This window comes from Hetaerina americana, unplaced genomic scaffold (genome assembly GCF_022747635.1).
Source record: "Hetaerina americana unplaced genomic scaffold, ioHetAmer1.1.p SCAF_3, whole genome shotgun sequence".
Taxonomy (NCBI): Eukaryota; Metazoa; Arthropoda; class Insecta; order Odonata; family Calopterygidae; genus Hetaerina; species Hetaerina americana.
In genome coordinates, this window is record NW_027286874.1 from 55194065 (window position 1) to 55255012 (window position 60948).

The 60948-nt window shown below is 39.8% G+C and overlaps 2 protein-coding genes across 2 annotated transcripts in view; both read left to right on the forward strand.

Moving 5' to 3' along the window:
• LOC139690690 (uncharacterized) overlaps positions 1–4293 on the forward strand; it is a 5223-nt gene extending 930 nt beyond the window's left edge. Inside the window, exon 2 of the mRNA XM_071588195.1 lies at positions 3401–4293. Within this exon, the coding sequence (XP_071444296.1) occupies positions 3401–4063 (663 nt within the window). The 3' untranslated portion in view covers positions 4064–4293. The remainder of the gene's footprint in view (positions 1–3400) is intronic.
• Positions 4294–38938: 34645 nt separating this feature from the next.
• On the forward strand, positions 38939–60046 carry LOC139690715 (troponin C, isoallergen Bla g 6.0301). Its single transcript, XM_071588231.1, has 6 exons — positions 38939–39085; positions 47549–47576; positions 56051–56194; positions 57535–57654; positions 57943–58074; positions 59639–60046. Exons 1-6 carry the CDS (start codon positions 39083–39085, stop codon positions 59665–59667), a joined length of 456 nt encoding a protein of 151 aa, XP_071444332.1. The 5' UTR covers positions 38939–39082; the 3' UTR covers positions 59668–60046.
• The last annotated feature ends 902 nt before the right edge of the window (positions 60047–60948 follow it).

The following is a 60948-nucleotide window of genomic DNA, read 5'->3' on the forward strand; positions in this document are numbered from 1 at the left end:
GATTAGCCAGTAGCATGTTTCACCGTTTTACTGTCTAATCGTCTAGTTTATCCCATTACACCTCTCTTGTTTCTTCATCATTCATGAGTCTCTTCCCACACTTCCTATTGTTTTTGTTGCTTCACCCATTCCTATTTTTAATAGAGACATCCATCGCATTTAATCCTATGTCTCGAGTGTGACCTCATCCTTTCTGAGTCATGCTACCATGCTGCTACTTTGGCCTGGTCAGTCCTCTTTACTCATTCCACATGCCCTAAACTAATTAATCCATTCCTTTCATTTAAATTGCACACTATCACCTATTTCACACTCATTCAGGTACCACCTCACGTAGTTCATCCTCATTTTTCGAGTCCCCACTCCAAGAAGTCATGCCCACTGCAGTTTTTCTGCTCACATGCTTAGCCTGGCACATCCACATTTCAGACTCATGCAGCAGAACTGTTCTACAAATATTGAATGGACCCTTTTTGAAAAGAACCTAATTCCTTGTAAGGCTCATAGTTTAGCCCACCATAATCCTGCCTGCATACATACTTATCCCACCACTGAATCTGAATACAGCCATTCTTCTCAGACTACCTGCCAAAAATATCGAGACTCATTCACCACTTCCAACTGCTTCCCATATTACACTGAATTCAACATCCTGCTCATTATTTCAACTCCCAAAAACTAACTTTTGTATTAGATTATGCACTTAAGATTCATTTGAGGAGTACAGTTGTACAGCACATCCAGAATACATCTGCATTACATGCATACTAAAGCACAGACACCCTTGGATCCCTGGTTGGGACTCCTTCCACTCCCCCACATGCATGCCTCATGAACTTGCTAAAAAAATGTTGGAAAACCTTGGCAATATTACACACATCTCCCTGTCCTACACACCCCATGATTCTGAAACAGTTCTTTGCCAAGTAAGGTCCCTGTTAACCCTCACACACTTTACTGTTTCCCTATAGTATTCTTTGATTGCAGAATGATAAGTGAATAAATAACCCCATGTTCAACTTAGTAAAAAAAAAACAAATTATTTCTCATCTCCTGGAAGCTAGTTCCTCCTGTATTAATGTGAACATCTGCCTGTGTGCAGAGGCCATAATAGTGGAAACCTTGACATATTTGGCTACTCAAATTTTAAACTTTAAAATTTCAGGTGGGATGTGAAACTAGTAAATATAAGAAGTTGTATCTTCACTTTCACATTATATTGTTTTCACCATTTCTAATATTTTTATGCACATAGAACTATCACTTTCAATTCTCATTTTTGGGGAAAGGTCCCCAGTTATAATAAAGGATTTAAGGCATGAGTAGTATAATTAAAGGTACACATACTAGAGTACAATTAAAATCCACAAATATTTTTTACATTCATTATGGTAAGACCAGAAAGAGCTACTTACTCTCTGAGTCTTATGAGGTCTGTCCAATAAGTATGCAGATTGAGGCCAATAAACTTTATTTTGCAAAATTTAGTCAATTTCAATTTTTCCCCTTTTAAAATCCTCTCCATTCATTGCTATGCACTTATTCCATCTTCTATTCCACTGTTTAAAGCACCCTTGGAAGTCCTCGGCAGATAGCCTTTTTACTTTTCTCATCATTTCCTGCTTTATTGAGTCCATATCTTCCCAGTGATTTCCCCTCATCACATTTTTGCATTTTGGGAGTAGGAAAAAGTTGCTGGGGCGAGATCTGGTGAATAAGGAGGATAATCAAGGATGGTGATTGAATTTTTTACCAGAAACTGGCGAAAAATCAGTGCTGAATGTTCAGGTGCCGTTGCCGTGAGTCAAATTTGTTTGCAAATGGTGCATGCAACCTCTCAAATGCTTGAGAACTGTAAGGTAGAACTCAGCATTTACTGTTTTTCCTTCAGGAAGAAATTCATGATGAACAACACCTTAAAAATCAAAGAAAACGAGGAGCATGACTTTAATTTTCGATCGGCTTTTTCTTGATTTAACCCACTTGAAAATGGATGTTTTATTCAGAGCATTATCACCGTAAGCAGCTGTCAGTATTTGAGTAATTTCTTGATAACTTTTACTGCACTTCACACCAAAAACTTAATGTTGATTTGTTGCTCCATGATTTCGTCAATTTCCATTTTCGACAAACGGTAAAAACAAGGACAACAGAAACTAATATAACTGGCACCAAATGCACAGCTCGACGATCCACCAAGCGCAGCGGGCTCATTGGGTCTCAGGCAGCTAGTGCCACTAGTTGGTCCGCATGATGGCCACCAGATTGCACCATTTTGCGTATTTATTGGACAGAACTCGTATTTTGTTTCTTTCAAGGAAATGAGATTAGTCCTTGTACATTAGCAGGTAAACTCTGTTTTTTGTGGAATGTAGGTTCAGTAAATGAAAGAACAGTTTTGAGACACTAATAAGTTTAACATGGCTTTTGCCCCCAATTAAAAGCACAAGAAAATGTGCTCTGCCTTTTTATAGCCCATTTCTAAATGTATTACATCGCATTGTCACAGTCAGGATTGTCTCTACATTTTCCGTGAATTCTTGCAGGGTAAGAATGTAGTTTTTAATGTTTTTGGATCCTTAAACACCCATTTCTGGTTCTATCTAAAAAAAATGTTGGTCATATCCTGGAAAAAGGCAACACTTTTTTTAAGGTGTGCTTTTTCTCAATAGACAAAAGATTCAAACCATTACCCTTGACTTTTATGGAATTTGAAGCATTTTACTCGTTACTAACAAATATTTTTTATTAAAGTACTGTGTTGTCTTAACTCTGTAACTAATGAATTTTGGACACCTTACATAGAGAGAAAAAGTGCTTACATGTGTACTCATAATTGTAAGACCTAGCAACCTTCAAAGTATTTAACATCAAAATTCTTACACCCTTTATAATAAGAGGCCTTTAAATGTATTGTCTTCTCTGTATCATATACATAAATGTGTATTTATGTTATCATCAATAATGTACGTACATTTTAGTCTACTATCAGAAGACCCATGAAGTTAAAATTCAGAATACTGAAATACCACATAAGATAAAACCTACAGAAAAATTGTGAAGCCCCACTTGAGGTCTCTTGTTCCCCTTGGGGTGAAGGGAACAGTATATTGATGAGAATGCATGAGAAATAAACTGAGAAAGCTCAAAATGTACTGCAGCCCTAATTGCTGTGCTGTTGAAGTACAATGAAACATTGTGCGACATTTGAGTTTCTTATCATCATTGATTGAAGTGGACTTCTTTTAAATAAATTTGAAGCAAATTTGTATAAATTTTTTTTGTCACCACTTATTACGAATTCACATGCTGTTTTGAATTTTATTTAATCTCCATTTTCTGCATAAATTCTTTGAAAGTTTTGTACCCATTTAATCTTTTTGTTCATTCTACTTTCTAGGAAAACTCAAACAAGACAAATGGAAATTTAAGTGGTAATGGATCGTGGACAGGTGGCATGCATCAGCCAGGAGCTTTAATTTCTGACCCTGGTAATATTAATACTATTCAAAGTGTGGGGATTGAGATATCCTCTGTTTCACAAGTTCCTTTGGAAAATGTTGCTGGTGCTTCTCGTCAAGTGACTGGTAATATCAATGAGAAACAAGTTCCTGTCATTTGTGTTGGCACTGAACAGCCACCAGGAATACCTACAATTCTTCCACCACAGAACTGCACTGTACCTCTTGAAGGTACATCTTCCCCCCTTATAAACATAGCAACAGATTTCAACAGTGATAAAAGTAAGACTCCAGTTGAAATCCAGGGTACAGTTGAAATCCAGGGTACAGTTGATAAGCCTAGGCAGTTGGAATCCACATTCGATCCACAGAATTGGCGCAGACAAGAAGTGTCATTGATTGAAACTCCTCAGGCTGGTAGGTGGCTAGTAACTGAGGATTTTGGTGAAGAATTATCGGTGACTAGTACACCCACTCTTGGCTTGAATTCAATGTTGCAAGGGATGTCAATTCAGGGGCAGCAACCATTTAATGAAACACCTGCAACTCGCCGACTGGTCACAAATCGCATACTTAAAGAAGTGGAGTCCCTGTTTTTTTAACAGACTTCTGTTTTAATTGTATATATGTCATTGACCTTTCAAACCAAATGGATTCCCTATTCCTTCAATTTGTATGTCATGAATTACCGGAAAACCCAGTATTTTTTTAAACTTTAGTCTGATGATATGTGGCAGGTAATTATGACTGTAACCAAAGAGGTTGAAGTAGTTACTTTCTCTTTTTACTTGTCGATTATGTTATGCAAAGATCTTGTGATGAAAAAGTTTTGTACGGGAAAAATAAAATGTTATTTATCTATCTCTTGTGGATTAATATGTAAAATCACCTGGATGCTTCCTGGAACCCTCTGCATTAATTTTAGCCATTTTCTTTTTTCATTAATTCATATTTCGTGGAAATTGAGGTACTTATCTCAAACACTATGAAAGCTGAAACCAGAATGGACATGGCTATGGGTGTATCGTTGCTAATTCATTGTACAAATTCGAGGTACAGACATCTAGCATGATCTTAGACAGGCTTGTTGTGAGTTATAAATAGATGAATCCTTTCAAATGCGATTAGGCATTGTTTTTTTTTTCAAAAAATGTCAGGGGGAGTGAATGAAATTTGATGCTTTCACTATTACATGAAATCCATGTGCATGCACTTCGTGACTGAAAAGCCATTCTTCTACCACCTTGAAAATATCAGGGATTTCTTGTAATTATTTTTAATTCAGATTTTTTCCCACTTATAACAGAAGAACTCAAAAAGGTCGACGGTAAGGATTAAGCCCGTTTTTTAATCAAGTTTTTGGTACCTGAAAAGGTGAAATTCAAGTAAGGAATCCTTGCAAAAGGAAACTCCACCCTGTGAGACGATAGTAATATTAGTTTCTAGGTTTATTGGAAAACTGTTTGAGCTGCAATTTTTTTCTATTTGAGATATCATCTCTTCTTTCGCATTAGTCATTTTTGGAGTTAGCTGACCGTGGAGAGATTTTTAATCAAAATTAATTGGCCTTTTCCTTGGTTACATACCTGAGAGATCGAAACAATCACCTCTATGTTCAAGTCGCGGTAATGGACAACTAGCTTGACACCGTCATAAATGATCAGAAAAAGGGATTGCCTAGTCCCGATTTTTTCCTGGGAGCCTTCATTTCATTGATACGGTACTGTTCCAAGATCTTTAAAATTTAAAGAAGTTTAAAATTAGAAATTACTCTTCAAATTTCGGAACAATTGGATCAATCGAGTCTTAAAGAGTTCAAATCGCTGCGAGGATTCTATTACTGCATCTACCGAATATAAAAAATGTTTCGAGGATTGGATCAAGCGCTGGCATAAGTGTGTTGCAGTCGATGGGGATTACTTTGAAGGGGACAATATACTATATACACACTGATGGGAAATAAATACAAGGGAAGGGGATAGGAACACTTTACCCTACACATACCCTTTTATGTGTGTTCCTATTCCCTTTCCTCATATCTATTTCCAATGAGTCAATGATCGCCATATGGCGGGTTTTCGTATTTGAATGCGTGTACATATTTACATATTATGCAAAATTACATTTAATTTTAGTAAATAAACAAACATATCAACCAAAACAAACCAACTCACTTCGATATTTCGGAGGCTCCAGCCACCTTCATCAGGGTGCAAAGTAGTCCTTGTACCCTGATGAAGGGGGCCGGGACCACCGAAATATCGAAGTGAGTTGTATTTTGGTTAATCTTTTTATAAGACGTCACAAAGGAGCTATCTATGCAATTATACCGTCATAATGTTTATATATATTATTTTGGGAGAATTCGGTTTCGTAATTTATTTGAGCTCTGTTCAAATGAGACGATGTAGATTAGCTATCTGATAATTAATGTTATTTACAGGAGTTAATCAAAAGCCAACGCATATCTAAACAAACTAAAATGACAATCGTGGGAGAAGTGGTAGTTGAAAGTGAGAGGCAGAGGCGTGAACTCTGAGAAGGAGTTGATCCCTAAGCAAGACTCGAAGTCAGTTGAGCTGTGCTCAAGTACGTAACTGTCATTCAGGTTAGTCCGACAACATGGTACCTGCTTATCATATTCCCAATTTTGCATATCCTCTCCATGCACCTCGTCAACTGGTTTGACTCACTCTCGAAAATTTTCCAAGCTCCGCCGCTGTAGAGATTTGCTTACTCCAGTTTTCAGCTCCTCTCGACAACCCCTCCCGTCAAGGATGACGTTTTACCCACTCGAAGAGAATAAAAACGCCGACGGAGGAAAATGAAAGGCACCTCGTCAAAAAGAAGTTCCATGAGCCAAAAAGGAAACCCTTTGCAACACCAGAGGCAGCAATCCTGGTTTCATCCCACATTCTCGATCTCTTCGATCCGTGGACGAAGCAGGTGGAAAAGGGTTGTGAGAGGGGTTAACGGTGGGAGGGTTCGGGATTAACGAGGGGGTGGGGGTGAGTGAAGCTCCCTGGGAATGAGAGTTGGGGGACTGGGGATCCCACGGCTCTCATTCAGACAGCCAGTCAGTCTACCGGGGAGCGCACCGGCTCTATAAATAGCCGCAAGCGGTAACGGCGCCTTTGAATTCCCCTCCCCCTATTCTCTCTCTTTCTCCCCTTCCCTTTCCTCTTGCTCTCCTTGCCTCGCTTCTTTCCCTCGTCCGTTACGCATTCTTCACGTTCGGTTTTCGGATGCGCTTGCTATTTGCGCTTCCGATTCCTTTCCCTCATCTTCCTTCTCCCTCCTTATTCCGCCATTCTCTCCAAGTCTCCTTCACTTGAGAAGCCGCGAGGAGCGGCAAATTTCAAGACCATCACTCGCCCGTGAAAATCAACGGAAAACGAACGCATCTCGAATAGGGGATTGCCATTACGGCATCCGGTGAATGGAGTTGTTTTTCTTGAACGTCTTTTCAGCGCGGCGTGCTAACCTCATGGCTTGGTCGTTGGGCCACTGGCCGGGGGATCCAAATCCGGGCGATGCTTCTGGACACCCCCAGATAAACCCCTAAGCTGCGTGATTTTCTGGGCACCAGGGCTTCCTGGGAAACCGCAGGCGGCTGAGGGAAACGAAATTGCCCCCCCTGCCATGAATGCGCTAATTTCAAAATCCTTTGGGCTAACAATTATTGCCAAGTGAGCCCCTTCCAGCCCTATTAAATCAACTCGGGCCAAAGGCCGTGGTTAATGGATATTCCGTTCTAGGGTGTGGAATATACGTGTTTCAAATATCGGATCTGATTTACGAAGTGGCCCCAGGGACGAGAAATGAGTGAATGGACGTGTTTCCAGCATACATCTTGATTATTTGCCTTTGTCCATTACTCAGGAATGATAAAAATCATTCATTTCGTTCACTTATCCTCTCCGTTGACTATTTCACTTCTACACTTATCTTTCGATTTTCAGAAATATTTGGTTTACGTCATAATTGAGTGTCGGGAGAAAGGATTAACAATTTTTTTTGTTTTGAAAGATGTAAAGGAAATAAATAACCAAAGCACCATGATGCACAGATATGTTGGATCATAGCTTCTGAAAAAAGAGAGGAAATCGATGTGGTCTGCTTACCGTGTATCTTAGGTAGTTTTTACTGACTAGATAAAGATTCTCCAGTTATTTCATTTTCTTACCCGCCACTATGATTCGTTAAAATAAGGATACACTCCAATATGTAGTCCTCCCACTTTCCCTATCCCATTGGTCCTATTGCCTACCCCTCCGCCCACACGACTAGACACTATTACTGCTCAAACGTTTTAAAACTTTTTTCTTAATCAACTGTAAGAGGCCGCTTTCAAAGCTCATCAGGGTGTATGCACCTTGTTTTTACCTATTGCTTATGTAGTGGTGCTTGGGTATTTTATTGCTCTCGATTTGAAGTGTGATCTCTCAATAGATAGCCAAGCCATAAACCGAGTGATCATGAAATTGCATTGTACTAGTCTGCGGTGCATGTAAATCTTCACTAAACTGATCCTTGTCATATGGATAAACAAAAGCTAACTTCTTTTTTATATATATTATTTGCTTTCGATGTACTCAGATTTATAGTAAATATACGAGTACTTTCGCATCGTAAAAAAATACACCAATATATAACAACCAGTTGATATGACATTGTAAAAACTATGCCCCCGGTAGCATTCGTATTCCCTAACTTTGGGACTGTGCAGCGCGGCGCTTTACCAATTGGCGGTGTACTCTAATCCAGTTGGATCTCAAAACACGCCCAACAATTATCTACAGAAATACTTTGTCCTGACACCTCTGCTTCACGCCCTAAACTACCCATCCCCTTTTCATCTCCCAATTCTTCCCGGCTCGACCTCCCTGCCTCTTTCGCTCCGCGGCCCCTCCCACTTTCACTGTCTCCTCTCTTCCTCCTTCGTCTCCCACCCTGTCCTCGCTCTATCCCCGTCCCCATTTCCCCTTCTCCCACCCTCCGAAACGACCTCTCCTCTCGACCCCCACCCTCGCTCGGGCGCAAACGGAGAGAAACTTTTCCTGCCGTTTTCGAGTGGGTGTGGGGTCGAAGTGGACTGGGATCTCCTTCCTTCTTTTTCTTCCCGTCTCTCTTCCCCCTCCTCTCTCTCTCTCTACCTCGCCCCCTTTCTTACCCCCCCCCACTCCTCACTCTCTTTTCCTCGCCTCTCCTTTGTGAGTCTCTCCATCTCGTTTCCTGCGCCCCTTCCTTCACTCCTGCGCCCACCGAACAAAGTGTCTTGGAATTCGAAAGTGTCCGAGCTCATCTCTGTCCATGTAAAATAAATAATTGCAAGCGAAAGTGCTAACGGCGAACCCTGTATGACTGTTTTTTTTGTCGCTGAAATGCAGACACGTGCGCATTTATATGTCGAACATTCATGTATCAGTTTCAAGGTGGTGGGTTCAGAGTGGGATTGTGGGTGGGTGAAGACCAATGAAAGGCCTTTCCTGATTTCTTCAGGAACGTCAATGTGTTTATTTGTTTTCATTTAAGGTTGAATTTTTATCATCGATTCACACCGAAGGGGTGAATGAATATTTGAAAGGAAATCACAGAAAAATTTTTTATATCGTACGGATAGGCTTCCTTAGTTTAGAGTTCAATGTCAAGCGAATGAAGTCATTTATTTCATTAATTATGAGAGACAGGCTGTGCAAAATGTGGTAAATACATGTATTTTAATGATTTCATAATTAGCACATTAAAATTCAACTAATCAATATCAAAGAATGTAGATAATGCTCACAATGCACCTACTTGAGTAATTACTGGTGGTTGGTCTTTTGCTAATACTTTTTTTTACCAATATAATCATCGCTCTCTACTATCCAACCACGCTGAAACCACCAAACATATGCCGTGACCAATGATTACATTTAGAAACCAAACGTCGATTGTTTTACTGAATACGGAACTTACGTAGAGGTTGACATATTTAGAACTTAAATAGATGTTTAAATGGGACAGATCGTCATGTATATATTGGTGCCCTTATTTTCACCATTCCAGAAATTAAGTTGCTGCTCACTTAAATTTCGCAGACATTTTTAGATTTAACAATTTATTCATGCAGCGTAAAAATGTAATTTCTCACTAAAGAAAGAAATAACCTTATCAAAATTTGCCAAGAAAAAAGTTACACAAAGGTTTTTTGGGATAAATGGGATTATTCGTCCTTGTGTATACGATACACGTAGCTGTATAGCTCTTCATCCAATAAAACACTTGAGTATGCTCCGACCTATTCTCTGTAGACTTCCCACCGAGGTTATATTTTAAGGAAGGACCCTCAGTGGAGAGCAATGGTTTTGTGCTTTAAATTTCTTCCAGTACGATGACCGCTTTTCCGCTGGTACGTCAAATGGCCGTCGATAGTATTCAACAGGTCTCGCCGTATGGTGAGAAAGCGTAGGAGCGAGAACTGAATTGACACTGTTGTATAATTCTGTGCTTCATGCTACGAAGTTTGCCCTCCACCTCTGTTCCTTCTAATCACCAATTACAAGTATATCGTATAAGGTCTCTTATATTTCGCTAACTTTACGCAGAGTTTCTGCAAGATATCAGAGAGATAGATAACCGACTTTATTCGGGCGGAATTGAGACCACAATAAAAGCACGAGTAAGTGGTATTTCATAAAATCGCAACCTACCGCCGATTAAATATGGAACCACAAAACAAATGCAATTTGGTTTTCCATTTCACTACACACAGCTCTTCACAACAACGTCATTAAGTAGGTAATCATTTCCAAATTCAAGTGTCTAAATTTCGTTGTTTTCTTCTCTAGAGAGGGGTTACGGTTGGTACTTAGTCTGATGAACTTCACCTCCATTGAATTCCATGGTTTTATGACCATCAGTGAAAGTTCCCGCGGAGTGCCATCCTTCAATTAATTTCGGCTTTCTTCTCTTTCCTAATAAGACGTTCACATTAGAAGTAATGCAAGGAGTGAAACAATTACTGTTATCATAGCCCGTGAGTATGTGCGAGAGGCCCTGCCCGGGAATATGGAATCATATCTTTGGTGGAAGCTTGTTCGTCTCCTTCGATCCATTATCTAGGATGATTTGCGGTGGGTATACATGAAGGAGGTATTGTAACCAGTACATTCTTTTGTGGCGTTAAGAGTGAAATTTTTGGCGCGCTACCAGAAGAGGAGGTTAATGACACTGTTAGGTTGATGTAAATCATGATAAGTACTCTCATGTTCACTTCTCTCTGAGTGTTCATCAATCAGTTTTACCATTAGAGCCAGGGAAATGGCTTGGGCTGAACGGCAAAGGATGTATGTATACATACCTGTATTTACGCGCATTCATTCGTTTATCGCAAAAGAATAAAATTAAAACATTCTTTACCGTGGGAAAATTTCAAGATTCTAAAAACATGAACCAGTACCAAATTCTTTGAATATCAACAAGCGAACTTTAGTCCTTTCATCGTCTCACCTCATTCACATACCATTCTTTCGTCGTGTTCCAAGCAGTCCTGCGTTCCGTAGTACTCCTCTTGGTCCCACAGGCTCGCTTTAGCCAAGGAGTTTGACTGGCACTGTCATGTGAAAATTTTTTGTCAGTCCCACACATGTGTCAACCGATTTACACTACCCTAGCTGTACCCTAGCTGGGTGCGATACCCTAGCTGGGTGCGGTGCTTCGCTGCGGTTACCCCCGCGTAGGCCCTGTTACTTCGAAACGCTTCGTGTGTCCAGCTCCGAAAGTGGGCGTTTCACTCTCCCACTCTCCTCTCATCCCTCACTCCTTTCCCCCATATCACCCTTTCACTCCTCTTCAATCCTCCTATCTCCTGTCTCCCTCTTTAACTCTCCATATTTTGTCCGGGGTGACTGGTTGAGTATTCGAAAAAGATTCCCAGAAATAATACAATTTTACACAACTTTAATGGAAACCAATAGCTTAAAGGAAACGAGATGGTGAAAGTCTTTGTTTAGTGGAAAATAGGCAGTGAAACAGTGAGTCTCATTTTCACATTATTTATATTTTTCCTTGATTTTTACCTATGACATATAAGCAGCCGGAGGACAGTGGGATAACATTTGAGCCTTGTCTTACGATAAACTCGTCAATTATGAGATGGAAATATGAAACCTTTGTTTTCTCCTCTCTTTTGAAGACGGGGTTTATAGTCTTAGTTATTCTATACTCGCTTTTTCAGAATATGCTCCGCACGATTCCAAATAGTTCTAGATCGTTCGGAATAAATATTTTAAGTTAATTCAATGCTATGTTTATACGTTTTGCATATCTGGTTATTCATTGCAGTGAAATATCTACATTTTATAAATATAATTGATCAATATTCGGGCCCCTTGAAGAAACATTTGCTGGCAAGGAATCATGGATTGATACCCTAATTATATTTCTTCTCGAGGTTTACTCAATAGGAAAAACAGCATGCTCTCAATCTCAGCTGAAAAATCTTAATGACAGGCACTAAAACTCATCTGGCTGATAGAAAACAGAGTGAATAATAACTGTATACTTTAATCCGCTCAACAAGTGCCGAAATCCTTGAATGTTATGAGTACGTACATATGAGTAATAGTTGTTTTTAGGGGAGGCGACCGACAGCTGAGGTCATTTGCGCCATTAGGGATGGATGGAAAACGAGGAAGGGTGCGGAGAGACCCGCGTCGGCATTAACCTACTCTTAACGAAAGACCCGCAGTTTAACGTCTCATCCGATGGACGGCGTTCTCATTCAAAGTGAGTGCTCTCCACAAAGCACCTCAAGTAGGGATCGGGATATACCACTGAAAAACATCTGCCAGCTCCAGGACCCGAACCCGGGCCCTCTCGGTGTGGAGTCAGTGCGTCGGTCGCCTCACCATCCCGATCCCCCAAGAACACATAACTTACGTTTATAAACAATCAGATGTTTTAGGCAATAGCTAGATAATTTTGACGTGACATCAATTTTCTCGCACTGAAATAAACCAGTCGAGCCTGTTTCAAATCCAAATGCAAACAAAGATACCATCACACATAGATTTCACTGAGGGGACTTGAATTTGGCTGATAAGAGGATAACGTTTTTTTTCCGGTGAAAAAAATCTTTTTGAGGCGTTAGGAATTTAATCTCTAATGATTTATCATGATCTTCTCTGAGTGAACAAAGTTAATTGATGACAACATTTAAGATATGTCTTGCAAGAAAAATTTTGTTCGACAAAATATTGTCCCAGACTAGGCCAATATTTCCCTTCAGTTTCCTTAGATATAATTATTATTTTCATTTTCAAAAGACACAACTGACCCGCAAAAATGTTTAAGTGGCATACAAAGGACTGTAGCAGATAAACTCCGTGTAGAAAAATCGACTTGGAGATAAGACGAAGCCCTGAAATTCGACATAGTAAGAGAACAAAGAAAAAACCATGTTTGCTCTTTATTTCTCGAAAATTTGTCTTATCTCTAATGAGAGAAACTGACACTTTCCTGCATCCACTTAATCAGCTCGGTTGCTTTGGTGCCTCAAAGAATCTCAATATCAACGTGAAGGAATAACATAGAGGTGAATTGTTCATAGAAGGGTGATAATTGTTGAACAACCTATTGCAATGTGGAATTAGAAACGGGAAGAAGTGGCAGTATAGCAAAGGAATAGAAGAAGCCTAGCCGAAGCGTAAGAACTGAAATAGCCAGATCTGTACGCTGTCACCTTGCCAACAATCCAGCTCTGGCATAAGCCTCCCAGTTATTTACAGAAATAAAAGACCTATGGATACCGATTAAAATTTTTTTCTGGAAATGTAACCGGGACTCTAGTCGCGCGCCCGCAATTTTAAATAAGGCATAAATTTGGCCATTCTACCGGAACGAATTGATATTAATGAATGGAGAATTGGAAGTGGGTGGAAAGTCTCTTTTGAAGTAATTGATCGCGCCTGAGGAAAAAAGGCGAGGGACGTTACTTTATCAGCTATAGCAATTAACCATTACGTGACATTTATTAACGCAGATCACTGAAAAGTTATTTGGTCAACATTCACAGTACTCTTGGTAGGGTAGGATAATCCAATATATAGTATGCTGTACGAAATTTTTTATTCTCAACGCGCTATAAGGCCCAATATCATTGCATTTTACGGCGCAAAAATTATCAAATGATTTAAGACGTTATACTTCCCTATTTTAAACAGCAAGGCGCTGGAAATGGCACAGATGCCTCACCATTACTGCAGTTTGGAAGTTTTTCTGTGGCCGAGTCCACTGGATTATTCTGTTAGGTAAGTCTGCATTCACTATTATGTTAACGGAAAATGATTTTTTTTAGGAAAGACGCAAAATTTGATACTCGGGCCATATTGGATGTCTTCTGGAATCATTTGTGGCATTTTTTCGTTGGATGTATGTACTGCAATCATAAAGCTTATGAATGAACAGGGTGAGTTCCGAAAGTAATGCAATTAAATTTCCCGCTCGGCTCCTGTTGGTTGGAGTGGGATCAAGCCACTTGGAGTAGGTGCGGGGGACGCTAAGAAAAACCGGTCTCAGTGTTCTCCAAGCTGAGGAAGCGGCAGGACGTCAGTTATTGTAAAGCTCTGCGCGCCGACTGTGTCACGAATGAAATGGAATCGACGATCGAGCAACGCTACGCGATTACTAATTTTTGTGATAAACTGAAAAAATCTCTCGAGGAAACTAACAAAATGATTCGTGAGGCTTATGGAGACTCTGCTCTTTCCTACTCACAAGTTTTGAGGTGGTTACAGGCTTTTAAGGAGGTCTGGGAAGAGGTTCACGACGAACAACGCTCTGGGAGGCCGTCAACCGGCAAAACCGACAACAATGTGGCTCGTGTTGGACAATTGTTGGACTCTGACCATCGAATGACTATCAAGATGGTTGCCAAAGACCTGAACTTGTCGTTCTATTTTGTTTCGCATTGTTAATGAAGATTTAGCGATGAGAAAAATGTGCGCCAAGCTCGTGCCCAAGGTGTTTGCCACAACGCGCTACTAGCCCGCGAGTTTCTGGCCAAACACCAGGTGCCAACGCTGCCCCAATCCCCTACAGTCCTGACGTCACTCCAGGAGACTTGTTTTTGTTTCCTGGGATTAAGGCAGCCCTGAAAGGGACCAGTTTTTCGTCCATAGAAGAGATCCAATTTGCCGTGACGAACATCTTGCGAGAGGTCCCCGAAGACGCCTTCCAGGGCTGGTCATGGCAGATGCAGAAATTAAATTTTTGATATGTTCTCTTGCAGCTATATCAAAATTGAAAAACAAAGTTTTTGTGGCAATAAAATAATGCATGTGTTAAATTCTGAAATATAAGTCGAATGTCCTCAGAGTTTATATCCTCCATTTTTCATTAATTAAATTTCATATTCACATAGATGTTGATCCGATTGCCTCTTTCCACTGTTTCATGATGGAGTCCCCGCAGGAAAATGATTCAATATTTCCACCACAGCCAGGGAATTTTTCTTGCTCCTCAAGGGAGCGAAGAACAATAAAATGTATTGGTACATGCAACTATTTCATAGTTAATATTTAAGCATGAATAAATGGGTCACAACATGAATTTCATTTCGTCTGAGGCCCAGAGTCCTTCAGGGTCACATATATTTGCATTGCTAACGAGCTGCTTGAAATTTAAGTATATCTCAGTCGCGGTTGCCGCACCAAAATATGATTCGCCACATTGCCATTTCGCCACTCCAACCTTTTAAATAAGAAATTTCGACTCGGCTTCCAAGAAAAACTAACTCAGCTGTAGTCAATATCCCAGGATATTTTTCCTGGACTTCCGAATGCTAATGAATTCAAGTGAACGGTTAAATTGTTTCGGAGAACATCAGAGGTGAAAAACTAAAAATACAACAAAAAACAAATTCGGTCGTCGAACTAGATTTCTGAGAAGAATATTCTTGTACGCATTTTCAAATGAAATCTTGATTCCTAGCAATTGTTCACAATTTTAAAATGCATTACTCTTCGTCCCATATATATATATATATATATATATATATATATATATATATATATATATATACATATATGTATATGCACATATATATATATATATATATATATATATATATATATATATATATATATATATATATATGTATATACATATATATACACACCAACCATAAACACGGTTATCAACCCGAAGGTCGGTTTGGTAGGCGATGTTAGAGTCACACACACGCGCGCACGCACGCACGCGCACACACAGAGATATTTATATATACATACATACATACATATATATATATATATACATATATATATATATATATATATATATATATATATATATATATATATATATATATATATATATATATATATATAACCGTCATTTCTATGGCACTAATTTCCACCTTTTACTGCAGCATTTTTCTGAAAATTGAAAGTTAAGTAAATACTCCGTCATACGACCGCTAGGTAGGCCGAATTTTATATATTAATGTTTCAATTCATGGGGATTGTAGAATCAATTTGTTAGGAAAAATTACCTACCGCTCAACCGTGGTTCTAAAGTCATTCCCCAAAGAACAAATCTTGTTCTTCGCCTTGAAAGACTTGTTCTTCGGGGCATGATATTAGATGCTGAATTGGTGCGTGAAAACACGTTTGAGGTCGAAAGAATAGGGAAGGGGTACATTAATTTTAGAATCCTTGAATTCCATCATTAAGGTCTTCATAAAATAAAACATTTAAGAAAAGACCAAAAGGCATGGATGACTTCAGCCTCCATTTTCCATGCGATGGGATCCCGCCCATAAATTATCCAAAGAAATGAGTATCTGCCTGGCATAAAGAGAATACCATTAGCGAGTTTTTCAAATGAAATGTTTTTGTACACGGCGCGAAATGAATCCTTATGTAATTTAGGATGCACTCGAACTTATGTGAAGCTTTAATCTACATATTATTGGTATGACGCTTTGATTATAAGGGCTGAGCTTCCGAATGCATATCATGTTTTGATTCAAAGTGAGCTTTTAAGTGGACAAAAACTAAATAGAACCGTTTCAGCGTGTCGCCCCGGATTAAACATTTAACTCGACGGTAGGCACCGCAGGGTAAACAAACCAGAAAAACCTCAGCCCTTGGGAGAGAGAGAAAGAGGAGTGTTGCTGTTTTCCAACGCACTCCGGGCGGATTTACAGTTTCTTGTGGTCAGCAGCTATCCGATGTGTGTGTGTGCGTTCGCTTGTGTGTGTGAGTGTGTGTGCGCGAGGCGGCGAGAGGCAAGAGGTGGGCGGTGGCTGGGGCGCGGTAGGGAGGTGGGGGAAAAGTGGCCGGGAAGAGGGAGATGTGGATGCGAGAGTCTCGAAGAGGGGAAGGTGGCGAGAGAGGGGGAGGTGAAAGAACAGAGCCGGGAGAGGAGGAAGAGGGAGGAGCATCCCTACCCACACCGCACTCCACCCCTCGGAAGAAAAATATAAGCGGGAGAGTTTATAGGTGTCCGAACGGACGTCATGAGACGTGTCGATGGAGCGGAAAAGGAGGTCGCCGGCGACTTCGCGGATGGGGTCGACCGCCAATCGGCTCGATTCCAACTCCCCATAACTAATGGCGAGCGTAAAGAACAACGGATGGAAGCGTCGCCCTCAGGTGTCACTTACTCGCGAGGGCGGGCGCACTCACGGCAAGGAGCGGGGCGGGGAGGTGGGTGCGGCTCCTTTCGCGAGACTCCGACACCTTTAACAGAATAAATTGCCCGGAACTCCGCATACTTTCGCGAGCAGCGTTGGCCCGGATAACGCTAAAATTATCTGGATGGAGATGAGATGAAAACGTAATTTCATCATGTAAAACAGACGAGACAAATATCGACTTTGTTGTCGTGGTGAAGCTAATGAATGAACCCGACTGTCATCTATGCGTGGGCATCAGAGATACGACAGGGTAGTGGTTTCTTCGTTTTCCGGGCAGAGATGAGATCAGAACAGATTTGAATGGATACAGATTTGTCCCTTAGATACAGATGGGTCGACACACAATATGTAACTCTGTAAACACAGGCGAAGTATGTATCAAATTTACTATTAAGATAAAAATAAAGAATGGACTGAAGTAAAAAAAACAAAACAATTTACCTTTCCAACGTATGTTTTATTAGGTACGACTAGTTTCAACGCATTGGGGTCTTCCTCAGCTCACCTTCGACGCAGATGCGTTGAAACTAGTCGTGCCTAATAAAAAATTTGTTGGAAAGGTACATTGTTTTGCTTTTTTTACTTTAGTGATAATGAACTTCCACAACATTAAGCCTGATTACATCGAATATAGAATGAATGAACTTTTCTCCACGTGAGGACATTATAAATGTATAGTAAAATGATTACCAGACCTATTCTTTTAGTATTCTTTTTGTTTTCTTTACCTCGTAAATCATTCGGAACATTGGCGAGGAGTGGTGCAGGCCAATTCAACTGGTCATGAGATGCTTGCGAAGTACTTGCTTGGATTTTTGACTTCATGCTAAGTTGAATATCTCAAAAATTTAGCACTACCTTTATTTTGAATTATTCAACAATTTAAACAGAAATTCAATCTTTGCAATAGGTAATGGGCATTTTTGCTCTTGTAAATGGATATCTGCGCAATCAAACAATAATGCGTTAACCTCATAACTGAGTTTCTACTATGAACCAAAAATAACTTTTTTTACTAGCATTTAAAGAATTCCACTGGGTTGAGCATATTTCCGAAGCCGAAACCAATCACGACTCTGCGCTGCTGTTAGCATATTTTCAGCATATACTATACATCATATGAATTATTTAGAACATGGGAGAATGCTATTTGTGTCGACAAACATAATTACGCATGATTATAAGGTATCTAATCAATGCAACATAAACGTATTCTGGGGAGTAATTAAAAAAGACGATAGCGCAGAACAATGTTTTTTGCATGTGTGGTGTCTATGCCTAGGCCGGTTCTGGAGCTCATTCTCATGTAATTTTCGCTGTGCTATTAAATTTCTAGCACGGGATGAAAATATACGTTCATTGCATGAGCCCCAGTGGTGCGAAGACTGCACGGGGGACGTAACTAATGAAATGTGTCAGTCACACAGGCTGGAGTACCCGGAATGTTCTAATGACGGCGTCGAATTCGTTGTAGCTAAGATTGGCAAACCACAAAAGAAACACCAAAATGATTATCTTCTAGAATTTTCTTGAGTATTGCAACATTCATACCGGAAATGGGGAGGGAGGCTACGGTCGTTTACCCATATCTTGGACGGACATCAGTAACACGTGTGTCGTGGCAGCGGTAGAATTTAGGTTTTTTCTCTGACTCCGGCCAATGGTGGCACTGATGTCACCATGTGTGTGTATATATGACCACAATCCTCTCTGACAGAAATGACCTCATGAAGCACAACCGCTATGTACCCCTAGGTGGGTTAAAAAAAGACCTGGCCAAGTTAGGGTCACCTGGGGAGCACATTTCAGGCAATCCAAGACATCCAAGTTCGACACGAACATCAAGAGATACCAAGATAGAAAATTTTAGGACCACTGGGGGTGGAATAGAATTCAATATATTGTAATAGTCTACGAGATATCTGAAAAAACATAGAACCGGCAGATATTGTGATGTATCGACGAGATTTGAAAATCAGGAGTGCTTGGAGATAGTAAAGGGTAAGAGTTAGATGGTTTGGCTCGTATTTAAGTTTTCCCTGAATTTGGACGTGCGTACACGAAATAGAATTTTCCTATCGATTTATTCAAAGTAATTTTAGTGGATGTATACATCAAGCATGTGTCAAAGTATCGTATTTTAGTTAATGTATACGGCAGCATTTTGTTTGAAAAGAGCTTTCATAGCTTCAAATTATGACCGTAATTCAGTTCGTCATGTCATTCTCGAGTTTCGCTCATCCGTCATTACTTCTCATCCGGTGGAGTTTCAAAGGGATTTTTTCCCTCATAGCCCGTATTCCATAATGAGTAGGTAATGGAAAAATATATTTTCAAAATACAAATCGAAAAACTTAAAGGTTTATATCGAGTCAATATATTAAAAAATAATTCTTAATCCGAAATAATGTTGTGTAACATTGACTTCATTAACCTTATTGGTCCGGTTTACAAAGTTTATTTTTTATCAAGATGAGATTGGTGATTGTTAAGCCAGCAATATTTCAAATTATCCGGACTCGGTAGCAATAGAATGAAGTTATTTTTGACTAATATGGAGATTGTGAGTACGACTCCCTCCTAGGCGAGTGTTTCCACACGATTCGTGTAGATGCGTTCTTTCATGAGTTTTTTAAGAGAATTTTTAAAACATGCGTAATTGGTTGTTACTGCCGGTGAAGATGAAAGAATCAATGTATTATTAGAAAATTAATGGCGAGGTGCCAGGATATAATATCTAAAGGCATAAAAAAATTTAAGGGGGAGAAATAAACATTTAAGAGTCCTTAAAATGCGGTCCGAGTGGAAATTACTGAAAAAAAACCGGCTCGTTCTAAAGGCTTCATGGAGTACTACTGTTATTGACTTCATACATTAGAGGTTTTGGCAAACGTGTTTGCGCTCCAAAGCACCATAAAACAAGTAATATCCCATTTATATAATGGTGAAAATACGTAAGAATCCTGGCGTGAAGCAGTCTAATGTTACACCTTAAATTATCTAGACAGGCTGGTGAATGGGCACTTACTGTTCCGGTGCGTGCATGTTTACGAGAATACGACATACTGCCCATCACACTCTTGATGAAGATCTATTTTAAACAGTTTTCCAACAGGTCACTCAAACATTACGACAAACCAAGCCCTTAGAAATTCTTTTTACTCGGGTTTCTCTCCATTCCGAACCGAAAATGAGGTATAATTACACTTTTCTGGGGAAAACCAGAATATAATTTACTCTTATTCCAAGTTTTTGCAAAATATCATTCAAATTCCAAGATGGCGAAAACCGTTGAGTCGTTTAATGTTCAACTAAAAAAATGTCATTCAAACCAAGGGGCAGCGTTGACCAGCAGAAGATCTTGGGATCGAATCTCACTTTTAGGAAAGCAGTTTGAGCTGTAACTCATTCTGTAACGAATAGAATTTAAAGTATGGTGTTCTTTCAAACGCTGGAGAATATACAATGCTTCGAAACCGGCATAATACTTTCACTAATTAAATATGCGGGTCATTTTGCGACAGCATGAGCATTGTCATCGAATCTTACCTTGGTATTTTATTCTATTATAGATGCCTTTAATGAGTGGTCTTTAAAATAAGGCATTATCTCCGGCGTCTGACCACATTAGATTAATAAATATTCCAGGATCAGTATAATATCCATTAACCGATGTACACGGTGCCTAAATAAGGGGCAGTTAAAAAAAATAACAAATGGGAATGGCAATTGAAATAACAAACAATAAAGGAAAACATTTTCCATCTGCAAATGAAAGCAAACCCCACAGTCACATGAACAGAACTATCAGGAATAAGCTAAAGAATAATTAGCTCTTGCTTTTCGAAACTACAATTTTTGCACACTTCGGGTACTCTCCTATCACACAATTTTCCGAAAAGATGTACGCATTCCTGGTCTCTTTTATGGTCCCTTGGCGTTGAAAATTGTGAGTTCCAATTTCTTTTACAATTTCGAATTTAATTTGTATGTATATCTTTTTATTCCTCTTTGTAGACGTATTCGGCCTTCAACAATTCATTTCCGAATGCTTCTCAAGAAAATAAATAAATGTCACGGGTGATCAGCAATCAAATGAGCAATTTCTACTCCTTTTTAACAAATCTTTCCAGGATTTGATGAATATTTCACGAGAATTTAATCATTTCACGTAAAATGAAATGCAATTAAGCACAGTTGAACAGTCAAACGCCGAAAACAACTAGATGTAGTTTCCTTAAGGGTCTAAAACATTGAATACTTATCTACTGCAAGCTCCCACCAAAGAAATAATCTGATTTAATGCCTAAAATTCCATATCAGAACAAATTGAATTAAAGTCTTCTGAAATAAGTGAGAAATCAGATCGAAATAACTCCTGCTGTGCCAAATAATATTCAAATATAACTTAAGTGACAAACCTACATTCTTCTTAGTCAGCTCTTTCTTTATTTTCGAACACCTCGACAGGTCCTGCTAATTCTATTTCCCTTCCTACTGACAGGAACGAATCGCGTTGGCAGGTTGGTAGTAATGTGAACTCACTGATTTGGAGGGTTAAAATGTTTTCGTAACGGCTGAGGAGGAAGAGACCAGGTTGAATGCACGGATTTTCATTCCTGGTGGAATACAAGTTTAACTTACAATGACACTTATTTCATTCGGCGTATTTTAAAATGAAGCGCGCAAAGTAGTATTGTCTTGATAGTGATTATTGCGACTTCAGTTCGCCATTTAATTAATGCTACTAGATCAATTTTTCAATCTAATCTGTGAGGTTGGCTTGGACTGGAAAATGTGCATGCGTAAAACTACAAGAAATTAGAACGACCAAAAAGCTAAGTCTAGAGTTAGACGGAAAGGTATTCATTTATTCAGTCACATTTAATTAACTTTATAGTTAATGGGTTTGAGATGATGGAAGAGTGGTTGAAGTGCCTAATCGCAACAACCAATCAGCGCAGTTCACGACGAACATGTCCACAATCGCAATATATTGAAAAATATTTGTATTGACGACATTTAATATGATTGTATAATTTGTCCAAATGAATAAAGTATAACATAATAGCAGATTTGAATATTTATTTACAAACAAAATGATTCAATATAATTACGCTTCATAGATGAATTTTCCAATTGCTTTAATGAAGATTGGACTTCGTTAAAATCAAGGTTTTTTGTTTCCTATATGAGTGCTGGGCACAGAAATGAATTTTACTATATAATTGTAAAATAAAAAAAGACAATTCCTTAAGACACGCGGGGAAAGTTTAATTCAGCAAAAGAATCATTTAAGTTCAAATCATGAGTAGTTTTGAATTCCCTATTTTCGCATCGGTAATCGCATCACCCCATACTCCTCGACCCCATGCTAATTCCTTTACCACCGGACAACTACTTGACATGACACAAACAGGACCTAATTTTCTCTTGTGTAGTTCAGAGAGCTTATCCGCTCGGTTTTACTCAGTTAAATTTCCTTTGTATTTTTTATTCATTGTGCCCATAATGCAATAATCTCGTATGCAAGGTTAATCCATATCCACCTTAGCTGAGCAGTACCCTGTGGCTCTTCAATAGTAAAACCCTGCACAGTGGGAGATTAAGTCAATTGAAAATTTAAAAGTTGACTTGTCAGCCAATCTTTACTAACTTGAGCGTGGTAATTATTAATTATGATTTTGATTAACACGCTGAAAACTAATGTAGCCAGGATTCCAAAAGTTTAAATCAACTCTAATTAAAGTTCACTCATAATACCCACAATAAATTATGCTCACTACGCATGTTGCACTCGAATTTAGGCTTCATTAGAAACTAAGGCTTTATATTTTGTCTCAGTAATAATCAGGTTTCAACCCATGACCTTCGTTTGCCTTTGAAAGGATAGCTTTGATATCACGGGGATGCAAAAGGGCAAAGAAAGACATCACCCCTAAGGTTTTCCACGTGTAGTTGTGCTCGAAGATGAGTGCAAATATACAAGCGCATTGCACTCAAGTCTTATACGTTCAGAGAACGTTGGAAGGAAGACAAATATAGTGAGGGTGCAATCGGAAACGCATTTACTTTACGTTACCATATTGTGATGACAATGAGCTAATTTGTCCTCGGCCAGGATCAAATTACTCTTGAGGTATCAAGTAGTATTATTTGCAGTGTTACCGCTTCCACAGACGCAGGGGAAGTTTAAATTCTTCGTTAGATGCTCGAGGAGGAACTTAAAAATGACTGTCCAACACTTGAGTCTGAGAAGTAGCCCGCAAAAGAATATGGCTACGTGAATGGATGAACCTAAGTAGAAAGAAAAAGGTAAATATCATCACTCGGTGACGAAATGAGAAGATCCGAGTCAGTACAAATAGAGAATTCAGTTTTTTGCATGATCTTATCAAAAGAGGAATTAAAGAAACAAATTCATGTTGTTTTGTTATGTGTTTCGGAGTGTAAATACGCTGAACCCTGTAGAAGTGTGACATTTTGTATAAGAGCTCTCGACCCCAAACCTTTCTTTCCAGCGTTCCATTCTATGTCGGACCTTGAGACTCCAACTCACGGCTTACTGAAATAGCCGCCTCAGTAGAAAATGTGCGGCTTCCTATGTGACAACGGACCTTTCCCGTGATCACCTGATCTCACATGATATGCAGGCTCCGATAGCAGTGCGTAACTTGAACTTCCCTGACTCGAGCATATTGTGTTCGCATCTTTAATAGGCCGCCTGTTACGCCGCTTAGACTAAGTGCTGCGTATGATATTGCGTGTACTCGAGCGGCATACTTAAATTAATTAGAAAATTTTATTCAATTATCAGTCGATTGACGAACAAGCTTATCAAACTCTGGAATTAAGAATTATTTAAATTTTCTCTCAGCTATTAAATTTATCGGAACGATTGATAGCTACCCATCAAAGTTGGCTAAAACGGGAATTACAGCGCGTTCTTCCTCAGGAATGAAATACTTAACAACTTTTGGTGATATCATCGACATGAAAATTGCGGCTCATGAGTAGACCAAAATTGATAAGTGATAGTTATTATTAACCGTTGAGCCTAGTTACCGAGTTTCTGAGATCCTAGTTTGTGCGATTCATTTCATTCGTATTAAAGATAACACAGTGACTATGTGACTATTTTCGAATATTAAATTAGTTCGACTCAGATAATTTAATCTTAAATTGAAAACAAAAGTTTACCTTCGTTTTGATGAATGATTCGAAGTTGAATCTTGCGTCTCTTTTTGATTGAGACTATCTAGCCTTTCCATTTTATATTTCAAGTTAAGTTCCCAAGCTTACATAATTTGACTGAGAGAGATTACTTTGGAAAACGTATATATCATGATTAAAACAAGTTAATGTATTCAAGCTTCCTGGGTGCATATTTTGCTTATATTTTCAATGAATAATTTACATTATAAATAATTGCAGTGAGTTTTCTCTAAGACAAGAGGTAGAGACAAGGGTAAGATGAAATGTTTCCAAACAGTCTTAAAGGGGAGCCATAGCATAATCGCATGAATGCAATTGATTGAATGGTTGTTTAACTGCTCTATTGTGATAAAATTATTTTGGAATAAAAGTTGTTTCCTTATTTTCATTTGGAAAAATTTAACTCCTATGAGAAATGGAATAAAGAAAATCACTTTCATGTGTAACCCAGGGGTGGCTTAGTTGTATGTATACTGCCTTGAATGTGGTTATTGCCTTGTGACTTAAAGCTTTTTTGATATGATTACGAGATAACCTCAACCCAAGGCAAAGTTATCAATCCACCCGGGCTAAACGTATACTGCGCGGTGCGATAGCTTTGTGTGGAAAATTCCCCGTATGTTTATATGATTGTGATTGAAAACTGGGTGAACACATATGCACGTAATATAAGGACTTCGGAAGCGGACATAAAAAACCCATCTGAAATTACCAAATTAATGACATTATACATGCTATCATAAAATCTTTGATCAAAGTGTTATCCTAGTGATAGTACTTCAGTCTTTTAATGCGGCTTAACACAATGTGGACACAAAAACGGAGCTATATAAATAAATTCGAAAATTAGTTCTAAGCAGCTCCTTTGGGATTGTCGCCACATGTCAACACGCATACCCGTGGTATACTGCCAAAACATTCGCGCGTGCTAACGTTCTAAATTTCACAACCAATTATCAGTAAATTTGGCATCTTTACCAAAACTTTTCTCAAAGTAAATAATTTATAATGACTCTAAACTTTATTAGGGTTTTGTTTTAGAAAACCCATTTCCCGATTCTCAAATCCAGGCCAAAGAATGTTTATGCTGCATATGCTGGTATACTATATGCTGCATACAATATAAAGATAGCGATTATCTTGGGACAGAATAGAATCACTAGGTTAATCCAAAAGATCGACATAATGAAAGAAAAACGTCAGTTTAAATTTTAGCAAACTTGTTTAGCCCTAAAATTGTCTTTTGTGGAAAAATATGTTTCTTTAATGTTGCTTAGAAGCTTAACGCATCTCGTTTATTCAGATTTATTCCTAAAGTTATAAAAATCTTTTTTGAACATCACTTTAACAATACATCACGGAAAAATTACTCGAAAATTCATTAGTAACTTCATCAAGATATTGCAGTAAAAGTGATTTGATTCGAGAAATTCATATCCGAATGCAAAACGAGAACACTTCAACGATTTTATAATCTCAAGTTCTGTATGCAATTCATAAATGAGACCTTTTATGTTTGTTAATTCTGTTACATGGTCACTATCTAATTAATCATCGATGGATGAAAGTAGCAACACGAGACACTTGGATGAAATTTGGGGCATTAAGAATCGCCACCACAAAGCAAAGCCGTTTTAAAAGGATACCCGAATTTATGCGCTCGCTTTTTAAAGCGGCCTCACACGTCTCCCGGGTTTTATTTCCGAGTTCTCGTATCTCGGAATTTATGACCGATGTCGTCCCCGCACAAAGCTCCTTCTTTCCCATCAAAATCGTCCACTTAGCCGTCGCCGACAACCTCTCTCTATCGAGTACACCCAGCCGGATCGTTAAATAGCGCTCGTCCTCCCCCACACACCACTCCCCACTGGAGGAAGTGACATCAGTTCTCGAGAGAGAGGCGCGGCCTTAAGTAAAACTCCCCCTTCTCAATCGAAACTGGTCCATGGGACCAGAGAAGATTTCCGAGTCGCGAGTTGAGCGCTCTTAACGGAGATCCAGGGGATGTATCGCGTCGCGCTCATGTCGGATGCGGAGAGAAGAAAGGAGAGACGGGAACGGGAGGATTCTGGTCTGTTACGCTCCGAAACAATCCTTGCCGGCCAGAGGGGAGGGAAGAACTGGCCCCGGGAAGGGGAGCAGCGTCAACATCCACAAACAAATGCGCTCATACCACCCTCGTCTCCTTCCTCATCCTCTCCTACCCATTATTCCCTTCCCTCCCTCTAACCCCCCGAACAGTGGTCAAACTTATCCACACACCGCTCCCATGCAGCCGCTATCAATTATGGCTCATAAGGGACTTTTTGGTCGGTAGTCATAGGAGGAAAAGGAGGAGGAGAAAAAGACGCGAGTCGGGAGATGGAAGGTTGCGTGGGTGTGTGGGTTGGGTCGAGGCGGGGGTGGGAGAGGGAGGATGGTTTTAAAAGAGGAAAGGAGGTGGGGGGGTAGAAGAGAGGGGAGGGGGTAGGTCGTGCCGAGAGAAATGGCTTGGAGGAGAGAGAGAGATGTGGGCCGGCGGGAGGGAGGGAGAGGAGACACAGACAAACGACTCAGAGGAAGACTGGAAGAAGAGGGGAGAATTAATGAAAGCGGGAGAAATGTGGAAAAAGGAGGGAGAGATGGAAGAGGAGAGGGAGAGAGTCAAAAAGAAGAGACAAATAAACGGCCTCGGGGAGCGAAAAGAGAATCTATGGTGATGAAGAAATGAGCATAGTTGTTGCGACACGATTGCCGGCAATAATTTAGGTAATTAAACATTCGCACGAACTCTGAATCATGATATCAACGCTGGCGTGGCACTCGGCACGTAGGCATGATAGGGGACTCCTTAATTGTTCAAGGACAATTGATTAATATTAGCAGCGTACATAACATGACTAAAAGATCCACACCGAAAATTGCAAATAATTACCACGAAAATATATTTTTAGCAATCACTTCTGGAGTACTAATACTATTAATATTTGTTAATATTTAGAATTAACAAGCGCCATTCATTCATTCTACCAAATATAATTGAAGAGTTTCTAAGGAAGTTGAGCTTTGCCTTTCATAAGTGAGTTCATCGTTAAACATTTTATTTTAAGTTAAATATAACATATTATAAAAGTCTATTCTTTGAAACGTGGTTTATTTATTTATCTACTTTTACCCAACAACGCCCTCTCTACTTCACCTTATTCAATTCATTCGTCCTCTTTGTCCAAATGGCTTTTTCCTCGAAACCTACCTCTTTAAAGCTTCAATCTACAAATGGTAAATATCTCCGTGGGGTGATTTAATTGGCGTATAATGAGTATCAAAAATAAAACATTCTCCGCAGGATTAAACTCGAATATAACCCAAGGTTCAACAAGGTAAATATGGCTTAAGAACATAATCAGCTTGATTGATACATTGCCGTAATTGGGAAGAAAATATGAATAAGGAGGCACCTCAACGAGGCAGGAAAGGCGGATTGTCATACGCAAATCTTGAAAACCGACGAGAAATATTGAAGATGAACCTTTTCAGCAATATTATGACATCGATAAGGGTGGAAAAAATACAGATAAAGAAAATTACCCATCAACTTCATCTATATAACTCTCTTCCGAAACCTCTCTGCATTCGAAAATATAAGACTTAACCTGACGGCGGAAGACGGATCTGCCAGCTAAGGATTATCAACTACAATCCTTAAATAAATTATTTAATGGTCTGTTTTCCAACTTCCTAGACGCGATGGCTGGTTCGTGAAAACGAGGTGGTGGTAGTCGCAAAAAATAAATGATTGTTTGGTTGGCTCAACCTCGTCCAAAAGACAACCTGATCTCACGCTGCAAACCCCTCTTCCATTCCGCAGATATTCTATCTCCCTTCATCCGTTCAACATGCCTATCCTTTCCCTCCCCTTTCCTCGTTTGCCTACCATTCTCCACTCTATCAGTCTTCAACATATCATCGCCTTTCAAAATGTTCTGCATCCACCTTTCCTACCTCCTCTGGATTTTTCTGTCCTCCCCGATCATGCCTTGTATTTGCTAAAATGAAAAAAAAAGTTAGTAAAATAAAAGATAGTGTTGAAATAAAAATGGGATCACCCTAGGTAGATGCGCGAAATAGATCTGTGAGTGGTGTGGGGGCTTCTGCCCTCGAACCTCCTTCTTCACAATATAAGCGGCGATGACGAACCTTCGAAGAGGGTAAGAAATTCTCGCGGCGGATTTGGGGCAGGGAGAAGAGGAACGGGAGGAGAATATAAACGAAAAACAGGATGAAAATGAGAGAATGGAAAAATAAAGCCTAGATGCCGTCAGAAGAATGATCATTACGGTGGTTGTGGAAGAGGCAAGGAATAAACACGCGAAAGTAGGTGACAAAGAGATCGGAGGCAGAGTGCTGCATGGGATGACACAAAGAGTGTGTACCGCGAGGCCGTACACTTCACAAATGCTTTCGTTCAAGTCGATGCTTGGGCAACGAAATGTTCCTACGCCCAGGCCGTTTCTAGAAATGATACGAGACCAAGCGTTTACCAGAAAGAAGTACACCGAAATAAGTTCCGTCTCAGGGAATGAACAGACAAAGGACTGTTTACAGTCGTGACTAGATAAACATCATTAAATTACAGGCTCAGTAGGAGACAGTGGATTTGGGAGAATTGGCAGTCGTCTAGTTATTCCAGATGCATGAGTCCGAAGAAACCCAAGTTTTGGCTAGAGGCTTTTGGATGTTCAACTGCATTACAGCACACGCGGTAAACTCGATGTGTTCAGCCGGAGGACCCGTTAAGAGTACTGGGCGTGCAGCGCATTTCGGCGACTGACAGGAGCCGCCCCCGAGCGCAAATGCTGGCGGAAACAAGCATTGTGAAACGGTGTCCAAGAAAAATCACTCGCCGGGGAGTGGTCGCCGGAGTGGCGGAATGAGGCTCCCTAGAGGTTGAGGGGCGGGTGCGGCGGAGAAGTCGTCGGGAAGCAGTTGTGGGGAGGGAGAGCGTGTGACAAGTCGTGGAGGAGCGAGAGGGTGAGAAAGGGCATGCCCATGCCGTGGAATTTAAGCGGCCGGAGGACCAGGGGCCGGCGAAATGGGGAGGGTGGGCTAGGGTTGCCCGTGCCACTTCCCCGGTCAGTCAAAAGGAAACGAACCGCAAAGCAGTTTCTCCTCTCACGTAAAAATATAATGAGTATCGCTTCGCTCTTGGGGGTGAGGCGACTACCCCTCTTCTTCCCCCACCCTGTGTTCTTTTGCTAGGGACTGCCGAGTCGATGATGGAACAAGGTAAACGATCACTTCTTGTTCCCATCAACAGGGAGTGATGGAGGATAGTTGTGAAGCATAAGAGAGTTAATGGGCGGGAAATGAGAAGCATGAGATGGAAGAAAGGGAGAGCGGGTAAAACGACCTTAGGACAAAAGTCAGGAGAGGAGTGAAGGAGGGAGGGAAGAGTATGACATCCCTTCACTAGATTCAGGTTGCATCAGGTGGATTGTATGAGCCAAATGAAGTGTTTGCGAGGGCGCTACTCAAAACATTGTCGCTAAACTGAGGAGAACGCAGGTGTCATCCAAACTGGTTCCCGTACGCGTGGGTGGGCGTGTCTAAATACGCAGGGTGGGTCAGAATGAACTCCCTGTTTTGACGGATAAATTGTAAAAAAACAAACTAGATAATTAAAAAAGATTTTTATTTCTGAAAATTGCATTCAACACCATTTTATTTTCATTGGTTTTTGAAAATTATTTTATCCACTTGACGACCTTGGTGAGTGATGGACATGCTGAGTTGTTCAAAAAAGTTTTCGAAAACTCTTCTCAGCATATCTTGCGTTATTCCAGCGATGACATCTGTAATTGCCTCCTTGAGAGCTTCCAAGGTCATTGGTCGAACTTTGTAAACCTCAGCTTTGAGATATCCCCAAAGAAGAAAAATCACATGGGCTCAAATCCGGGGAGCCAGGGGTCCATGGAAAATCCCCTCTTAAGGAGATCAGGCCGGGAAATTGTTCTTGCAGGATTTGGCCTGAACGACGGGCGGTATGAGTCGTGGCATCATCGTGTTGAAACCAAAAGGCTTCTGTGTCATATCCCTCACCATACTCTTCCATTTTGAGGAGTAAACAGTTCTCCAGCATCTCACAATAGTGCACAGAGTTCACAGTAACAGTTTAATCTCGAGATTCAAAAAAGTAAGGCCTAATAATGCCTATGGAGGACACAGCGTACGAAACTGTTACTTTGGGGTTATGAAGACGTCTTGAGTGTAGTTTGCGAGGGTTGTCAGTCGCCCAGCAAAGAAAATGTTGCTTATTTAATGAGCTGGAGAGGTGAAAATGCGCTTCATCGCTAGACCACAAGACCCTCTGCGTTGCCAACACACTATCATTATTTTTAAAGAAGGTTTCTACGACAAAGCCTCGATGCTCATCAGACCACTGCATGGTAACTAATAAATAATGGCGTTATTTCCCCCAGCTTACGCCACTACTCCCACTTCGCTATTTACCTGCGCGCTCTTCGGTGATTTTTTGAAACTAGGGAGTCCATTCTGTTACACCCTGTATAAAACACAATTTAATTTAACAAACCGAACGGTATTAGGGTTAACTCTGTGAAATTTATCCATGATGGAAAGGAAACAAACTATGCAAATTTCACTTGAATAGAGATTTATTCACGACCCGGGTTTCAAACACTTAATGTCATCTTCACCTGAAGATGACATTAAGTGTTTGAAACCCGGGTCGTGAATAAATCTCTATTCAAGTGAAATTTGCATAGTTTGTTTCCTTTCCATCACAATTTAATTTGTCACAAAAAGTTCAGATAAAGACTAGTGATCATGAAGACGAAATCAGAACAGCATATTATGGAGATAAAGATCAGGGTTCGTGAGATGAATTCGCCAAATGTTCAGAGAGAAAGATAAGCGGTTTTTAATTGCACGATTCGTGGAAGCTTGTGCATTGTGTCTATAAAAAAAATCACCTAAGTTGAACACGGAATTGTCGAATGAGAAGTCAAATGGATGGAGAAAACGCTGTAAAATCTTCTATCCGAAAGGACATTTAAAATTTGCATTATTTAAGTGAGAAAAATGTCGAAAGCATCAAGGAGACGTAAGAAGTGTAAGTTTAATTCCAAGAACAAGAGGCTTCATTTTAATCCTGCTCACACTGCTGTATCTACTAGAGAATAGTTAAAAAAATAACATTGTCACGTTTTCCAATTTAGATCGCGATATCATATTAAAATAGCAATCATTATAATGCAAAATTTCAATTGGAAATTATTTCCAGTAGTACATCTTACTAGATGATTCTACGTGGAATGCAGAACCGCATGCAATGCCAATTTCAATTGCAAACTTTCATGCTGGACAAGAAGCTAAATGAGATGACACTTGTCTCATTTTTCAACTGCATGGGTAATGGGGTTACATCAATTATTATTTTCAGCAGTGAATCCATCAGTGGGAAAGAAAACTTTTACCGTGATCTGGTATCCTAGTGGTTGCCTTTGATCATTGGAAATTCGCTTACGGGTTCATATCCTTCTCATGCTAATTTTCCCTTTAATTTGCTCTTGATTTTCAAAATATTTTTTTACGCTACTCTTACTAATGGACATTATTACATTATGTTTATTCGAGCCAATCCGGTATATTCAGCCAAGCCTGTATATTCGTTCCAAAGATGATATTTAAATACAAACGTACTCACGATTTCGACAACGGAAAGCGATGCTGATTTCAAGTTTATCAAGCCTTAATATTACAATGAAAATTCTACCGTCCACATTAGACCAGTGAATACCAGCTTTTTCATATATTTACGAGGAATCTTGCAGTTAAATTTGCAGTTAACAAAAGAATGCCGTAAAAAAACCCAAATAGTTTACTTGATCGCGAAACCAATTAACTCAACGGGACAGATGATAAAACGGCTGTGTTCATGAAAATATACGACGACAACATATGGACCATATAAATTTAATATGACTTCAACACAAAAATATCGTATATCATAGAAACATAAAAGTACAATGAAGCATTCATGATTGCAGTTTTAGACGTGGAAACATCATTCAAGTCTAGAAATTTGACGACGGATGTAAGCAATTTTTTAATTGCGAAGCATAAAGTACTTGTATCCAAATACATATATCATTTATTTATATTTTGAGGTGGACAAATAACACATGTGACGAAGTTTTCAAAACTCCAGAAATTTCAAAATTTTGAACAGATCTTCTTTCATGATGAAATTACAACGTACAAATAGTATTTGTATATGAGGCATTGTTTAACAAGCTGCTTTTGGTTTGATGTTTAAATACTATCACATATGTTGGTGGTGTTTACCTTCCTGACAAATGTGCCAGAATATAGTTCCAGATATGTCTTCAAATACAGAAACTCAAGAAGATTTCTATCAACTACCGGCTGACTAATTTTAAATACCGATTCCACTGAGGGAAGTAAGTTACTTCTTAAAAATATGTGGAGTAGTGAATGCAGTCTCCACATGTCAAATTCCGTAATTGAGAAAACATTTTTTGAAAATAACGATTAATTCTCGATATGAGTAACATTTTTATCACCACGTATTTTAATCGGAACGATTAATATTTTTACCCATGATGTTTTTCGGATCTAATTTAAGCATAGAAACTGAATCCTAACTTATTTTCACCATGCAGAGAAATGAAGGGTTGTGGTTGGCCAAAGACATTTGTTTACTGAAACAAATACGAAATTTTGGTAAATTTCGAAATCATCTCGTCTTTAGGGTTACCGCGGCAAGCCGAACTCTCAAAATATTACTCCTACTGTTTACTACGTGCGGCCGTCCAGTTGGAAGGGATTGGCGAGCAAAAAAAATTGAAACACCCGCTGAATTCAGAAGCATTAAGACTTCAGGCTTTTAATGAGGCATGCGAGGTGTTGATGCATGCGGCTGGAAACAAATATAGCTCGCATGCACGTGCGGATGTCGCGTAATGAATCAAATCGATATGACAATTATTGCAGGCGGCGATGAGACAGGTACTTTATAAAAAAGACATAATTTACGGTCTTTCGTCGAGAAGCCTATTTATTTCAAAGGTTAATCTATTTTTCACACTATCCTCGGACTCGTGATATCGTCTTTCGGGTAACTCAAATGAAGGGGAATATTATTTGACGCTTTAAGGCTTTTCATGAAACTCGATAGGATTGCTCATTTTGTATACCCGTCATGAAATGATACCGGCAAACTACTCGTGAAAAGGTAGTAGACAGCTTAAAGATTATGATATTGAACTCATAAGGTTTAAGATCTAAGTAGGATTTTATTATTTTCTTGTAACGGTGAAAATTTTTTGTTTTCTGTTCAGCGTAAGGAATTGTTCTTTGAGAACCCAGATAGTGACCCATTAGACACGATGACAAATATGTATGAATTTAATGGCTTTGGAAATATCAAAAATGGTTATATAAAATATATTCCAGAGGTTCTCCATGGTATTTCATGATGGACTAAATGCATTTCACTCGGTTTAATCAGAAGCTATTTCGCTAAGGTCTGGGCACTCTATATGTCTACCATTCTTATGTGCCTACCTATCTTATTGTGGTAATTGAGGCAGTGTATCGGGGCAGTGTTCAGGCGAAATTGCTTTGCATGCCGTTGCGAAGTATTCATAAATCATTACGCCATTATCCACTAATTGATCAGACTTTTATACTGATTTACATTTAAAAAGTTATAAGATCATAATACTACTGAAACACATATCAAGGAGTCATCTTCCTTAGACTTCATTGCCTTGTCCCGCACAGGACCGTAATGGGATTTTGTGCCACTGTTGTCCAGCGTTTCTATCCTGAAGCGCATCAATCCTGATATAATGGTTACATCGCAAAGCTACATTTTGTAATTTTCATTCCCACCTTCAAAGCATATTTCTAACGCTTGATTGAAGTCGAAATATGAAATCAACAAGACAATTTCTCCCAGAATATTAACTTGAGCTACATTTGATTCTATTTCATCCTGTTTTTTGAATAATTAACTTGCTCTTATGCACTAGTATAAGTAAAAAATAAGTTAGTTATTTCGTTAATTCCAGTATCTATCTAATCACGACCTGAATGTCATCAACAAATGCGGGGTGTCTCAAAACTTTCGAGAGAATGGAACATCATTGTTAATCTGCAGAAAATAGAACAATTGGAGAGGCCAAAGTTTCTTTCATTGGACATTTAATTATAGAAGTGTTGATGTTTTTCGTCGAGGACCTTCCGCTCGGCAGTCCATAGTTCATCAGTATAAATCGCTACCGGTGCGTTACCATGACGTCGCTACTTCACTTCACTGACAATGGGCCAAGAGTGAAGCGGCCGAACAGAAGGTCCTAGACGAAAATTACGCTGTCCAGACAAAAAAAGAGAGTTAGGCTCCTGCATACGCATAGACTCGCATAGGCCTCTCCGTTATACAATAGTGCTCGTTTTTTTCCTAGTACAACTAGCGGTCATGGGCTTAAAGTCAAAATCAAATTTAAACTCAACTGTTGCCCACAATTAATTTTGGGGGAGTGGTGGCCTTGTGGGTAGAGCGTTCGGCGACTCGACGGAGGATCCCGGTTGCAAATCCATAGTGATCCCTTTGGAGCGCCATATTTAACCATAAGAGGTACGATTTTATGGGTTTTACTGTAATTAGATTGGAAACCGAATGGTGTAACATGGAAAGGACTGGCTTTCGGTCATAAATGTGCGCGTTTCACACGCCATCAGGCTTAGTTCGGGCCTATACTCAACCCAAAGGTTGGTAACCACGTATGGATGGACTCTTTAAATTCATGAAAAGTTAAAAAAAACCATAATTCCCATTAATTGAATAATTGAATATTATTTCACCTATCAACATAGCTGGCCTCATACCCATGTGGCTGCTCGCCGAGTTTAATGGAAATGCAGGGTGCAGCATTAAGTCATTCCAACATATTTCCACGTTAGGGCTTTCTTTCCTGGCTCTTCGTTAAGTACAGTACCACCTCCCGTCCCCAGCGTCATTTGAGTGCATAATTTGTTATACAGATGCCATTTTCCGTTATATTCCATATATCTCATTTTTATACTCTCCAGATTTTGGATATTAATGTGTTCATAAATTCTAGTTATGCGCTATTAATTCAAGTCAATAACGTACCTAACAAGACAAAAGAAGGACGAAGATAATTATTTGAAATCAACATTAAGGTTTTTTTTGGAAATATGAATGAAACTTAACATATAAAAGGTGATCGGTACTTTCCTCTTTTGAAAAATAAAATATAGTTTTTGCATCGCTCGAGACCTCACATATGAATGTTTATCTTCTGAGGAAGTGCCCATTGATGAGAGGTAAATGCAAGAGCCTCCAACATTCCTTTGGCTTAAGTTGACGTTTGTACTCCTCACTCATACTTCATGACCAATATTTTCGTAAGTCACAGACAAAGTGAAGGACAAATGGATTAGTTTACTCTCTTCAAAGACGCATGGGCAAGAGAAAGATTAACGCGCCTTGCCAACACGTCCAAGAATGAGAAACGCTCCTCTATACTTAAACAAAAGTTATAGCTGGATAGTGAGATTCCAGGGCCATAAATTACAATTGCGAACAGGGACCCGCGCGGTGCTTATATACCTGGCCCATAGTGTTCCTTAAATGAAGCAGGTTGTACTGTCTCTGCGAATCTCTAATTGACTTTACTTTCTCGATTTAGCTCGTCGAAATTAACTCCTGAAGTCTATTTTTGGTGATCAATGGGATTTATTACACGGAGATTTCTGTGCATATGATGAGCTGCCGTATCGTGTTGAGGTTCAAGGGACTGGTTGCGAAATGGAGTCTCTTTCCCAAGAGCTATCAAGACTAACGCAAACGTGACGCGTGTCTGGGAGATGAATATTCCGAGGCAATCCCACTCATCAGTTGAAAATTCGAAATGCTTATAAATATAAATAAATCTTGTATCCATTGCTTATAAATGTAAAGATGAGCAACCACCATACGTATGCTTTACTGCTGCTTTGATCTAACATTTGAATGCTCTTTGGAAAAATATGAAACATTTTAGCATGTTAGCAGATGGTAGCAAGATTGCTTTAATGCTCATCCATAACAAGTTGTTTTTTATTTTCCTTAATTAACATATATAATGATAACTACTGACAAAAAATGTTTTTAATTTAATTAAATTTTTCCGTCCATAAAAATTTTTAAGATGAAACATTTAACGACGATTCATTAGAAGTAATATCAAATGAAGGATACGTACATCAATGTGTATGATTTATGACAGATACGCATTATTACATTGGGTGTAGTAAATTATACCTCGGTTAATATGCGGATAAAGGCTTAACCCATGAATCAACATATCTTTGACATCCTCGATTCACTCAAAGCATTAACTTTGAATATTGTAGGATGTCCTATTTGGCACCATGACGCTATTTTTATGAATGTTCACCGGAGAAAGTTCGGAACCAAAATATACCTTGCTGAGCCAAAAACTTTGACTATCCTGAAAAAAAAGATGCGATCACTGCCGCAGCCATTCTTTCAGACCCCAGCTTTAGACCTATCTCTTGATCTCTCCCCAGCCCACTAAAGCTCACTTGGGGGAAAGAATAGACGTCAACTGAAAAAGCCTAGAAATCTCAAAGACGGATCTGAGCAAGAATAGATACATTGGCAAGGTGACCGGGCAATGCAAAGGTCGAGAAAGTGATAAAAAAGTAGTGAAAATAAGTTTCCAAACGGGATCCAGTGTTTTGGATTGCGGGGTCATCGAACGTGGACGATAAACAAATAAGATTTTACGCATCACCATGGATTTTTTTCAGGCCCTTATGTTTCATAGTATTATAATACGGTGTGTTAGCATTCGGGTGTGTGAAAGATTCTAGCAGGAGAGCTGCATCAAAACCGACCGTAACCTACGTCATTAACGTGTAATTAGAGTCGCGGTTTAATTAGTTATTCGAAAGATAATGATTGGCAAAAGTGATAAACGTCCGGCAAGCCCAGGTCAAAATTATAGAAGTTCTAATGAAGAGAAAAAATCTGTGAAAAGCATCATCACATGCTAAATAAACGTCGAGATGTTTACGAATTACGAGAAGATTGGAGTGCCTACTGATTTACAGTCCGCGTTCGTCAATGATTTAAGAAATTATTTTGCGCAATATCTTCGCAGTTGAGTGTAGGACATATGGAATATCAGGAGTTTAGGCACCGAATACACCCCTCATCCGAAAATCACCCTCTATTTAATGCTAGATTGAAAATGTGAGGCATTGGAAAAAAGTTTTTAGGAGAAAACTACCCTTATGCCAATATATTTATGTTGAAGAAACTGACTCCAATACCGCTTTTTCGGTCAGTACGGCGACCAACAACGGGATGGGCGTAATTTATTGAGAAAGATCACGGAGAAGACACCAGTCACGAAGTACCCACCGTGTTTAATGCATATTCGATCTTGATTCGATTGTGACTGCTCGAACGATCGGAATAGCGGAAGGCCTGAGCCTACCACTACTCGGTTTCCCTACAACCCTAATCCGCCGGTCAATTTCTTGAGACAGAGACATTCCCTATGTCAAAGGGATTAAAATAATATTCCACTCCGTTTTCGATATCTGATTATCAATCACCCTCACCAAGGAACCCTGAGTTTCGACTCGACGATTCCGATGTACCCTGGATGACCACACCGCACACTCACCTCTCGGGCGCAAGGGGCGGAGGGAAATCAATCAGGATCGGGAGAATCACATTCACCACCGGGGTCGGCGGGAAGGAGTTGGTCTCATTGGGCAGGGATAAAAGGACTTTTTGACGGACGGAGAGGGGCCTCACCGAGGCACGAGTTTCGCAGCCAAGACGAGGGAGGCGTGCAAGAGGAGGGTAGAGGGTAACTGGATGAGGTATCCCCCTCCCCCGATACGGGCGGAAGGAAACGTAATCTTAAGGTCTCTTTTGGGGTGTTAAGGGATACGAGGAGAAGGGGGCAGAGGCTACGAGGGCGTGCGTGGTGGGGGTAGCGAGAGGGTGGGTGGAGATTGGGAGGTGGAAGGTTCTGAGGGTGAGAGGAAGAAGACTACTACGGAGGAAAAGGGGTAGTAAGGAGGCTAAGAAAGAAGACTAGAGGTTCGGGTCGAGGGGAATGCTACGGGTTTGAGGTGGGAAGGATATCCGCGGGGGCAAGGGGAATGGGGGAGGAGGTGAGGCAGAGTGGGAGAAATGAAAGGAGATGGGTGGTCCGGCGGGGGGGAGGGGTGGAAGAAGGGGCGTGGAGGTCGCGTTGACTGCGCCGGGCGGACTCAACCTAGCCTCTTCCCGCTATCGTGAAAACAACTATAGTTTCGGGGCTGTGGTGTGGAGGGAGATCGTGGGAGAGGTGGAGGCAGAGGGGTTGCCTGTGGTTGGGGTGGGGCCGGAGGTGGGGTGTGCCTCGCTTTTGCACGAAGAGAGGGATGGGAAGGTGCGTGGCGGGGGGGGCGGTGTAGGGCACGGGAGGGTGAGGTCTTTGGAGAGGAGCGGGAGGCAGTCGCTCTAAGGGATAGCGTTGAAGACGTTTCCAGGCGCACTCCTTTGCCGACCCTCCGGCGGAACAAGTACGCGGTACCCAAGGCGCGCGAAGAGAGTCGCTCCCAAGTTTTAAATTTCGCAGCAAAACCCCAGTAACCAGAGATGGTGAGTAGTGGACGAGATCATCAAGTCGACCTCTCTCCCTCCCTCCCTAGCGTCACTTTCGCACCCGTGGGACCGACGACCGTTGGATGATAGGATAGAGTTTTGAGGGGCCGTCGATTCCTCAACTGTTGGCGCGTTCACTTCGGTTTCGTGCCACGGTCCCCGTATCGCTGCTTTCACTATTTATTTTGCCGGATGGAAATGAGTTCGTCCCGAATGGGCGAAGGATTTTCCGCGGAGGAGGAGGAATGTGTTTCGTTCGAAACGTGGACAGCGATTTCGAGTCGTTGAGTTACGAGACGGCGGAGAGTTCCCAAACGATTTTCGGCGGTCACGTGGTCGACTACCTTATGATTTACGCCTTGGAAGTGTCGTTTCTCCTTCGGTTCATCATTGAGCTCTTGGAGATGTGAGAGAAGTGTGTGAGAAACTCGCTACGCTCGCCAAAATTATTCCCATTAACTCGCTGGTGTGTTAATAACGGCTGGCTTGACAGAGTGCAGGAGACTCCAAATGATATACAGTTTCGAAGGTACGATTTTGCTAGGATTTGTGGATATGTACGCTGAAAATCCATGTTTTTGAAGGTTACTGGACTACTTAGCCCCCCGAAGGTGTCGTAGCAGATTCTCTATATCTGTTTCAATTTATCTAAGGAATGGACCCTTCCGTACAATAATATTCCTCTCCTTTCGATTTTATTACACATATATATAAAAATATATATATAAATAAATATATATATATATATATATATATATATATAAATTTCAACTCTCTTAAATTTAAGGAGTTCGTGTTCTCCATTTTCTTTCTTTCCCAGAAGTCCAAGAGATTCTAAAATTTTTCGGGAACCACCGAGCACCTGTTTGGGAAATCCATAGCATGAAAATATCACACTGAGTCACGTTTGCCATCAGAACTGTCAACAGTAAATCGAGCGCTCACGGCATGAAGCGAAAAATTATACTACTAAAGGGAATATCAGCGTAACGGAAGTGAAACAGCTGCGTAACGAAGACTGTAGACACTCATGTCAAATAGACAGGTTCAATGTACACTTTGAACTTGATTTTTCTTTTATTAGGAACAAAGTTACGTCCTGTAACGTAAAATTGAAGCACATCAGGAGATTGACAGGGTACTGAAGCTGAAAATTGATTTTCCATTCATAAATTATCTTCCGATCTATGCCAATAAATGCAGCCATTCCCTAGACTGTGCTTTATATTTAAGTTTTTGAATAGACTTACTTATCTTTAGTATCTGAGTGCTTAAAAATTTTTCCAGATAGTCAGATCTCACGGAACTCCCAGTTCATATTTCTTTGTGAAGCTTCCGAGTAAAATATTTTCGCGACCGTAAGGGGCGAGACATGACGAAACTTCACTTCAAGAATTTTTACCCAGACGATATAAAGATTCGACCACCCCTCTCGGAGACTTTGGAGGGAACGTTATTGGTCGGGGAAGGGCTTATGCTTGCATCGCTCGCAATCCCTCTTTGCATGGAGTAGGTAAAGGGGATCCCTTAGTTCGGCGAAGGTGGGGACGGGTGTTTAGGCTATGGGAAACGAAAGGAAGCACGAACGCTTTCAACCTTTGTTACCCTTCGAAAGGTAGACGACCGCAATCAAGTGAAAGGGGTTCCAGGCGTTATTCCAAGTTTTATGCCTCTGCCAACTACCCGTCGTTGACATCTTGGCTCGGCTGCATCAACTCCCGAAACTTATGCATCTGCGTCTTCCAAAGGGATCGCGTGACAAAAATGTAGTTCTATTTTCAAGTTTCCTGGATGATTTGTAAAAAAGACACATTTTGCCTTAAATCCTTGACCAGATGCGACAAACATTCCTCGGATTCAATAGAGACTTACATATATTCTTATAAAGACCTTTCCCTGTTTCGGTAAAGATTTAATACAACAGGAATTCATTTTTTCATGTCGATGATAATAGTTACGTTTCGGCAAAAATAATCACCCTTAGGCGTAATAACTACCAACTTAATCGGGCATTTTAATGGTTGATTTTTTACTAATAAATTGCTGCGATGAACCAGCTCCATGAATTTAAAACTTAAATTATTTCATTTAATGAAACACTAATGCGCCCGTTGTAAACTAATGAAATATATTCTTTGTTTACTCATATTGAAGAAATATCCGAAATTTCTTAGGAATTTTTCTAGGTTTAGAAGAAAAATAAGTGACCAAGCCACTACAATAAAATTTGTTGATCTTCAATCTAAATTTTTATAAGAGTTCCGTCTTAAGTGGAAAATCATCATACTGCATGCATATTTTTTGTCATATAACGCATTTAATAATTAAATTATATCAATATTTATCCCTTTTCACTGTAAATATTATCTCCAAATCGACTCCATATATATATATATATATATATATATATATATATATATATATATATATATATATATATATATATATATATCCTTCATTAAGAACATTGTATTCAGCGTAAACTTGAGAAATCAAATGATATATTGAATTTCATATTATCTCTATTTATTGGTATTTTGTAAATACAGAGTCAGCGAAAAGTTAGTTCACTTTAAACTTAAAAAATATAGGTTTTTATGAGGATTATTGTGTTGTCAACCTGTGTACATTTTCATGCACCTGTTTTTAATTATTTTGGGAGAAGGCTTTACATATGATCGCTACCTGCGTAAAAAGTTCTAATGTACACAACATTTTGAAAGTAGTGCAAATAAAATACATAAAAAGGATATTGATAAATGGTTCCGTGCACACAATTTTTACTGAAACGCGTCAAAGTACTGATTAACTATATATTAATAGGAGGTACATTAAGACGAAAGGCAAATAATTAGCTGTATTATTAAGATTATCACCGCAGTATTGAGACGGATTGCGAAAATTCGCACGGAGAACACCACTCGCCGACTACCATTAATGCAGACATTTTGCGAAAAAAATTCGTTTAAAATCCATCCCATTTCTCCCGGAAACCATCTCTTAACACAATAAACTTATGGAGTGAGGACAAGGCAGACTCCACGGCCGTACTTTTGGACACCGGATCGGTATACACAGAGGCACACTGCCCACGTGTCGCTTGGACAAGCTGAGGAGCTGCGAGAATATTTCCTCCTATCTTTTTGCGATCTTTCATCGCAAGAACGCTTCAAAACGCCCTTCGCACGTCAAATGAAAGAGGAAAGTGCAAGGTGCTGTATTTTATCGAGAAGGCAAAATAAACATCCTTAAGCTTTTGAGTCACGATAGAAGGCGAGCTAAAATTAGTCCGAAACAGCAAACGCAGTGGCTACCACCATGCCCTTTTACCGACCTCTATACTTCAACTGCTCCGGCTCTATCTTTCTCCCTCCTTCCCCTCCGGCCGTCTGCCTCCTCTTTCCTTCGCCTTCCTTCCCTTCCTTTCTTTATTCAACACTTTCCCTGTTTCGGGGGCAATGCCCAATATGGCCGGAGTTGGTGAGAACCCTTAGGGCTCGGAGAGAATTTCCCCCACGCGTCCGCGAGATCACTCCTCTCTCTCTCTCCCTCGTGATGGGAAATCGCGAAGGGGAGACGGGCGATTTCTCTTCTTTTCCATCAGTGCCGTGAGAGGCGAAGGGGGAGAAGGGAGTCTTGCCCGTCGTTGAGAGAGTCTTCCGAAGGATTTGAGGGAGGGAGTGAGAGTAGGAAGACGGAGTAAGGAAGGAAAAAAAGTCTTTTCTCGGCCCCGTCATATATTCATCGAGACGTCGTCTTCCTCTTCTCCTCCTCCCCCCCTTGCTCTTCCTTTTTTTAACTCCCGTGAAAGCCGAGACGATAAATAGAGTGAGCGCGGGCTCAGGCCGCGGTTAGGGCGCGTGGCTTGGTGCGTGCGGCGCGTGTGTGTATTCGTCGAAGGCGTGTGTGAGTGCGAAAGTTTAGCCTCTCTCTGGTACAATGCCTAACCATTTCTGAGGGAATCGAAAGATGATGGAAAGCCACGGGCAATCCTCTTTTACCATGTCTTTCATTTTCCATTCCAACCTTCTCTCCCCTTATACTTCTCCCTCTTTCTCTCTCTCTCCGTTCCCTCTACCGCAATTCCTTTCACAAACATTCGTTTGTCAATATCGCATTTAAAGTTTCCATCGTAGACTCGGGATATTCCCTGAGAATGAATATCTTGTGTATAAAAGCGCCTTCCTAATGAATTGGTGCAAGTGTCGTCGAGGCACCTAATAAGCTAAATTACTAAAAATGATTCGGCATAAATGTCGTCCCTCAATTTCCCAGTCAGACCGCTATAAGACTCGACGCGAAGTGAGATCTCCTTAAGAATAAATGCACTCGGGGTCATTACGCACGCGCTTTACGTTCATCTGCAGATACATTTCACGGAGAATTTTAACCGCGGGTTGTAACCTAGGGACCTTTTTTCTCTCTCTTTCCCATGTCAGCTTTCCTGGAAATATAGATTCAGTTCTTCCTCGCTCTAATCTTTGCGTTCAGAAAGATCGCGCCAGTGACCACGGCCGATTCTCTCTCTCTCTCTCTGTCTCTCTCTCCCTCCCTCTATTCGTTTCCCTCTCTTTTCTCTCTGTGTCGTCTCTTTCACATTCAACCTCCTTTCCTCGTTTATATCTTTCCATCCTACTCCTTCCCACCGCTTCCTCCGCGGGCGTCGTTTGTTTGTTCGATTCCCTCCATAAAAACAGAAACGGTGGGTCCGTCCAAATTTAAACACTGCTCCCTTGGCCCGACTGTGTTGCCTTTCTTTCCCTCTCCCTCGCCCCTCCCTCTTTCCGTCCCTCGCTGGAGGGGCAGCCGGAACAGAGAGAGAACGATCTATCTATCCTCTTCCGTCCATGTACCAAGTCTTCGGGCGTGGTCGCTGCCCAGCCACCGGTTTCGTACCCATTATTTTTCACACCCCCAACAACAGCCTCAAGGCGCGGAAGTCGAGGAAAGGGGTCCGCTCTTTTGGCGGAAACAAACTGGAAATTGAGCGGTTGAAATTAAGGGTTCGGTTAAAGTTTCCTGGGGGAAAGGGAGGATGTGGGAAACAATCGCGTTTTGGGTTCGCAAATTCGACTCGATCAGTTACGAGTTTTAGGTTTACCTCCTGTCGGGAGATGGTCGAAACCATAAATATAACTACAGTTCCTTTGAGGGATTTAAATTTAAAGACATTACTTGCATATTGGATATTAAAATCTCAAAAAAGGAAAGTATATTTATAGTTATTTCCTTCCCCCGGTAGGGATAAAACCTAACACTTGGTTCCATTTTTCAAGCCCGATTTTTAAACTTCAAGATGTAAAATTATTCAACGTCTTCTTTCTCTCTTCTTCACCAAATTTCAGGAGTAATTATATTTCTATATTTATTAATACATCCGCGCATGTTTTGGAATATTCTCAACTTGTTTCAACCGGTCAGGTGGTTTAGTGTGTTTTGGACAAATAGGACATCCTATATCATACAAAGTTAATGCTATAAGTGAACTGAGGATATCAAAAGTAAGCTGATTCATGGGTTAAGCTCTTATCTGCATATTAACCGAGGTAATTGGGAATTCAATCTCATGGTTTAGGATTGCGATACAGAGATGTAGGGAATGGTTTGTCGGCTCTGGTTTGGTTTCACTCAGTACTATGTTGTAATAAATTGTTAGGAATAGCGTGATATATTGATCAAGTTTCATGAGGGTTTGACTGGCCCCTCACAATATCAATCAAGAATCAAAAGCTCATTCTTCACGTGGGCATGTCCCAAGGTAACGCGCATTTTCGCTCGGCGACAGGATTCGCGAAGCGATTTTACAATGTGATTCCAGTGCTCGACTTTGACTGGGTTTGCTTGACATAATGACATTTATCTCGTATGGGGATTGTCAAGTACGGCATTCGACAATATTTGCAGCACATAAATCAAGCGAATATATTCAATTTATGTACAAGTACGCGTAATTTATTTAATACGGACATTTACTTCGTATACAATCGGTAAACATAGGAAAGGACTACACGAATTGCTTATTGATATGGATCGTATTATGAATTAACCATAGTTTCTAGAAAAAACTCCCTTTTTAGGTTCTCCGTTATTGTCAACATGTTGTCCGGGTTATGAGTTGAATAAAATGATGAAGGTATTCGTACTTATCGATAAAAAAGATATATACTTGATATTTTGTAAAATTAGAACACGAAGACAGGCGATGAAAGACTTTTTCTGTTCGAAAGTTGACTAGATTTATTTGGATAAATAGTTTTAGAAGTTTGCCTGTTACATGCAATATAAGCCTGTCTCAGAAGAAGCTTGGCTGCCAAATTCAAAGGGAAGAGGAAAAAAATCGTAGCATTTCTTGGGTGACAATTCAATATCTTGAAGTTATTTCAAAGATATCTATTAATAAAAATGCAGTCAATGGTTTTCTGCACACAGCAGCTGGCTAACTGTTTCTCATGGTGAAAATGGCACAATATAGACCAAGAAAGCTTTCTACGAGAGCGATAAGCATTCTTTACATCACTGCCTCTTAAATTTTAACCAGAAGCACATTTTTTTGATAGTGTTGTTTTATTGATGATATATTCTGTATTTGATTGCATAAAACACGTCATCAGGTAAGTTTTTGCCCTCAGTTTTCTGAAAAAATATAAAAAACCGCACTCGTAAATCACATCGAAAATCACAGGCTCGAATTTTCGACCACTAAATCCTGGTAAGAGTAATGAAAACTTCGTTGCAATTTTCCACAGTTAAAACTTTATTGCCGACCATGGTTTCGATACACTGTATCATCTTCAGGTCTATACAGTGTATCGAAACCATGGTCGGCAATAAAGTTTTAACTGTGGAAAATTGCAACGAAGTTTTCATTATGTCTCGATTCCACAATATCACGCCTGACTCTTCACTTTTCGTCCTGGTAAGAGTGCATAAAATGAAATATCTTACCATGGTGGAAGCAAATTAATACTAATATTACTTCCACCTGTTATTTTCTAAAATGTCAGGCTGGTCAGAATTCATATTAATATAAATGCAAGTATTCTTCCTTGTTTATTTGAAATGAGAATAATGAATGATAAATTCGTATTTCATTGCAATTAAATTTTTTGTATAGAAATAATTATCTCAAAAATGTTGTTAGACATTAATAACGGAAAAATTCTCGCGTACTTATCACTTTCATCCAAAATTATAGTGAGGAACTTTGCACTTTCACATAAAAATTTAATACTTCACACGACCGTGTTTTTGATACCGCGCATCATCGAAACCATGTTCGTGTGAAATATTAAACATTTATGGGGAAGTGCAAAGTTTCTTTTTCTACTCTCATCGTGAAGGAATTCCACAAAGTTAAGCCTGAAACTGTAATGTTTAACAAAATTATAGTCTCAATGGAAGGAGACACTCTTAGCCTGGTGTTTTAACCTAACAGGAGGTAGCTAAATGTCTAACTTAGCAACCTTTATTTGTACGAGTATTATTATCGGTGGTACCATTTTGGACTTCTTATAGACAGCTTTTAATTACATCAATATTATTTTTAAATTATTTACTTTGATAAAACTGTATGCAATCATAAAGAAAAAAAATTGTAACCTTACAGTGGAAAACCCATTCTTAGTGAGATTTCAGCACATTTCTGACAATATTATTCTCCGTTAAAATATTCTCTAAATGATGGTTTTGATATGGTATTGTCACTAATGCAATTTTAAATATGCGTTTTATTTATCGTAGGTACATATCTTTCATTATTCATCAGCAATGGTGGTGATATATGAGAAGATAATTGGAATGGGATAAAACAGTCGATCATAATTATATTTTTTTAGTTCGATGATTAGCGAACGGTGTGAGTTCTGGCCCCTTAGTTTATCGCTCGGTTAATAGAGAAATGGACATCGCATTACAGAATAAGGGAGATAAGCTTACGATTGAGAAAGCCACATTTAAATGCCATTTTGCCACTTCACTCCAGCAAAACATTCTGCATTTTTAACATCCAGTGTAATAAAAAAAGGGAGTATTAAATGAGGTTTCCCACAGTGGTCCCGGGAGCGAGTGAAATTATGGGAATAACACCTTTGCGAGAGTATCTATGGAGTAAAGCGGCTGGGATTCGCAAATAACGTTGCATGTTTTGGGATGTGACAACCGCTCGACAAACTACCTCTTGCCTCACTCTTCTTGTTTGACCCACCCTTCCCCCCTCTCACTCCCAAACCTCTACGCGCGAGGGTGCGTACTTGGAGACATTCTCATTTTCTCCCCGCCCTTCCTCCACCAGACTCCTCCAAGGAGGTCTCGCACGCGCGGCAATGGGAGCCCCAATCATAGGGCTGGGAGTAAAAAATAAGTAAATAAATAAATTAAGTTGGTCCCCATCCAAAGACACAGTCACCAATTTCTTCCACGAACTCCTTTCTCAAAAATGTTTTCTTTCTCTCTTTCTCGCAGGAGGACCTACCGCCGGAGCAGATCCAAGGTGAGCAAGCCCCAGTGAGATGTGTAACTTCTCCTCCCTTTTGATGAATGGTTGCGGGAGCTGGGCGTTCAAAAGCACCATTCGGGAAGTGGGCGGCTGGCGAGATTTTTGGGAGTGGTTTGTAGAAGGATTAAGGAAACGGGGTGAGGACGAGATGGATATTGAGAGGTTTGGAAAATATTTCTCTATTCTAAAGACCCAGGCGCGAGGCTAAGTTTGCACAAGATAATGGAGAAATATAAATGTTAAATACGGATAAAACAAAACTTTTTCTCTGCCTTAAGAAATTGAATTTTGATGACCCTCTCACCGCCTCCATAATGACACCTCAAGTTTCAAGGTGATATTTAATTTCGTAGGAGGAATATGTGGCGGCATATTAAATGTTCCAGTGCGAGATCTTTTCGTTTGACGTTGAGTATCCATAAATCTAAAAAAGAACATTGAACCACCCGAGGCGACCGGAGAGAATGTTAAAAATATTATTCTATTTATCAGAAAAATACAACTACTTGGTCTATCAACAAATTGAATATTTACACGTTGAACCTTAGGTTAAATGTCCCCGTTTATTACTGGGAAGTAGACGTATTTGATTTTTTGGTTTCCTCTCGGATTGCCAATTCGGAAAAGTAAAACCTCCTCCTCAGATAATACCGTACGCACGGCAAATGCGAAGCTGTCGAGTCACTTGTCGACCATTGAGATGCGTGTCACGCTCACGTTTCAATTTTTCCATTAAATGCCCCCTGGCGAAACTCAAATTATCGAAGGTGATCAAGGGGCTTGTGGTTCTTGCAATTAAGGACAAAGAAAACCGAAAGCAATGCGAGGATTAAATCTGATCCAAGCACTTGGCTTTTCGTAACACGACAACGTTTACACAAACAGGTTTAAGGAGCAAAAAATGAGACCAACATGGCTGGCGCCCAAAAACCGGGATCGTATCCATATGATTGTTTTCGCAGAAACGTTTCCCTCTTCTACGTCCCAAGTTAGACGGTGTCCGAGTATCGATTTACAGTTCAAAAAGAGAATAAAATACCAGCGCGTTCCATTAAAAAACGGCAGCGTATTTGGAGGATTACACTGCATTGAGGTTCGATTGAAATTCAAGGAAATTTCGAAGGAGCGCGTTTTCCTTCCCCTCTTGGCCGATGAACAACACCGTGGATGTCCCAAGCAACCTCACTTCCTAACGTCTTTCCCACTCTTTCAGTCCGCTCCCACCGAGGCGTAACCATGAAGAGTAGCACAGCGAATTGTGAGAGAGTGGCGGCAGAGTGGCGGTGTTGAATGCAACCCCAACTGCAACGAAAAACTCGGGCTAAAAATAAACTCGGTAAAAAAATCATTCAGCTTCTCCCTGCTCCGGGGAGCGCTGCCGTGCGGTGAATTGTGAAAACATGAAATATGGCCAAGCAGACGGCTTGAGGGGAAGAACATCTTTGCCGCTTAAAAAAGATCAAAAATACATGACACTCGTTGCTGCGGTAGTGGTCAAAATTGGTACTACGAAAAATATTACCACGAGTAGTTTTCATCGCTAATAATGGCGGTTGCTATGATACTTGGTGGAAATTGTTAAGCGTAAATTATAACCAGGTAAATTTCAACAGAACACTTATCATAGTTTTCACTGTGTCCTTTGGAGAATGCATGACATGATTTGACTCTCGATCGCGGTACCACTTATAACTCAAAGGTTAAGAGAATTTCACACTTCAAGTCCTTTTATAGTGGTGCCGCTGCAGATAAACCATTTACGAGGGAGGAGGCAAAATTGGCCATTTCAACAGCTGGCCCATAGACCAAAGCGTGACTCATCAATGTTTTATTTATGCCAGGGGTGAGGACGTTGATAACAGTAAACATTGTGAAAATTTCCTTCTCTACGGGAACTCTTCGTTCGCCAGTGAAAGGCCTTACCGTCTCAAAGCTGTTTATTCGGGTTTATCTTGGAAAAAAACTATATCCTTTAACGTGAACCTGATTTTCCAATGAGACATTAGAATTATACGGTATGTGTGATCACATTCCTTCCACAAACATACATATACACAATTGGGAAGGTGATAGGACTTCCTCTTGGAAAGCTATTCCTGACGAACTGCTCCACCAAGTTAACTAAAAATTCACTAAGATATTATTTGCGGTACGTTTATTATAAACCAAGACAACACTTACCTCCGCAGTCATTCCCATTTTTCCTTTTTATCATATACCGCGAACTGCCACTTAAAATCCTAAGCTTTGACTTAATACATTCCTTAGTGCGGAAAAAGCACGCAAAAAAGAAAAAGTGGAGTGATTCGACTGGTTAATCTGACGCACCTTAAGACTGTCATAATCCGAAACACGGTTGCAACGGGTGCGCTGCCTGGCCATAATTCCATCGCCCAACACATGGCGACTGTTGACGTTCAAATCATTTTTGACGTCGAATGCGTCACCGGGAAAGAAATGGGGCGAGCGAGGAAGGAAGATACCGGGGAGGGTGGGGGAAGGTAATGGAAACTCTCGACTCGACTGAGTGGCGGGTGGGTGGGCGAGAAGGGGAATCGGACCCTGAGGCTGGAGAGGGAGAGCCGAGGACGGAGATCCCTTTGCACGCGTACGTGTGTGTGTGAGTGCGCGCACTTGTATGTTTATTTTCTCATGGCCCGGTATATGACCCAATTTTGTAATAACCCAATGTTCTCATTCCTTCCTCCACTACACCTCTTCAATCTCCTGTTACCTAACTCCTCGCGTCCATCCACCCCCGCGTCAATTTTCCTTTGCTTTATCTCATCGATTAATTGCCGTGGAAACCACTCGCCTCCACCAGGATATGTAGGTGCATACATATACACATGTATTGATGTGTGTGTGTGAATATATATATATATATATATATATATATATATATATATATATATATATATACGTGTATGTATGTATGTATTTATATACATATACATACACACATGTACGTATGCATTCATTTTTAAGTAAGGGTACGAGTAAACAAGACCACCGCCTCTTCGCACCACATGAACGCGCATAGGAACGCACGCTTTCGAAATTATACAAACCCCAAGAAATAAAAAGATCTCTTTTATTTTTCACCGAACCTCGCAACGGTTTTGCGGTGCCTATGGTCTCGGCATATTTAAAGCTCGGGCGAGGAAAGAGTGGTAGTAGAAGGGTGCCGGACGAGGGGATGGGGCACGCGGTGGCAACGATTGCATGAACGGATGATGGGGCGTGGATGAAAAGGCACTACGAGAAGGGGCGAGGGAGAGAAACAGATGGACGACTGCTTCAACTTCGCGGGGCGAGATAGTACGGGAACCGGCGAACTTTTTTTCTTCAACACGGATCCAATCGAGTCCGAAGCGTGGCATTTACCAAAAACCGCTGACGTTTGACTGTCAATACCCGCAAACACAGCTTAGTATCGCAGTTGATGAAATACATGGCTGTTGACCGGAGTGTCCCGGGCTCAAATCTGAGTATTGTAAGACATACCCTCCAATGAAAATCAAGCAGTGTGGTTTTCATGATTTTCGTCTTTTCTTGGGCAAGCGTTGCCGGTGAAGGGAAAAACCCCTATAAATATACAAATAAGGATTAACAAAGGGAAATTTGGAATCATTTCCAGCCACGCGCAATGAACTGAATTAAAACGCTTATGAGTGTAGATTCGTGAGGAAAAAAATTATACTACCGAACCAGTAAACGAGCACAGGATGTCGATCGAGTTTGTTTGCCAGCTGCACAACCATATATTTTTTTAAGACGGATTCTCTTCCCTTTAGTGTGGTAAACGGACCCGTCCGGCATTGGACGGTTCATTCTTCAAATCTCCGCCGAAGAAAATAACATTTTCCCCGGCGAACCACCTCACGAATGTGCAGTACTCTACAAGTGTGGACGACGCTCACATGCACGAACCTACCGTGAATAATTTGTAGGCAAACAAAGATCGCAATGGAAGGCCAATGGAGAGGAGAAGGAGTGATCCGTATTTTTCTAATTTTTTAACCGATTCCCGGCCTGGCTGAGGTCGAGACGGCGGTGGAGGTGTGGGAGGAGAGGGAGGAAGAGAGGGAGAGAGAGAGAGCGCGCGTGGAGAGGAGAGAAAGCCTTAGAATAGAAAGCTCGCGCGGCTCCTCGAAGGAGGAGAGTGGGTGAAAGGGAGGGTGGAGAGGAGTGGACGGAATGGTCCGTGAGGGGTTAAACGTGCCTGGGAGGGGAATAGGGTTGTGGGAGGAGCGGGAAGGCGGAGTGGGAGCACGTAGATCGGGAGAGGCGGGAATGATAGATGGGTCCACAAGACGTGATGTGATCCGTCAGGAGAACGGAGGAAGGAAGAAACGATAAGCCTGTGGATGAGCTGGAAAATGACCGAAAATCTGCGGTATATTTTCCTTAAAAACGACTCGTCCACGACCCTGATCGGCGCTACGGTTTAGACCATGTTTTCAACATTCGTGATGCGTCTCCTTAAGAGTATAATTCAAGAGTGCTGCGATCAGCGTTCAATGCGACAACTTTGTCTAAACAGGTTTCGAGACTTATCAAGATTCTTCATTCCCGTGCGATGGGCACAGGCATCTCTTGGCCAAGAGAGGAAACCCCTTGTTCCATTGAAAAATTGTTGTCTGTGTAAGGTTTTACAATGCAAAACTAAACTGGCTTGACTCTTTTGGCTTTTGGTGGCAGTGAATCCCCGCTTGAACATTTATTACGGGAAGCTGAAAACATTTTTCACTACGTTGGGTGGACGTTCACTACGTTAACCCAATGGGTACAAGAAAAACAATTGCGGCTCCGAGAAAACTAGCTAAAAGTAAAAAGGAAATGGATAAATGTGCAAAAAATATACGCTGACAAGCTATGAAATAAAGCAGAAAATGTTTAGAGTAAAAATTCAAAATAAATGAAAATTTAATTTTAGAAATTTCACAGTTCTTAAAAGTCACTCATTTTACCCAGCTTTCAAATCTCTCAATATTCTTGCCATCTCAATCGTGTTCTTTTGGAAGTCAAATGTTCCAACTTTCACTTGACCAACTAAATATAAGTTACCGCACCCATTCAAATTATTTGTGGATAAATTTGAAGAATGGGAATTTGTTTCCCCTAAGATAATATATTTTTGCTATGAATAATATTTGGAATATTTATCTGGAAAGAAGTTACAATAGTACTCTAATGCAACAATTTCAGAGTGAATAAATCATTTTCCTTGACCAGGATTCGAACCCCGATCTCTCGATGTCCGGCCTAGTGCTTTAGCCAGTTAAGCTACCTCTTATTCTCCGAAATCTTTTGGGCTTTAAAGGAACAAGATGTTGCGAGAAAATACCGTACATGCAGTATCACAGGCATTCGTAGTCTTGCGCGAAGCGACACAGTCCACGAGGTTAAAGCCAACTTTAATCACAATGGGTGTTCTAAACACCCTCAATAGTATCATTGGGATTTTCGTGAATCGCATAAAATGTTATTAAAAAGTCGGATTTATGAATACAGGAAGACTTTCTGTACTGTCAGAATCTGGAGGATATCTCAATGCACCAAAGAAAGATACATACACATTAGGGAAGAACTAAAGACTGTCAATAGAAATATTACATGTTACTGTTTGAAACATAGAAACACTTTTTATTATTTTCGATGGTTCCAACCAATTTCATAAATGTAAGAGTATTCCTTATAATAATTATGATTGTTTCCTGTCTTGATAGTAGATACCCATATCACAGTTAACTATAATATTCTGCCGGTAATAATTATGGAATAGGAGACGACATTGCTCATCCACTTGGCTCCATAGACTTTGAAGTAATCGTGCCTTCCGTTTGGGTTGAGGTCAGGACGAGGGAGATTTCAGGAGCGCAATTAAGGACGCAGGAGTGGGACGGAAACTCGAAGCCACAGAATTGGCCAGGTCGGGTGGTGCATCCTCCCGTTAATCTCCTTAAATGTGCCTCAAACAGCATTTTGCTCGTTTTTTTAATCCCGTCCGGAAGAACGGCCAGCTTTCATCTTGCGTCCGCTTGGAATACGGCCACGGAACTCTAGCACGGGATGACTGGAAAGAGTGACACGACAGCCGACAGCCTACTTTGCGGGAAATCCACAATCTTCTTGACGGAACGACGTACGAATACAGAGGGGACTTAAAAAATAAACAAAACGCTCTTTGGCTCGCATTTGGCTTGCTAAAAGAAGCAGACTTATATTTAAACAAATGAGCTACGCCAAAGGAGACCCTATATAATTAAGAATTGAGATTTGTCTCAGACGAATATAATTCACTAATTTTATTTTGTCAAATACAAAGTCGGGAATAGAATCTTGAATACATGTCAGCTACAGGGAACTAAAGGGCCTGAAGCTTTGGCTGAATTTTTAAAGAGGGCGAGTCATCACTTGAGTCCTTCATACAGACACCGTTCGTACCTGAAGATCATTGGAACAGTACGCTAGTTAATTAAATACACTCGGTTGGGATCACTTTAGTCGCTCTCAAATCTCCGACGGAAAAAGCCAGATTCAGTAAATGCGTGAGAAATGTATATTTTTGTAACTAATTGAAAATCCGCCATATTTATCTTGTGAATCAGGATTCTCATGGAATTGCTTTAATTATTGCTCAAAGAACTAACAAGTGCATAGCTAATTAGTTTACGCATATTAAAAGCCTAAAGGATTTAGCATTTGATATTTTCCTCGTGTAAGGTTTATGAAATGCTAACAGAACGACAAGTATAATAATTTTAGTACGCATATCTTAAGCCACTTGGAAGTCACGATTAATAAAAATGCAACCAAATAATTACATTCATCTAGCAAAATAAAGACAATATACTCTGTTTATTTTATTTACGCCCCTTAAGAGGCTTTCGGTAAGGCAATTATCCTTAATTGACCGCATGGAAGCTCTTTTAAGACTTAAAAGCCTCGCGGCGATAAAGCGTAAACAGGAAAAAATCAAGACAACGCTAGGCTAACTACGTGAGAACGACTTGCGTCAACGAGGGATCCATTGAAGCGAGAGATCTATTTCTAAACGACAAAGGCTGCAATTTAACGCGTTCTGCTTCCTTCTTCCTGGATAATGATCTTCTTGGCAATTAAGGGTTGCGCGGATGCCAAAACATATTCTCTCTTCCGCGGGCATTCGGGGAAATGGGGGCGGCGTCGGGGGATGAGAGAATACGGTGGACGTGCAGGAAGGGGCGAGGACGTGAAGGAAAGCCTGACGCGGATGATAAACGGCCAGAACCCTGGATAAACAAGCAAATATTGCGAAAGAGGGTGTATTTTCCGGTTGGGCGTCCCATCGGCGTTTAATGCCGGCGGAAAAGGATCCCGGCTCCGCCCCCCTTTGCCCTTTTAAAAACTCCTCAATCCCAACTCATCTCACGGTGGCCTCGCCACCGGGGACGAGGGTGTGGGAGTGTACAGTCACCCGGCGGGGGCACAACACCGAGTGCAATCTGTGAGCGCTGCTGGTGGGCGGTGGGCTCGTCCATCTTCTTCGCGGTGCTTCATTTCGGTCCGCTTTGTGGGCGCCTGGCGGATATGCATTCGTCTGAGACGTCAGGGAATTGCGCGGTTGCGTATCCTCTTGGCGCAGGCTCGGACCTTACCCGAAATGCTTCCCACACACCCTTCCCCTTGCCGCGATATCCTGGCCTGGAATGCCGAGCTAGCTGGTTGCCTCCTGCTTCCGCCACCGCTGGGTTTTCCAGGAGAGTGGAGGATGGGGAGGTGACGCATCCTTCGTAAGGTTCACGAGGCGGATATACGCAAAGAGAGTGAAAGAGCTTAGGGAGGAAGGCCGGAAATGGAGACGCGGGCGAGGTGGGAAAGGTAATTCAAATGAAACGATCCTTCCTTGCGATGGGCACTCCAAAAAGAGAGCCATATCTCTAAAGGCGAAGCATAACGTTTTCATTCGATGTGCTTGAACATATCGAGGAATCACATTGAGAATGGAAATGTCATATTTATATATTTCACCTGGCACCAGGCCAGTCAGCGATTAACTCCAAACTCTCTCTTGGATGAACTCAACTAGAAAACTAACGATATAAATGTGCTATGATGTCACTGTGAAGACGGAAAGATGAATTTTATTTTTCTGAAATTATGCCTCTGAAAATTATTTCAGAGGGAAATGCACATACGAGGAACTTACTTCAATATTTTTTCTGGAAATCACTCAAAACGTGAATTATCCTTCCTATTCTTGATCAATAAAAATAAATACAAATGGCGTAAGATATAGGATGAAACATTTTTTATACTCATACTGTATTCAGTGGTTTTTTAAAACTTCATTTAACCAGCTTGTCGGATGACAGGCAACATTGTCATTAAGTTAAAACCCAAAAATTCCTTTAAAAGTTCCATGTAAATTTTATACCAGCTTTATAGAACCAAGGATTGATCAGGTCAATTCTTCCTTTCAGTGCTGCGCAAAGCTTTTGATGGCTTTGATAACCAAAAGACAGGCAGCATTTCAACAGACATGGTGGGAGAAATCCTTAGGTTAATGGGACAGCCTTTCAACAAGAAGATTTTGGAAGAACTGATTGAAGAAGTTGATGCTGACAGTAAGTATCAGTATAAACACTCATACTTTGCATTTTAATTAAAATTAAACTTGGTACAAATCTATTAATGTAAAGATCCACATTGAAACGATAAGACATTGAAAATTAAATTTTTAAATGTAAGCATTAGTTATCAGTTTTATATGAAGAGATATATACATCAGGGAAGATTTTAAGATAATAAGTTATGCATGTATAACATGCGTTTTTTTATAGTTGATTTAAAAAATTAGAATAACATTGGGAAACAATGATTAAGCTTACACTATTCAACATAGTTCAAGTTTAAAAAGTAAAATTCTGACTATAATTTGTGGCATTAATATGAAAAATTATCCTAGCACTAAGGGGACCATTCAGAATCTGATGCGTCTTGAGTATCGCTTTATTGTTCCATTAACTGAAACTGATATAAAATGAAATGGAGAAATGACAAGCGTAATATGAATTATTAACTTAAAGTTTCTGATGAATGGAATGTTTTAAATATTTTAAAATAAAGTTACAATAATCCATAATAAAACTAAGAGTATTTGGACAAACTTAAAGTCTACTTGGTGAGACAAAGATATTGGACAAATTGCTTGTTCAACCCTTGTCGCAAGTTCTATTTATTTATTTACTAGTAGAAATTAACTTTGACTCTCTTCCATAAAAACCGAAAAAATCAAGGCTGTCAACTCATACAAGGATATGGATTCTCAAATTTAGATATATAAAATTAAAGTTAGATCTGATATTTATATTTGATTAAACTTTATAAAGCTTCAATAATGGAATACCCATTGCAAGAATAAAAGTGTTTTATACAATAATGAAGGGTGATGTCATGTAAAATTAATAATTATTGTTACTATATCATAATATAGTTTGAAATTCAATTAAAATATTTCTAATCAAAGGAAATAATTATATAGCTTTTAATTTTCATTAATTAAATACTTTTGGTTTTTAATAACTAGATGTACGAGAAATGCCAATAAAGACAAGAAGTATTGAAATAGATGCATTCCACAATTTATATTATATAGCAAATAATGACACAAACTTTGTAATATTACAATGAAATTAATAGTGAGTCTATTAATGCATTAGCATTATGCATTTCAAATAAATTAATAAAATAAACATAAGTAATGCAAATTGTAATCAAAAATTACAAGGATTTTTAACATTCTCTAAAGACCAATGGCATGATAAGAATAAAGAGTGGCATTAATGTAAGGAGATAGGGTATGGCATAATGATAAGAGTATTTAAATAATGCTGATTTATGGATCATAATTTCTATATGAAATATTTCCTTAGTGACTTATTTCTTGATTTTATTTTGCATTCAGAATCTGGAAGGTTGGAATTTGAAGAATTCGTTACCCTTGCTGCCAAGTTCATAGTTGAGGAAGATGCTGAAGCTTTAGAGAAGGAGCTGAGGGAAGCCTTCCGACTTTATGACAAAGAAGGTGAGGTGATTTTCCTTGAGAACCAAAACATGCATAATTATTTGTATGCATATGTATATCCTTGTTAAACTGGTTAAGGATCAACCAGTATTTCAAACTTTTAATTATATTCATCAATAATTACTATATAAATGTCTTAATAATAATCTTCAGTATTCATTGTGAATAGTACTTTTGGAAGCATTGAATGATAAAATTCCAACAAAATGCACATCCATTAGAGAGTAGAATTAAATACATCCTAGCATGCCCTGAGAGGTGATTGGACAATTCATGTTTTTTTTCAAGGAAATGGTTATATTCCAACTTCATGCCTTCGTGAAATTCTTCGGGAGCTTGATGATCAGCTGACAGACGAGGAATTGGACATGATGATTGAAGAAATTGATTCTGATGGATCAGGAACAGTTGACTTTGATGGTAAGATGAAATAGACTTGCATTTTAACTTTGACATAAGAAAACACCAAGCTTGATGTCTTGAAATTGCTTGCTTTCTCCTATGAACTTAGATTAGCCTACTTTAAAATCTACAGTGCTACAATTGTACAGTGTGCTTGTTGCTATATTTCCATTGGCTCACCAATCCTATTCATTTAAACTTTGACAAGGCAACACTCTTTGGTAGTATTTCTTGTACAAATGTCCATTGTTTTGTTAGTTTATCCTGCTTTTTTGTGTAGGAATTAATTTTTCAGATGCGGAAAACATTTAATTTGGAGAAGCCTTGTCACGTAAAAAAATGTTACATATTTGTAATCGAAAAAAGATAACTGACATAAGTACTACTTAGATATTGAATACTCACTATGATGTCCAGCATAAGTTTGTTAACTGCCAGTCGAATCCCACACACTTTTGGATGCTTGGTTTCTGGATGAAAACCTAGTTTGGATTCTGCTATAAAAATAAATATATTAATATGTAGCAAATGATTCAGTAACATAAAATACCTGAACATCAACCAATAGAGTTTTTTTAATTTGAAGATATCATAATAAAGAATTACTATACAAAATTGTTGCAATATAAAATAATCCAAGCAAGATTAGCTCTGTAAGATTGGGTTCTTTTATTGGTTGAAGCTGAGCTCTGTAAGATAAATGTGGAATAAGTTGTTTTTAGTCTCTCAGAAGGCAAAATTAAGGGTTGATTCACCCTTAGTACTTTATTAAGGATATACAGACTTCACAAATATATCGCCAATGTACTTGATGATTTGAGGCTCTCCTTTGTGAAAATTCATGGTCACTGAATAAATAAACTTAATATTTTTTCTGACTAATTGGTGTGCCATTGAAATCTTTGAAAGATTAACTCATTCTGTTCAGCAATTCCCACTCCCACCAATATTCCAATTATCCAATCCAATAATCGAAAATAAAATTCCCACCAATTTATTCCAATATTAATGATGGTGTCAATATTGATGAGTTATATACGAGTGTATCAAGTGCAACTTTGTTGAGTTTCAGAATTCCGAACCATGGTTAAATTAACAGATGATTCATACACAAAAATACCCAACATATCTCTGGGTATGAATTGTTCATTTGGATATATTTATCATTAAAAGTATATTTATATTTTTTTTAAATTTAACTAATATAAATGAGATTTCTGAAAGAAGATACTGAAGTTAGAATACAGTGAATGGAATGACCGAGTGAATTATGTGTGACAGATTTTGATTCTGTTTCATTATACTTACTATTTAAAAAATTATAAAAATGATCCATTTCTGGTAGCTGCTAATGTCTGACTAGTTGGTTGAAATAGATTTCACTTCATTTTCAGAATTAATTCACAAGGATTATTCCATTTAAAAATACATTATAAAGTAGACCTTACAGATTATCAACAAATTGTGAAGATGGCAGATTTAAAATACAAAAAATAGAAGGGCTAATAAAAGTGCCATTGAAATAATAATGTGCATGACATTATTTCCATGTTAAAATAATATTATTTTCAATCCTTTTCAGAATTCATGGAGATGATGACTGGAGAATGAGCATTAAAAGGCAGAGATTCTGCTGGCGAATGTGCTGTGAATAAATGTGACAGTTGGAATGAAAGAATCATACGTGTCTCGCCTTCTAATGCAAAGCAATACTCAAGATGAAAATGATGTATTACCTAAAAAAGACAGCATTTTCCCTTTCACCTTCATGGCTCTGTTTCATTTGGGTAATCAATGAAGTGCTTTTGTATGAGCTATTCGGACAATTAGAAGTATATGTTTTGTAAATTTTTCAGTCATAATGGCAAATCAGTATATATTCCTTAAGTACCTATACTCTAACAAGAGGCAATTTGTATAACTGTCAGTTTCAATCCACTTGACAAATGTACAAACTTATGAAGGAAATATAATTATGGAAAGCTTCTAATTTAGTTTTTCAATGCACCATCCTCTAAACCACCATCAAACCGCCATCCTCTTAAACAATTAATGTTCAAATATCAATAAAATTCAAAGGTGAAAAATCATGTTTAAATTGCTAAATATTAGATTTTCAGTTGGGAAGAAAATAAGATTTGAGTAATTTTATATTTTCAATTTGTAACAAAATATACAAAAAGTAAGTTGAGAAGGATGCAGCAATAATTACTTTATATGGTCTGTAAAAATTAATTATGACAATAATCAACATGAAATGATATGTGTAAGACACTGTGGAGCTTCACCTTTAATTTTTATGACAAAATGAGGAAAGGATTTGACACACTCACCTCCCGCGGAATCCCTAAGGACTTTCCAGGATTGGTGGAGCATTGCCTCCGCAATTCCTTCTTCCTATGGAATGGTGACCATTACGAGCAGATGGAAGGAGCTGCGATGGGCTCACCCCTCTCCCCGGTTGTGGCCAACCTCTACATGGAGAGCTTCGAAAAGAAAGCACTGGAATCCTGCGACAAGCGGCCCTCACTGTGGCTAAGATATGTCGACGACACTTTTGTCATTTGGTCACACGGAGAGGAAGAATTAAAAAAGTTCCTGAAACATCTGAACTCACAGCATCAAGCCATCCACTTCACTATGGAGGTGGAAAAGGATCATCAACTGCCCTTCTTGGACGTCATGGTGAAGAGAAATACAGGGAATGGGAGGCTTGGACACAGAGTATACAGGAAGCCTACTCACACCGACCGCTACCTTAATACTGCATCGCACCACCATCCCAGTCAGAAGACCTCACTGGTAGACACACTTGTCAACCGAGCATATAAAATATGTGACTCCGATTCTATTGCCAACGAGAAGAAACACTTGACAACTGCCCTGCAAAGG

Excerpts from the sequence above, each read along its gene's own strand:
- LOC139690715 (XM_071588231.1), top strand. Across the intron at positions 47,577-56,050 it reads ACCGCCGGAGCAGATCCAAG|TGCTGCGCAAAGCTTTTGAT; the intron begins GTGAGCAAGCCC and ends TCTTCCTTTCAG. Across the intron at positions 57,655-57,942 it reads CCGACTTTATGACAAAGAAG|GAAATGGTTATATTCCAACT; the intron begins GTGAGGTGATTT and ends TTTTTTTTCAAG.